Genomic DNA, 70,764 nt, shown 5'->3' on the forward strand with positions numbered 1-70,764 from the left:
TTGCACAGGTGGGGAATCCAAGGCGCGGAGGGGTCTGGGCCAGAGTCCCGGGGCTATCCACTCATTCCGGGGTTGTAGGGTAGCATGTGTCAGGAGCGTGGGCTCGAGCGTGCGGGGCACTAATTGCGAGTGCAGTGGCCACAGGCTCCCGGGCAAAGTGGTCAGGAACCCACTCCCGCCACCTCCGTCCACCACCCAGTGCGCAGGGTGGTGCATGCGCGTCCTCCCATCGGGCGCGGGCTGGGGGCGGGGCCTCCGTGTTGTTGTTTCTCTGGGGCCCCGCCCCTCAGGGGGGCGCGGACCACGCGGCCGGAGGGCCCGCCTCCCCTCCCCCTCCCCGCCCAGCCCGCCCGCCTCTTTGTATCCAACATCCGGGTTTCCCCGCTGGCTCGGCTCCGTGGCCGCCGCTCAGGAGCCATTTTGGACTCGGTTCAGCTCCCCTCCCCCCCACCCCTCCCCCCGTTCATGGCCCCTCCGGACTCGGCCCCTGCGCCCGGGGCCCGGGCCCAGCCCCGCCGCGCTATGCCTGAGTCGGGCGCGCCCCGGCCCGTGCCCCGCCGCCGCCCCCCGGCCCCCGCGTCGCCCCGGAGCCCGGGCCGCAGCCTGCGCCGCCCGCAGCGGCCCTGAGCCCGGCCCCGCCGACCGGCCCTTGGAGCCCGAACGCTGCTCGGGGACGAAGGCGCAGGAAGCGCGCACGGAACGAGACCGAAGGAAGGAGCGGGAAGGAGAGCGCAGCCGCCGCTGGGCCCTGCGCGCCCCGGGAGCGCCGTGCGGCCCTGCCCGCGGGCTCCGGGTGTGCGCGGGGCGGCGCAGCGGAACATGACGGCGCCCTGGGCGGCCCTCGCCCTCCTCTGGGGATCGCTGTGCGCCGGTAAGAACTGGGCGCGGCGCGGGTACGCCGAGAGGGCGCGCAGGGCTGGCCCCTGGCGCCGCGCGGTGTTTACCAACAAAGGGCGGGCCCGCGGCCTCGTCGCCGCGCCACCTGTATTCAGCTCGCATCTCCCGGGGCGGGGGCTGGGGGCGCGGTGGGCGCCCAGCTCGCCGATCTTGGGGACACGATCTTGTTTGTGCAGTCGTCTGCAGAGTTCTGGTTCCTAGAGGTGCCCCTGCGATGGGGGCCGGGACCCGGAGCCTCAGGGTCGGAGTTCGGGCTACGCGGGCGCGTGGAACCCAGGGAAAGAGTGAGGAAAACCTGAGCGTGGGGAAGGCGGCCAAGAGGGGTGGGCAGATCTCATTAGGGGTGGCAGGATTGTAGGTGCAGCAGCGGCAGGAGGGTTGCACGTCCCTCAGAGTCACTAAGTGTAGCGAAGCGAAGGGGGGCGGCTTCACGCAGCCCAAAGTCCCTTGCATCTCTTGCCACCAGTCTGCGTCGCGTTACCGGCCCAGCGGGCTGTTGGTGCTGGCTCCCACCTGCTCCCTCTTTCCCTGCCGTTGGCCCCGGGATGCGGAGTGTGGTCGCTTCGCGGGACCGCTTTGGGCACTTGGGAGGGGAGGGGGTGGGTAAGATGGAAAACCAACAGGTCCCCGTTCGCTCGGGCCTCCGGGAGGCACGTGGCGGGGTGGGTGACCCGCGCTCAGCTCCCCGGCGGCTGCGGGCGTGTGGCTGGAGGTGTTCGGCCAGCGCATGTGTGTTTGGGGGTATGTGGGTGCGGGCGTAAACAAGCGGAGTTCCGCCTGTAAAGCTTTTTTCTCCTGCGGCCCAAGCACCAATTTCCCTGTCCCAGTGGTGCCCGGGTACGCCTAACCGCGGCGGGCGCGCCGGGACGTCCCCTGGCCAGTCCTGGGAAACGTGGGGAGCTGGGCATTGAAGCTCTGGCGAGAAGGTCGGGGCGGCTGGTACCCGGCCGTCGGGTCCTGCGCGTCTTTGTTCCCAGCCCCCATTACACATGCAGCGCGGGTCCCCAGCCGCCCACGGTGGCAGCAGCCTGGAGTCTGGGAAACCCTCGAGGGGCGGGGCCGGGCGTGCAGGGGCGGGGCCGGAGTCCCCACGCTGCTGCGGAGGTGGAGATTTGGGGATTTGGCATCTCCGTCCCATTCCCACCATAGTTCTACCTCCTCCTTTGCGTCGTCGTGAGGCTTAGTTTACACCGAAAGCGAGTGAGTTCTGTAGGCTAGTAGCGCGCGCACAGCCTGAGTGCGGAGACGGGAAGGCAAAGACCAATTGGCACCTGAGAACTATATGGAAGAGGGTGTTGCAGCTCTCCTGGAGCCGCTTCCTGTGTGCTGGAGGCAAAGTGGTGGTCGTGTTGGACTTTGTGCTCCTCTTTTTTGCCCCGCTCCCTTGGGATGCATTTTCCCCAAGGAGGGCTTGAAAGTGACAGGGGAGGCATTGGTCTGCCAGAGGGAGGGCGGCAGCAAGCTGACTTGATAGGCACACAGCAGCCCACCGGGCTGCCTCCAGACCCGCTGCTGGCCTGATCCCTGGAAGTGCTGGGGCTCTTCCAAGCCCAGGCCTTTAGGAGAGCTTCCTCCCGAGACAGGACAGCTTCAAACCTGGGATCTGGGGACCACACCAGTCTCACACCTCCCTCATTAGGCAGGGCAGGGTGGCATCAGACCCCTGGAAGGAGTGTATTTTCTTTCTTTTTCGTCCGTTTCAGCCACCTAGCTTAGGCAGTGCTGAGCAGTGTATCCTGTCCTGGGAAGAAGGTCGGGGGTCACTGGATATTTCGTGTAGTCACACCAGCCAGTCCCTGACCTGTGAGGAACTGTGAAAAGAGCTGCCCCAGGCCCAGTTTGCAGCGGACCTGACCCTCCGTTGTTTTGGCTTCAGGGATGCCCTTTTATTTCAAGCTCCTGGCTTGCTGTTTGGAATAACCCCCACCCTGTGCAGCACACAATGGCCTGCTAGAAGGAACATCTAGAAGAATGCTGTCCTGGCGACAGAAATAGTATATGAACTATGTATACATATAAAACAACGTTTTCTAGTAGTCATGTTAATAAAAGGAAGAAGAAACAGCTGTGTCTTAGTTGGGACTTCCATAACAAAATACTGTAGACTGGTGGCTTAAACAGCAGAAATTTATATCGTCAAAGTTCTGGAAGCTGTAAGTCTGAGCCCAGGGTGCAGGGTGCTGGCATGGTTGGGTTCTGGTGAAGACCCTCTTCCTGGCTTGCAGACATCTGCCTTCTTACTACATTCTCACATGATGGGTGGGATGGGGCTAGGGGGTGTTTTCCTCTGTTTATAAGACTGTGAATCCTCTCCCCATTACCTGAGGGCCCCACCCTTCTGACTTAATCTAACCTTCACTACTTCCCAAAGGTCCCATCTCCAAATACCATTACACTGGGGGTCAGAGCTTCATCATATGAATTTTGGGGGTACACATGCTTTCCATGAGATGGAATGAACTTTAATAGTATATTTTACTGGCCTGGCACAGTGGCTGATGCCTGTAATCCCAGCACTTCAGGAGACCGAGGTAGGAGGATCACGAGGTCAAGAGATCGAGACCATCCTGGCCAACATGGTGAAACCCCATCTCTACTAAAAATACAAAAATTAGCTGGGCGTGGTGACACATACCTGTAGTCCCAGCTACTCCGGAGGCTGAGGCAGGAGAATCGCATGAACCTGGGAGGTGGAGGTTGCAGTGAGCCGAGATCGTGTCACTGCACTCCAGCCTGGTGACAGAGTGAGGCTCCATCTCAATAAAAAAGTGTATTTCACTTAATTTGATATATACAAAGTAATCATCTCAGTCTGAAATCAGTATTAAAATGAGACATTTTGTGTTCCATTTTTGTACTGTCATCAAAATCCTGTGTGTGCCTTACAGAACATCCTCAACTCCAACTTTCCACATTTCCAGTGCTCTGCGGAACATTTGGCTAGTGGCTACCATATTGGACAATGGAGTCTCAGAAGGGAAGGCAGAATTTATGGTGTAATAAGTGGCACATGGTGCTTGTCACAAGATCAGTCAGTGGTCAGTTAGTTCTTTAATAATTCTTTAAGTCTTTTGTGGTCTGTGTCTGGCCGAGTGTCCTTGGGAAACAAGCCATTTGGCTCTTGCATTTCAGTGGACATCCTGGACACTCAACGCTGTATCCTACAAGAACTCCTAACACCTGTCTCTGTACTTGGGGTTCAGATCAAAGGGCCTATGGGGGTGGAGTGAACAGTATTCTAGGTGAAGTGTCCAGAGCTCTTGGAGAGGGACCTGCCTCCTATCTGTCCCATCAGGAAGTGCAGGCCCTGATTGCTCTGATAGGCTGACCGTTCTTTGACCCAAAGATGTTTCTTGGCCACTTCCTTGGTGGAGGGAACGAGCTTGTGAAGTGAAGTGACTTTCATCCCTCAGGCCTAGTGTAGTGGTAGCTGCCAAGGACATGGGCTGCAGAGCCATGGGCCATGGGTGCCCCTCCCAGGGAAGAGTGTTTTCTGCTATCTGTCCTTGTATCTGCTGGGCACTTGAGGCTCTGCCCCATCTGGGTGAGCTGCCCTTTGGGAGGAATCCCTAGCTCTTGGGGGCCCTTTCAAGACAGATGATGTGAGAAACCTGGCCATCTTTCCAGGCCCTACAGCTGGGTGAAAACATAAGATCTGAACCCCATGGCCTCCCATCGCTTGGGTGGGCCTCTGTGGTATACTACTCTGTGGGTCTTTCTGGGCATCAAGAATCTCCAAAAGCAGCTGAACCTCCGCTGGCACTTCACCTAAGGAGCTCCCGTTATAGGGAGCCAGTGAAGAGCCCACATTCTGTACAGTGGTCCTTGATGTCGTAGACCCCTCTGAGAATCTGATGAAAGCTATGGACCCTTCCCCCAGGAAAATGTAAATCGGTATATGTGTGCATGTGGTTGTACATTGTATGCACCCACTCTGTTTTGTAGATACTGGGAACCTGCTGCCCCCTGATTAAACTCCTTGAAGTCCTGGCTGCCCTGCACATATCCACTGTAGCAGTCCTAAGGGGCAGCTTGTTCTGGGGTGGGAGGGGTGCTTGTTCCACCTTGGTACCTCACTTACTTTGCCTTTTGTGATCCCGCTGGATGTTTAGATTCTAGCCCTGGTGTCTCTTTCCAGAAAGCTGCCCTCTTGAGTGCCTGCCTATGCATTCAGCCCCTCTGCTTGGGAGCTCAGGGTAGTGCAAATGAGAACCAAGGAGTATCAGTTCAGGAGTTTAGATCCACTCACATATACTAACCTGTCACCATGGATTGGGATCTGGAGGGTTGAGGACTGGGTCTGGATAATCTTTTTGTGGGTAACTCCAGATAGACTCTAGATAGTCCTGAGGTAGGGTCCTGGTTGCATGGGCCTCACTCTAGAACGGGGTTTCTCAGCCTTGACACTATTTACATTTTAGGCCTGATGATACTCTGTTGTGTGTGGGTAGTGGTGGGTTGAGCTGTTCTGTGCATTGTAGGATATTCAGCAGTATCCCTACCTCTACCCACAAATTCCAGTAGATCATGTCAACCAAAAATGTTTCCAGATCTTGCTAAAATGTCCCTGGCAGAGGTGAGAGCAAAATCATCTCCTGTTGGGAACCACTGATCCAGAATGTTCTCATGCTTTCAAAGAGGCACACAGTTGTAAGAAGTAGGTAGGGGTAACGGCTTATGAGTGCATATCCATCCCCCCACTCTGGATGCAGGGTTGAAGGTGAGGTTCTCCTCAAGGCCTAGGAGATTCCTGCTTAGTGAAATCTGCTCAGCACGTGAGAGTTTGGTTCAAAATTAGTGGTTCTGGTGTACAGCTTGCCACCGAGGAGAATCCTGGCGTCCTTGAGTTTTCCCAGAAGTGGTTCAGGTTTCAGGGAGGCGGAGGCTGTGGGTGGCTGGGCAGCCTGCCTGCCCGCACCCGCCCACTCGCCTCTGACCGTTGCCTTAAGGCTGGCACTCAGCCTCTTCCTCCCGTACACGCAGAATGTCAGGAAGTGCCTGTTGCTGGGGACTCTCTGCCTGCCCAGCACCCCCTCTCTGCTCACCTAGGGGCCTCAGGAGCTGAGGCTAGCCCTGTCTGCCAAGCGGAGCACTGGGGTTGTAGCAGGCCGTGGGCATGCCCCTTCCCCTGAGCAGACCTGCCGTGTGGCGCTCCGGGGAGCCGCAGAGGCTGTGGGCCTGGAGCCCCCAGGCCGGGGACACCAGGGCAGGTGGGCAGCCTCTCCCCAAAGGTATGGGTGCAAGTCTCTCCCCTCTCTTCAGGGTGTGGTGGCCAGATGGGAATCTGAGGGCAGGGCCAGGCTTCCTGCTGTGGACCTGGGGAGGTGTGGGCAGCGCTGCCTTAGACATGCGGCAGCCAGCACTGGAGGCCCCGGTGGAGCGGTTCGTATCTGTGGAAGCTTGTCTGTTGGGCTTGGCAGGCTGGCAGCCCCCTGTGGCTGCCCCCATGTTTATTTTCTACTCCTACCCTGGCCTGCTTCGAGCTTGGCTAGGGAATGCTTCTGTGGGACTCTCTCTCATCTTGAACTCAGTGAGACACAGTTTGCTGCACTGGGAAGTGATTACAAACTGGACTCTTAGGATGGCGGAAGCATTTTTCAAAGCCCCAGTTTCCAAGTGCTCCACATCACTGGTATGTGAAGTGCTTGCTGAGGTTCAGACTTTAGTTCCATCTGTTTTTGGGGTCTTTACAAAGGGGACTTTATTTCCTTCTCAGAATTCTTTCTCTTCCTTCCCTCCCATTCTGTCACTAATTCTGTATTCCAAAACAGAGACCCACCCCCTTGTTCTGGGCTTCCTTTTTTGGTCTCTCATTCTGCACCAGACTTAGGGGTCCATCCTAGCCCTAGAGGTGCCTATTCCTTGTGGTCCTTGGGGTACCACTCCTGAATGCCCAGGTTTTCCAGGGGTGGAAATGCTGCTGCCTTCTTCTGACTCTTTATTTATTACATTGGTCAGTGATGTCTCTGACTAAGACAATGGTAGGTGCTGGAAATCAACGGATAAAGCAGACTGGGATTGTTCAGGGGTCAGCCATGCCTCTTCCTGCAGGGCCCAGGACCAATAATAGCTTTCTGCCTTCGGATAGCCCCATGCTTTCCTCTGGTTATTCTAGGCTTGCTGTACACATGCATGTGCCTTTTTCAGATTCTTTCTGGGACTGGCAGCTCCAACTGGGTGTTTTCATTCATGGACACATGACCTCTGGAAGCGGGTGTGGAAAGGAAGCCTGTCCCACTGGGCAAATGTGAGGCCCTCTTCCCAGGGGAATGTTGTCTGGACAGGTCTGACCTGCTGGACAATGGGGCTTCTCCCTGGCCAGTTTCTGGGCTGGAGCTGAGGTGTTTTGTGAGGCGAGCTCATGCTCTTTGCGTGTGTTCCTCTGCCGACTATTTCAGTTCCACTCTGACAACCAAGGAAGCTAAAATTAGTTTTGGAGAAGGAAAAGGAAGGCTAGTTGGAAACCCAAGCCCTTGGCTGGAGAATGGAGGAGGCTGCTTCCCAGGTTTGTGCCTGAGCATTTCGGAGGATGAGACCAGACCAGCTGTTATCTGTCCATCTGAGGAGAGGGAGGGGTCCCTGTGGCCTCCCAGACCTGAACCAATTAAAACAGGAGACTGACTTGGAAGCTGACTCTCTCAAGTGTTGATGCCAGGATGTTTTTTCCTTCTGGCTTGTGCAGTGGTGCACAGTGTTTTCAGGTATGAGGACAATGCCTTTTAATGAATGTCCAGTGTCATTGATAACCCTCCTCCCCTTCCCCTCCAACTGGATTATTATGTGTCCGTTGATTTAGAAAGCACGCATGAGTTTTCCCAGCCTGGGCTGGCAACCATGGTTTAAGAACTCTTATTTTATGCACTTTTTGGGAATTTCCTTCTCACTGAAGTTTGATATTGGGTTAGAGGGGAGTCCTGTGGCCCAGGGCTCACACAGGAGGTCCAGCTTCTCTGTGTAGTGAGGGCATAGTGAGTAAAGGCTCATCTGCTCTGGGGCTTAGAAACTAGAGGAGCAGAAGGGTTAGAGAGATGAATTCTGGTTTCTCTTCCCACCTGGCTGGCTCCTCCTGTGAACCTTCTGGCTGAGGGTGAGACCTACAAGGCTGTGTGGGAGTAGAAGGAGGGCCAGGGTAATGCAGTCTATCTCCCCTGCCCTGAAACCTCCCATCCAAACCTCCCATCACTGAAAGGTTAGCCACCCTGGGGTGTAGTTTGGGGAGTAGAAGTCACTTCAGCCCTAACTAATTTTTCCATTTCTAAAAACAAATTATTACTTTTTAAACAAGTAATATACCTACATTGTATCACAGAAATTTAGATGTTACGGATAAAACTAGGGCCTCCTTTTATCATCTCTGTTCCCCATCTGAGGCCTCCTCCAAACGTAATCCTTTGAAGGTTGAGGTATATTCTTCCAGACATTTTTACCTGTGCATCTATAGAAATACTTACAGAAATAGACAGGTTTTTGGCCAGGCACCGTGGCTCACACCTGTAATCCCAGCACTTTGGGAGGCTGAGGCGGGCAAATCATGAGGTCAGGAGATTGAGACCATCCTGGCTAACACAGTGAAACCCCGTCTCTACTAAAAATACAAAAAATTAGCCGGACGTGGTGGTGGATGCCTGTAGTCCCAGCTACTCGGGAGGCTGAGGCAGGAGAATGGCGTGAACCCGGGAGGCAGAGCTTGCAGTGAGCCAAGATAGCGCCACTGCAGTCCAGCCTGGACAACTGAGTGAGTCTCCATCTCAAAAAAAAAAAAAAAAGAAATAGGCTTTTTTTCCACCTAAAATGGTATTCAAGCATTTAATTGAAGTATAAACATATACAGAAGAATGTACAAGTAATTAAACAGAAGTGACAGCTGAGAAGCATTTTCACAAACTGAATACACTGGTGTAGTCAGCATCCAAGTCAAGAATCAGAAATTTTCCAGCCACCCATCCCCAGCAAGTCCTGTTTTGTTCCATTTCAGTCTCTACCAACACCCACTAAGGTTAACTACTATTCTGACTTCTAACAGCATAAAATAGTTTCGTCTGTTTCTGTGTTTCGTATGAATAGAACCTTACAGAATAAACTGCTTTGCATCCATCTTTTCCTCACCATGTTTGTGACTTTAACCAAGGTTTTTTTTTTTTTTTTTTTTTTTGAGACGGAGTCTTGCTCTGTCGCCCAGGCTGGAGTGCAGTGGCCGGATCTCAGCTCACTGCAAGCTCCGCCTCCCGGGTTTACGCCATTCTCCTACCTCAGCCTCCCGAGTAGCTGGGACTACAGGTGCCCGCCAACCCACCCGGCTAGTTTTTTTTTGCATTTTTTAGTAGAGATGGGGTTTCACTGTGTAGCCAGGATGGTCTTGATCTCCTGACCTTGTGATCTGCCCGTCTCGGCCTCCCAAAGTGCTGGGATTACAGGCTTGAGCCACCGCGCCCGGCCTGGACTTTATGATTGTATAGAATGTATGCAGACTGTTTCTCAAGGATAGATGAGAAAATAACTTCTGGATTTTAAGGCGTGTATTACTGGTTTTAATAGATACTGAAAAATGGTTACACTATTTTATTTATTTATTTATTTTTTGAGGCTACCCAAGTGATGGCAGTGGGGGTAGAAGCTGGGTGATTTGGCAGTTGGCTCTCTGCGGTAATCTGTGAGCATCCTTCCCACCCCCACACCCCAACCCCTGCTGACATGCTAGATTACAGAGGTTAGAAATAGCCTGGCTTCAAGAAGGATGCTGGGACATGGGAAGGGCTCATTTCCACTGGCTTAATGTATGAGGAGACCTGGAGATAACTTCTCGTGCCTGCGTCTCCTACCTTGTGCCTGAGTCTCCTGGGTACTGTGCTGATGAGGGAAGTAGCAGTGGACAAGCCAGGATGTGCTGGTCTGGGTTTGGGATGGAAGTGCATATGTGCGTTCACTTACCAGGCTCCATGCTGCCTGCAGACTCTGAAGAGACTAAGGCACTTGCTGAAGGTTGCTGAAGAGCTCTGGGTAACGGCACTACTGGCGAACCTACTGCATTTGACAAAATCTGAGTGTGACAAATTCTAATTTCATATGTGGTGATAATGATGGTGGGGGTATTGGAGAAACCTGTAGAAAAACTATTTTAGAGTATGGTGAGAAGCTTTTCATGACAGAAGGAGCTCTGGTGAGTTTCTGTTCCTGGCTGAGTGTATGCCTTGTTCCCTGTATAACTCTCTGCCACAGTTGGCAGAAGACTTAGGGAAGATAGTTTGGGATGACTTGTTCTCCAAAGCTCTTGCTTCCCAGTCTTGTTCTTCAGCTTGCTGCCTACTCTTTACTGTTATGTTAGGATTCTTTATGTAAGTCCACTTGTCAGGCCCTGCTAATGAATTTAGATGACACTCAAGTTTGTGGAACTGTTTCTAGTACAAATGATACTCCAATCATCTTTCCCACATTATACGTATGATGTGCACTGTTTGTGTCTTAGTCTGCTCAGGTTGCCATAATGGAATACCATAGACTGGGTGGCTTAAACAACAGAAATTTCTTTTCCTGCAATTCTGGGGGCTGGAAGTTAAAGATGAAGGTGCTGTCAGGATTGGTTTCCAGTGATTCCTCTCTCCTGGGTTGGCATATGGTAGCCTTCTTGCTTTGTCCTTTTTGCTGTGTGTATCCACTCCAGGTGTCTCTTCTTATAAGGATGCCAGTCCTGTTGGACTGGAGGCCCACCTTTATCACCTCATTTAGCCTTAATTACCGTCTTAAAGGCCCTATCTGTAAATATGTTAATGGCAAAACCCGCAATTACTTTTGCACCAACTCAGTAGTCACATTGGAGGTTAGGGCCTCAACCTATGAATTTTGGTGGGACTCACTTCAATCTATGACTGTCTGAAACAATAAAGTTTGGTTGAAAGTGAATTCTGTTTTCCTCTTGAGTGACATTTTGGAATGGAAGTTACTTTTTTCAGGGCTTTGCCCTGGTGTCTCTCTTGTTCTTGCTTAATACTGTCCATGGACAATCTTATCTACACTGGTGGGCTTAATTTCTGTGTATGTGTGCAGGTTCCCTTGCCTTTGGGCATGTTACGATCCTGAAAATATGTCTAAAAGCTGGGTAAAAAGTAGATATGGAGATGTCCTTTTCTGATAATCAGGACCAAATCTCTTTCTAAAGGTAACTGGAGAAACTGGAAAAAATAAAACTTCTCTGGTTGAAGGCATTGTATATCTAAGAAGATACTGAAGACCTACCAGGCCAGTATCTGCATGAGAACAAAGGCCTAGGGTGATGATTTTGGTATTTGGGTCTGTTTTTAGTCATAGGGTCAACTGAGAGGCTGCATTTGTAGCTTTGTGGGGCTGGGAAGACAGGAATTGGAATTCTAAGCAAAGGGTGGGCAGAGTCAATCACTTACTTGGGATTGAGATCCTAAAGATATAGAAGTTAGGGGGACCCACATGTAGACAAACACTAAAGTTAGATTGAAATATTCTGGGGTGCTGGGTGTGGTGGTGCACACCTATAATCCCAGCTACTTGGGAGACTGAGGTGGGGAGGATCATTTGAGCCCAGTAGTTCAAAACCAGCCTGAACAATATAGTAAGACCTATCCCAAAACCAGAAAATATGTTCTGGGTAATGGTACCTTTAGACATGTTAATTCTTTCTAGAGGATTTATGCCATCCTAGGCCTCGAATTATCTCTATAATTTTTCAAATACAATGACTGGTAATTTTAAGTAAACAACCAGCCAAAACATCACAGTTGAAGCCAACCTGGATGACCTCCAGGTTGGAGTTGCCATGTACATATTTAAAAATAGAAGTGTTCAGCCAGGCGCAGTGGCTCACACCTGTAATCCCAGCACTTTGGGAGGCCGAGGTGGGTGGATCACGAGGACACTAGTTCAAGACCAACCTGGCCAACATGGTGAAACCCTGTCTCTACTAAAAATACAACAAAATTAGCTGAGTGTGGTGGCAGGCGCCCTGTAATCCCAGCTACTAGGGAGGCTGAGGCAGGGAATTGCTTGAACCTGGGAGGCGGAGGTTGCAGTGACCCGAAATTGCACCACTGCCCTCCAGCCTGGGTGACAGAACGAGATTCCATCTAAAAAAAAAGAAGAAGGAGAAGGAGAAGAGGGTTCACTGTGGTCAAGGAAATGATAGTGGGAATTTCAGCAGATAGCTGAAAACTATGAAAAGGAAAAATCTCTTAAAGACTTGTTCTGCATAGTAACAGAAATTAATAAATCAGTGAATGCTTTTATCAGGGGATTAGGTGAAACTGGATAGAGAATTAGTGAACTGGATGATAGATCAGAAGAAAGTATAAACTGAACCACGGACAGGCAGAAAAATGGATAACAACAGAATAAAGAGAAACCCATAGAGCATGAAATGAGAAGGTCTAAGATTCATGAAATCACAGCCACAGAAGTAAAGGAGAGAGAATGAGGCAGAAAAGATAATAGCTGAGAACTTTCTAAAATTAAAGATATCAAGCCACAGATTCAGGAAGTCCTGTGAATCCCAGGTAAGACAATAAATTTTAAAAATCCACATCTATATCCATCACAGTAAAAATTATGGAAACCAAAGACAGAGAATGTTGAAAGCAGCTAGAGAAAAAAGGCATTATTATCAAAAGAGCTGTAGTTATACTGACAGCTAACTTCTCAATAGAAACAGTGGAAGCCAGAAGACAATAGAATGATAGCTTTAAGTGCTGAAAGAAGTAGTTGTCAGCCTAAAATTCTGTATCAAGTGAAACTGTCGTTCCGGAAAGAAGGCATCATGATGTTAAGTGAAATAAGCCAGACATGGAAAGACAAATACCATATTATCTCACTTATATTTGGAATCTAAAAAGGTTGATCTCATAGAAATAGTGCACAGAATAGTGGTTACCAGAGGCTAAGGACGTAGGTAGGAGGTCAGATGGGGAGAGGGTGGTCAAAGGGTACAAAATTACATTTAAAGGAATAAGTTCTGGTCTGTTGCACCGTAGGGTGATTGTAGTTAGCAAGAATGTATGGTATATTTCAAAATAGCTAGAAGAGAGGATTTTGAATGTTCCTACCACAAAGAAATGATAAATGGTAATGGATTTGCTAATTACCCCAATTTGATCATTACGCAGTGTATACATGTATCAAAACATATTCTACCCCATAAATATGTACAGTTATTACGTGTCAATTTTTAAACAAAACCCCTTTTTTTTTTTTTTTTTTTGAGATGGAGTCTTGCTCTATCACCCAGGCTGGAGTGCAGTGGGGCAATGTCGACTCACTGCAACCTCTGCCTCCCAGGTTCAAGCAATTCTCCTGCCTCAGCCTCCCGAGTAGCTGGGACTCCAGGCACATGCCACCACGCCTGGCTAATTTTTGTATTTTTTAGTAGAGAGAGGGTTTCACCATGTTGGTCAGACTGGTCTTGAACTCCTGACCTCGTGATCCACCCCTATCAGCCTCCCAAAGTGCTGGGATTATAGGCATGAGCCACCACGCCTGGCCTACAGAACTTCTTAAAAAAGAAGGAACATGTCAAGGAATGTGTTCTTCAGGCAGAAGGAAAATATATCCAGATGGAATGTCAGAGATGAAGAGAAGAATGAAGAGCAATGAAAATAATAAATATTCAGGCATTTATTGTGAGAATGTGTTACTGAGTTTGAAATACCACAAAAGAAAATGCTTGGCAACAATGCTGTATGTGAGAGTGGAGTGAAAATGAATTTAAATTGTTCTAAAGATTCTTACAATGGCCAGGAAGAGAGTGGAACTACCAAGTAATACTAAATTTTGATAAGGCATGCTGTCATCTCTAGGGTAACTTAAAGAATAGATTATAACTTTCAAGCTAAAAAAGAGACAAATGGCCTGGGTGCGGTGGCTCACGCCTGTAATCCAAGTGCTTTGGGAGGCTGAGGTGGGCGGATCACCTGAGGTGCGTTGTTGAAGACCAACCTGACCAACACGGAGAAATCCCATCTCTACTAAAAATACAAAATTAGCCAGGCATGGTGGCGCATGCCTGTAATTCCAGCTACTCGGGAGGCTGAGGCAGGAGAATCGCTTGAACATGGGAGGCAGAGGTTTCAGTGAGCTGAGATTGTGCCATTTTTCTCTGGCCTGGGCAACAAGAGCGAAACTCCGTCTCAAAATAGAAAAAAAGAAAAAAAAAGGCAGACAAATGGGCCGAGTGAGTGGCTCATGCCTGTAATCCTAGCACTTTGGGAGTTCAAGTGGGGAGGATCACTGGAGCCCAGAGTTTGAGACCATCCTAGGCAATGTAGTGAGACCCCATCTCTACAAAAAATAAAAAAAATCAGCCGAGTGTGGTGGCATGCACCTGTAAGTCTGAGCTACTTGGGAGGCTGAGGTGGGAGGATCGTTTGAGCTCAGGAGTTTGAGGCTGCAGTGAGCTGTGATTGAGTCACTGTACTCCAGCCTAGGTCACAGAGCAAGACCCTGTGTCCAAAAAAAAGGAGGCATGGAATAATAGAGAATTCTTCAGTTGAGAAGAAAGCAATAAGAGACAAGGGAACATAGACCAGATGAGATAAATACAGCTAATATTTCTAATAAATATATGATGTAAAAGTTATTTTTAAGACAGGGTCTCACTCTGTCACCCAGACTGGAGTGCAGCAGCGCAATCTTGGCTCACTGCAACCACTGCTCCTCCAGGCTTAAGCGATCTTTCCACCTCAGCCTTTGAAGTAGCTGGGACCACAGGTGCAAACCACCATGCCTGGCTAATTTTTTGTATTTTTGGAAGAGATGAGGTCTCATCCTGTTGCCCAGGCTTGTCTCGAACTCCTGAGCTCAAGCAGTCTGCCCGCCTCAGCCTCCCAAAGTGCTGGGATTGTGGGTATGAGCCACCATGCCGGGCCTGATGTAAAAATTCTTAATAAATATTTAAGGATGGATCTGAATACTTATTAAAAGCTCTGACTCTGTGGGTGGAGTTGGCTTAATCAAGGGTGATCTGATTGGGCTGTTTTGGGAATTAATTGGATTTCCCTGAGAAATATCTTCTGTTTTCTGTCTGGAGGGGGCAAGCCTGGATATTAACATCCTGGAAGTCACAGGGGATGAGAACTAGGGGTTCCTGTATTTGGTATATTGTTCTGTATTCCTCCTGTTTCAGTGTGATACCTGTGCCCTCAGATTTGCCTGCTCCTCTTTGTCGAAGAGGCTCTCAGTTCATTTTCTTTGGAAAATAAACATAATCTCCGCTGGGTTGGAGAGGGTCAACCATGATGAGTGGTGGTAGGATCTGAGGATCTGACTGTACCTTACTAACCAACTCTTCTGTCTTTAGACTCATCTTTACCCTATTCTTTCAGAGACATTTGGTGCCACAAATTCCTGAGTTTTGAAGGGTTCTGTGGGGGAAGTCACATTGCTTTTCTACTTTATCTAGAGCCAACTTAGGAATCTGTGTGATCAGTTACCATGTGTGTAAATGCTTTCCAGCCTTGAAATGTCATTTCTGTGGTTCTCTCCTGTTCTCTTTGTTCTTACAGGTTTATGCCTTAAAATACTTTACTGTGGTTTTAGTGGGACTACTGGAGGGAGCAAAAGGAAATGTTTGTGTATAATCCTTGGCGTTTACCTGGAAGTTCTCCTTCCAGTGTTGTTCAGGAGTGATGGGGCCTGGGAAAAGGCATGTATTTCAGAGCTGTGGGAGGATGGTGCCAGGTCCTTGTTTACAAAGTCCAAGTTGGAAGTGACTTGAGGTCACCTGGCTTGGTTCCTTGTTCCTAGGCGGGACTTCTGAAGGCAGATGGAATTCCTCCTGTCACCTTGGAAGGTGCTCTTGTATTTACATTTCTGGCATTTGTAGTGAACAAAACAGTGGAAAATCCTCATGTAAAATACATAGAAATGCTGGAAAAAGTATAATAAACACCCTTTTAAAAATGCATATACATTGCTGCATGTATAAGAAGTAAGGGAAAAGCAAGAAAGGGCTGGAAACTAGAGCTGTGTGCCTTCACTGGCTGAAACTGCTGATTCCTTGGGGACTTTGCCTGTCTTTGTAATTTAGAGATGTGGGTTTAGTAGCAGTGTGGACAAGAGGAGACAAGATGTAGAATTGAGACTGAGGCCTTTGCATGGCCTCAGACTTCTGTTGTGTTATACCTTCAGTAAAAATGTGGGCTAGAGGAAATATGTCTTTGTTGACAAAGAGACTAAATAATGAAATTGTCTGAGACTGGGTCGGGGTTGGGGTTGGGGTAGTTTCCCTGAGAATTTGTGACCATAGGCCTATGCTCATGTGAGCTTGGCATTTATACCATCCTGTTCTCTGGTAAACTAAGTTGAGAAATTAAAGTGATTCCAAATAGTTAATGTCCTAGGGAGACTGGCAGAAGCCAAAAATATAAGTTACCTTTGAAAGGTTGCCCCTTCAAACTTGGCCTCAAAGTAGTCCAACAGAAACGGCCCCAATGAACATAAGCTCAGTATTCAAAATTCTAAAGTCCTATGAGGAAACAGTACCATGAGTAAAGTCAGAAATAACAAATGTCAGAAGCAAACTTTCAAGAAGTTAAATTATAGAATTCTAAGAGAGATTTGGAAGTAGGCCAAAGTACAGAAGTATCAAAATTGACCAGGAAGTTTCTTTTTAATAGAGCTTATAGAAATGAAAAATAGAATAATTGAATTTATAAATTGAGTAGAAGGACTAAACAACAGATTAGACATAGCTTAAGAGAGAATTCGTGAATTGGAAGTTGATCTTCAGGAATTACCTGTAATGGTGTTTAGACACAGAATTGGAAAATAGGAAAGGAGAGTTAAGAGACTGGACAGAATGAGAAGGTCTAATACGCTTGTAATAGGAATTTCAGAATCATAGAATATGGAGATGCAATATTCAAGTTGATAATAGCCAAGAATTTGTCAGAATTGACAAAAAAACACAAGTCATTAGAATCTAAAGGCATAGTGAACCCCAAGTAGTATAAATTTAAATATATACTTAGACACGTACCTTGTAGTGAAACTGCAAAGAGAGAAAGCAGCCAGAGAGAAAAAAACAGAATATCTACAAAGTTAAATTAATAGCAGACTTTTCAGCAACAGTAGTGGAAGCTAGAAAATAGTGGAATAATATTTTCAGAGAGCTGAGATAAAATAACAATCTAAAATTTTATGTTCATCTAAATTGCAATTCAGGAAGAAAGACAAAATATTTTGAGAAAAGAAACAAAGGCTCCTCTGCCAAGAGATCTCTATTGAAAGATTTTTTTTCAGTAAGGACAGTGGTCTCAGAAACGCAGAGATGCAGGGAAAGATGACTGTATGGACACTTACAAAATACAGACACAAATAATGTCTGATTTGGGAGCTGGGTAATAAGAACAATGACACTAAATACTGAACACAAGCAATATGTTAAATTAGATGTACATTGGAAGAGTCATTAGAGTTTCAAATATTTAAGTTCCAATGAAGGATGGTAGAGATGTTGATTTACCCTTTTAGTGTAAGTGTACCCATTAAAGTTTATAGGCCTAGCTTACAACGGAATAGGAATGAGATGTATAACTTCAAAAGTGGCTAAAATAGGAAATTTTAAAAGATAATCCAAACAGAGGTAACAGTAGAGAAGAAACAAATTTAAACATACCCAGTAATCATATATGTAAACATACCCAGTAATAATAAATGTAATGAGACTGAACTCTAATTAAAAGATGGTGTTAGATTGATTTGGGGGGAGGGAAGAGAGAAAGATTTCTTTAAGTTAGAAAAGATAATTTTCTTTAATACTAACACACACGAAATGTCATATAGCTATGTTAACATCAGATAAAATGGACTTTTGGCAAAGAGCATTCATTGCAAATAAAGAGGGTTACTATATAGTAAGAAAAGTTTTATTACCAAGAATATATAAAATAATTTCTATAACTCAAAGGAAAAGCAATCCAGTAGAAAAATGAGAAAAGATACAAACAAGCAGTTCTCAGAAGGAAATGTTAATAATCGTGAGAAGATGATCAGTCTCACAAGTAATCAGGGAAATGCAGATCCAAATTGTACCATTTCACACTCACCAGGTGAACCCCAGGTGGGGCTGTCATCTGTTGGGAACTTAGATTGACACATCCGCTTTGGAGAACAGTTTAACGGTATTTAGTCAGTTGATGATGTTTAGACCCTATGACCTAGCCAAGAAATGCCCACACATGAGCACACACACAAACAAAAATGTAAAAAAATTCATGATGGCATTGCTGAGATCAACAAACATAAATAACCTGAGTCCAGTAGGTGAGTGGATGCTTAAAGTTATGTGAGGTTTTAAGCTTCTGAAATAAATGCACTTCAGAGCTGCAGGAGAGGCAGCAGTATATAAAGAACATGCACTCTAGAGACAGGCTGCCTGGGTTTGAAGCCTGATTTTGACACTTAATAAATAACTTGGTAAGTTACTTAGCCTCTTTGTGCCTCAGTTTTTATAAAATGAGGACCTGCACAGGTTTATTATGAGGATTAAATAAGTTACTCTTTGCAGAAGAATGCTTAGACCTGGGATGTAGTGTGAGCTGTATAAGTATTACATAAATGTGTGTCAACCTGGATGGCTTATAAATACATGGATGAAGGAGAAAAAGCATATGTATTAGCGACTGTATTTGATTGCCAGAAACAGTCAAGAGTTACTCTCTCAGGTAAAAGAAATGCAAAGACACAATGTTGGAATATTTGGGGTTTTTTTTCTCCCCTATTATACATGCCACTCCACAATGTGCATACACGTGTGTGCGTGTGTCAGTGTCTTTGTTATACACTCTAGCCTTCCTTCCTGGCCCCATCTGTCTCTTCAGGTTCCCTCCATCTCTACACCCGGTTGCCCTTACTCTGGTCCTGGGGAGGTGGTAGATGCTGCTTTGTGGAGCTAGGGGTGTGGAATCATAACATGGATAAGTCACTGCTCTTGGCCCTCCTTGGCTCTTATGGAGGGACCTGCTAGGGCAATAAAGGCAGCTGGGCAGACTCAGGGCTGCCTTTCGAGGGGTGCTGTCTGTGGGGAGAGCTGCCTCTTCTCTCTGGGCAGATGTGAAGGCCGGACACCAGAGGGAGAACACTGGCCCTCCTGAGACATTCTTTCTTGTCCTCCTCTTGGCCATGGAGGCTTCTGGGAGGGTGTGCCCCAGTGTGCTGGCAGAAGCAGACCTAGATAGATGTAGTGGTGAGTGGCACTCCTCACAAAGGTGGGACTGGGCACCTGCTCCCTGGGGTAGGTGGCTGCCAAGGGGCCTCCAGGAGCCAACCGAGCAGTGGTTCTGCTGGCTGCTGGGGTCAGTTCCTCTAGGAGACACTGGCTGGACTGGGGACACCCAAGTGCAAAGCTCAGGGACTCCAGGGGAGGTGGGCATGGACACTCCACCTCTGAACCATCTCCTCCTCTTTCTCTCCCCATTGCACTTTGAGCCCCTCGCAGACAGGACCCTGGTGAGATTTCTCCCTTTTCTCCTCAGGGCATAGTGGGTATGTCCAAAGTCTAGTGGGCTGAGCTGCTTCATAGGAGAAGCGAACCTCCCAGTGTTTGACCTCCCAGTGCATGTCTTCGAGCATCAAAACTAGCCAGCTTAGGTTCTGCTGCCAGAAATGTTAGTTCAGAGTGCAGTCTGCATGTACTGTGTGTGTGTGTGCAAGTATTGCGTGTTTGTGTGGGGGTCGGGAGTGGTGTATCTGGGAGTGGTGTCCTGCCAGGAGGGAAGGTTTGGGGAGCCCTGGGTACTTTCTTTCCACTGGGAGGCCTCTTGGAGCATAGGGACTGCCTCCTTGGGGACATTGCCACTTGTATTTCAGCTTCCTTTGGAGGCCAGCAGTTGGTTTGGCTGTGACTCAGGGATGCAGCAAGCCCCTTGTCCTGGTGTCTGGGAGCTATGCTCGTTTACCTCAGGGCTATGAGGCAGCAGGCCTAAGGGGGTACCATAAGCACCCCCATCTTGGGAGCATGGCTTCTCCTCCTGCCAGGTTAGCTGAGTGGGCTGGGGGTCAAGGGGAGCCACCTTGTGCATGGATGCCCTGGCTTCCTGGGTGTGGGTGGGAATCTCTCTCTATCAAAAGGCAGAGGTGGCCTATGGTTGGAGTATTGCCAGAGGCTATAAATAGCTGAGTGTGTGAAGGAGAGTCTGGGGAAGAGAGAGGAATGGGGGAGGCCCCTGGGTCTCCAGCTGGCAGCAGAGCCCTGTGGTGAGGGAGGGGCATGGAATGTTACATAGGGCTCTGAACATAAAGCTCTTACAGGCATGGTGTGACTTGATGGGCTGGGAGTCATACAGGGTACTTGTGTTGTAAGGGATTGTCATAGGGAGTAGGGGGTAGGTGTGGCTCTAATACAGCCAATGTGCCAGGCAGTGTTCTAACCACTCTTAAAGTGCATTAATTCAATTAGTTGCTACAACTTCCCTAGCTGTGAAGTATTGGAGTAGGACTTGAAGTCTGGCCCACTCATGGCTGCCATGTTTCGCTGGGTTGCCAGTAGGAGGATCTGGTCAGATGGGGGTCAGGTGACATCTTTTTGAAATGGAGTCTCGCTCTTGTCGCCCAGGCTGGAGTGCAATGGCACGACCTCAGTTCACTGCAACCTCTGCCTCCCGGGTTCAAGTGATTCTTCTGCCTCAGCCTCCTGAGTAGCTGGGATTGCAGGTGCCCACCGCCACGCCTGGCTCATTTTTGTATTTTTAGTAGAGATGAGGTTTCACCACATTGGCCAGGCTGGTCTCGAACTCTTGACCTCAGGTGATCTGCCTGTCTTGGCCTCCCAAAGTGCTGGGATTACAGGCGTGAGCCATTGTGCCTGGCCCAGGTGACATCTTGAACCCTTGGGTCCTCTGAGATTTGGAACTCCCAGCCTCTTCACTTGGGTCCTGCCCATGGTAGTGGCTAGAGGGTGGTCCCTGACTTATCAATGGCCTGGAGAGAGGAGGTTACTCTGTTGGCCTCCCTTGTTTGGACTCCTACCTCAGCACAGAGGCTTGTTGCTTGTCTCAATGGAGATGGAAACTCTAAGGACCTAGGGCTTGGGCTGCAGGCTGAGGCCATCCTTCCTTGTTGTTCCCTCCTTTCGAAATCTTGCTCTAGCCATGATACCTACACCCTTCTGTCCATCTGTCTGTCCACCCATCCATCCATGATGTGTTTGGAATGATTCTACCACTCAGGACAGCAAGGGCCCTGCCTTCATTGGCTTTCCAGTCTTGTAGGGAAAGCCTGACATTTAGGAAGTAGTTGTCGAGTACGTGTGTAATGTTTTATTTCTCATATAAGTGTTCGTTGTGTTATTTCATCTTGGAGATTATTTTTGGTTATGTTGTTGGTACACTTTTCAGATGTCTGAGATATTCCTTTAAGCAACAATAGGCCATTAGTCAAGGGTGGTTAAGTTAAGTGGCAGGGGAAACACAAGGGCCAGTGGAAGTAGAAAGTTTGCGTGGTCTCAGCTGAGAGAGAGGGAAGAGCTGAAATCAGAGGAAGGTGGGGAACCCTACGGTCAGAGGTGGTAACTTCCAACTTACGAAGCCTAGAAGCTGATCACATTCAAGGGTGTGACATTATGGTGTGGCTGCAGTGAGGGAAGGAAGTTAGGGGAGTGCCCAGCTTCCCTGTCTGCAGTGCGGCTTCCTGGCTGGCCCCACAAGTCTCAGGTCTCCACAGACCCCCGCTAGAACTGCTGCCGTGGATGCAGTGGGGCCCAGCCTGGCGGGAGGAGGCCCTGTGGCCTCTGGGCAGGGTGCTTCGAATAACCCAGTCATTGGGTGCTGCTTCAGGCAGACTGGGGCAACGTAGGTGCAAGCCTCAGTCCTGGCCCTGGTGTGCTTGCTCAGCCTTTGGTCAGCTACTCCCACCCCACCCTCTCAGGTTCTCCCTCTAAACCTTAAAGCCACATGCTTGATGAAGGGCCTGACTGGGGAAGCCAGTGTGTACCCTTGTAAGCCTCTCTGTGGACCCTGAGGCCCTTCGTTTGGAAGAGGCTGAGTCCCAGCTGACTGGCTGGTCAGGAGGCCATGTGTTTGCCTTTCACAAGTGTCAGAGCCTAGGCTACCTGGTGTAGAATGACCAGAGCTGTGGCTGGGCACTGCCATTCTGATTGGGTGACATTTCGGACCCTTGGGCGCTGCCTGGATCCTTGAGTTTCATTGCTTGCTCCTGCCCCTGGAAGAAACATCCTATCACTTCACGGAGATGCAGAAAGGGGTTGGGTTTGAAAGGGGAATGGCTGCTCCAGTGGTGGAGGGCTTCTTTCACCTGACAGCCAGTCAGTATCCTTCTCTCTGGGGTATACCCTGGGAAATCAAGCTCTTTCCTCATGAAGGCCACCAATGGGGGTGGAGAGGAGAGTGAGGATGTCCTTAGGCTACACTAGTGTTCAGGGTACTTTGCCCTCCCCAAAGGTCAGGGCAGGGTTTGTGTTCCTTGCTACTCCAGTCAGCCATTGAGGCTGATGGCGAAGTAGGGCTCTTGGCTGCTGATGGGCTAGCTGTCTGGTGGGATTGACTCTGACCCCTCCCTCCTTCCTGGGACGGGAATAGTGGTAGAAGACCAGCCAGGAGTGGTGCCAGGTCACTGGCCTACTTGGGCCCAAGAAGTGTGGACAGGATGGCTGGATGCTTGGTGCAACTATCCTCTCAGGTGTCTGCGTGGGGTTCTAGCAATGAGGTTGTAAATGTCACCACCTCCCTCCATTGTGGGCGGCCTATAATGGGGTGCTGGCAGAGCTTTCAGACAGAACCGAACCTCCTTTGGCATCTCCATATTCTTTCCCATCTCAGGGCTATGTGGTTCCTGGGGGTAGTGGGAGTAGACTGGGGCTGGGACTGGAGGTTGTTTTATAGGGGATGGTGAGGAAGATGGATTTGGGGAATGTTTGAAATCAAGTTTGAAGGAAAGTGTTTGAATGGTGGGGGTTGAAGTGGTTGTCCACCTGGATGGCACTTCCTGCAGCAGGTGGAAAGGGGTTCAGAAGTGATGGGGAGTGCCCCGGGGTCATCAGAAGCCTAGCCAGGAGAATGATCTGTGATCGAAGGTTAAGCCACCATCTAGCCCTCCTCTGCCTGAGGCACGTATTCCCCTTGGTGACTTTGAGAGGCTTACCCTGTACACGCAGGCCTCATTCCTTATGTTCTCCAGCCCTGCATGGAAAACATTCCTTATGTTCTTCAGTACCAGGTGTGGTTGCTGGGTGTAGAAAGGACGCTTACAGGGTCCTTGCTTCCCTTTACGTATGGGCAGGGAGTTGTGGAGGACCCACTGGCATGGTCTCCCTGGGGAACTGTCGTGAGAAGGGGGTTTGGGGGCAGAGACAGGAGCAGCAGGAAGCCACTCCCCTTTGCAGTTTTGCCAAGTGGTCCTTGAGATCTTTGTCGCAATCACCTGAGACAGATAGGGGTGGTTAAAAGCACATATTCTGCACCCATTCCCATTGGGATGGGTCTGGATTGGGCCTGGAAATATATATTTGAGTGAACAGTGGTCCTCTTTCCCACACCTCCAACATACGGTGATTCTGATGTGTCCTGGGGTTTTAAGGGTGCCCCTTCATCAGTTTCTGCTGCAGCAGGGAAGTAGCCCCACCCCCACCCAGGAGCCTCAGGTGTTGGTGGCCTTTCTGTGCATCTGGCCTCTGTCTGGCTGGCTGTTTATCCATCCTTCTGGGGCATTAGGTTTCCTGCCTCCTCTCTTTTGCTTAGGCCTAGGGGCAGCTGTGATGGGCTGCAGAATAAGGTGGGGGCTGGTGCCAACTGGTACATGTAAATTAAGAGGTGTTGGATGGATGGGTGGCCTGCGTCCAGGGGTGAGTGCAGGGGGTTGGTGACCCCAACCCACCACCCGGCCTCCCTCCCTCAGGGTGGCCTGGCACCCAGGACTGGGAGTAGGGGTTTGGGTGGTGGTCCCAGGGGCATGCTCAGTGGTTCTCTTTTCTCTGGGGCACAGGCTCTGGGCGTGGGGAGGCTGAGACACGGGAGTGCATCTACTACAACGCCAACTGGGAGCTGGAGCGCACCAACCAGAGCGGCCTGGAGCGCTGCGAGGGCGAGCAGGACAAGCGGCTGCACTGCTACGCCTCCTGGCGCAACAGCTCTGGCACCATCGAGCTCGTGAAGAAGGGCTGCTGGCTAGATGACTTCAACTGCTATGATAGGTACTCCACGACTCGCCCTCCTTTCCTCTTGGACCCGCCTGCACTTATACTGCCCACTGGGCCATTTGGGTCTCAGGATGTCTGAGCGGGAGATAAAGGACCGAGAACGGGCTCTTGAGATGGTAGCCAGGGCCCCACGCCCTTCCACACCCTATTTGTCCTACCTCAACCCTGAGGAGGGGTCTCAGTGAGTGTCAACCCCTGGCTGTTCCTCCTTGGCTTTGGGTCTCCTGTAGGGGAGGTGAGTTCACACCATCCCCCTGATGTTGCCCATGAGGTGCTCTGTCTGTGAGGAGGGGTTGGCGGGGCAGGCCTGGGGCAGTCTTGCATCCCCCAGGTGAGGGGTGTATGGAAAATTCTGTGCCTCCAGGCAGGAGTGTGTGGCCACTGAGGAGAACCCCCAGGTGTACTTCTGCTGCTGTGAAGGCAACTTCTGCAACGAGCGCTTCACTCATTTGCCAGAGGCTGGGGGCCCGGAAGGTGAGGGGGCAGTGTGGAAGTGGGGCCTTGAGTCAGCCGACCTGGGCCTCTTTGGCTTGGAGCTCTTGGCTCCTCAGTTGGGTGGGGTGTGGCTACAGGGCCCTGTAGTCTGGCTCTGGAGGTGTGAGGGTGGGCAGACTGTTTGACACAGGGCTCTGTGTGTCCCCCAGTCACGTATGAGCCACCTCCGACAGCCCCCACCCTGCTCACGGTGCTGGCCTACTCACTGCTGCCCATTGGGGGCCTTTCCCTCATCGTCCTGCTGGCCTTTTGGATGTACCGGCATCGCAAGCCCCCGTACGGTCATGTGGACATCCATGAGGTGAGACAGTGCTGGCTTGGGGCAGGGCAGGGTAGAGGTCGGGAGGACAGGCCAGACCTTATTAAGCCTTGCTCTCCCCCAGGACCCTGGGCCTCCACCCCCATCCCCTCTGGTGGGCCTGAAGCCACTGCAGCTGCTGGAGATCAAGGCTCGGGGGCGCTTTGGCTGTGTCTGGAAGGCCCAGCTCATGAATGACTTTGTAGCTGTCAAGATCTTCCCACTCCAGGTGAGTATTTGAGGGGCTCCATCCAGGTCCTCTGCCTCCACTGTAGCTTGAACTGGAGGCTCTCCTGCCCTGAGGCAATCCAAACCCCAAATACATTGTGGTATTAGAGAAAAGTGAGCCTTATTGGGCCTATTTACTCATGTTACACTTGGCTGGTCTGTAGATTTCATGCAACTGTGGAATTTTATCATAGGACTAGGGTAGGGCTTTGCAAAACCTTGATTTGCCCCGGTTTCCAAGGTTTTGTTTTTGACATTGAGTTCTTTCCAGTGGCCCTGGACACCAGGTCTGGCTCTGCCTCATTTGTTGGGTGATATGGGGTCACTCACTTCCCGTCCGTGGACCTTAGTGGCCCCGTTTGTAAATCAAAGTGCTAGCCTTAAGTGATCCCAGGGATCACTGTTGGCCTTATGCTCCAGGACCTAGCTTAATACAGATCTTCTCCTGGTCCTGTTACAAATGCTGAAGCTGCGAGGCTGCGGGGTGGGGAATCAGCTGGGAGGCTCGGGAGTGGGGAATGGGGAATGGTTGTTCTGCTGTAGGGCAATGTGACTGTAGCAGGGCTAAACCAGCCAGTTGTCCCCCCAACCCCTCACCCCCGGCCTCAGGACAAGCAGTCGTGGCAGAGTGAACGGGAGATCTTCAGCACACCTGGCATGAAGCACGAGAACCTGCTACAGTTCATTGCTGCCGAGAAGCGAGGCTCCAACCTCGAAGTAGAGCTGTGGCTCATCACGGCCTTCCACGACAAGGTGAGCCACACCCATCAGAATGGACTCTGAGAGGAGATAGAATGCCCCCTTGGTGGCTCTCCATAATATGATGACCCCTTCCCTGTGGAGGTGTCCACCATGAGGTACTCTGCCCCGGTAGCACTATCCACGATGAGGTTACCCCTGCCATAGGAGTGGACATAGGTGCCCCTATGATAGGAACCTCTCACCCTGGGATAAGTTTTTGTGATAAGAGTAGTGACTGCATGATTCCCACCCCCTAGCCCTCCCTGCCTCCTGGCCTCATCTATCTTCCATATCAATTGTAGTAGCCTCCCAGGAGGGCAGCCTAGTCATTGGCCCACTGAGACTTCTCTGCGAGGGCTGGGCTGGGTCCTGTCCTGTACCCAGAATCTGCGCTCAAGTTCTGTGCTGTCTTCTCTCAGGGCTCCCTCACGGATTACCTCAAGGGGAACATCATCACATGGAACGAACTGTGTCATGTAGCAGAGACGATGTCGCGAGGCCTCTCATACCTGCATGAGGACGTGCCCTGGTGCCGTGGCGAGGGCCACAAGCCGTCTATTGCCCACAGGTATTAGGGTCAGCACATGCCTTTCCTGCACTTGACTTGGAGCTGTAGGAAGTCAGCTCCAAGTGGGTGAGAGCAGTGTCTGGAGATGTCTCAACTTCCTAAACATACTTATTCTGCTTGCTGTGTGTCTGAGGCAGCTGGGCACAAAACCTGGCCTTCCCACTGTGTCCTGGGGATGGCATGGCCTCCGAAGCTGGTTTGTGGTGCCCTCTAATGGCCACATGAAGTGCTGACTCCATTACTTTGGTTGGAGAGTTGGCTCAGTAGTTCTCAAATTGTCTAGGACCCCTTTATACTCTTAAAAGGACTTTTGTGTAAATGGATTATGACTATTGATATTTGCTGTATTCGAGCACACCCACACATCCCATTCGCTGTCAGAGTGATGACACCACATCTCATGTAGCTCTTAGGAGCATAGAGTTATGCTCCTAAGAGAATGAGCCTTCAAAAAGCAAATAAATGAAAATAATTTTGACCTTATAGATTCCCTTGGAACAGTCTTAGAGATTTTCTGGGGTCCTCAAACCACACTTTAAGAAACTCTGAATGAGCTCATCACTGTCCTGCTTACTAAATGGCAGGCAATGCTCTAAACACTTGAGAAGTGTCAATTCATTTAACCTTCATTACCGCCCATTGAGACAAGTACTGTATTTCTCAGCTCTGTCTTGCAGATGAGGAACAGTAGTACAGAGAAGTTGAATGACTTAGCCAAGGTCCTATAGCTAGTTGAGTCTGGTTCTGTGACTGTGAGGGAGGGGAATGATCCTCAAATTCCAGCGTTCACAGCTGAAGGGTCCCTGATGGTAATAACAGTAATGACATAGAAGGTTGACTGTATGAAAGTGCTATTCTTATAGGTCAAAAGGTTGAATGTTGTCTCCACTATATGGCTCAACTTAATAGGAACACTAGTAAGTATTCCCGGTGTGGCCCTAAGCATTTGTACTTACCACTCAGTCGAATCCTCACAGGGCTGAGACAGGCACTGGGGAAATTGAGTACCGCAAATAGCTTTGCTTAGTTAGAGGTGGAGCTGGGCGCATGCAACAGCACCCTTGCTTCACCCGGCCTTCATGGTGAACTCGAGGCCCTAAGGGATATCTGCAGGATCCTAGGAAAGCTAATATTAAATTCCTATTCTCATTCACATTCCAAATGCTGTAAATTCTTCTCAGAAAACTTGCATCCCAGGCCAGTGTGCCTGTCCACAACCCCTCTGAGAATATATGGGCTGGCCTTTGTGATAGTGTGGGGACTGGGACAGGGTCTGCCCAGCTGTTAGGGTAGGTGTTGCTTTGCCAATCCTGAGGGGGGGAATCCTTCCATCTGAAGTGCACTGAGGGATTCTCACACCTATGTGGGCTCCTGCAGCTGCCTGCCTGTGCTGTTTCACCTCTGCACCCCAGGTAGCAGGGGATGACCTGGTCTGGGGACTGACTAGGGCATAGACTCTAGTATCTTGGGAACCAAAGTGGGAGTTGATCATGATGTTAAGCTTTATCTCTGCCCACTTGTTTCCACAGGGACTTTAAAAGTAAGAATGTATTGCTGAAGAGCGACCTCACAGCCGTGCTGGCTGACTTTGGCTTGGCTGTTCGATTTGAGCCAGGGAAACCTCCAGGGGACACCCACGGACAGGTAACAAGCCTCACAGGGCAGGAAGACAGGGGCAGGCCCAGGGTAGATACTTTGCCCTTTTCGTGCTCAGCTGGCGAGGTACACAGATGAGGGTGACTGCATGTGTTCAGAGCTGTCTGAGAACTCAGAACAATGCTCTTATTTGACCAGTGGAGAAACCAAGGCCAGGAAGGCAGTGTAGCTGACAGTCAGCTGGGAAACGTAGAGATTCCACATTGGGGTTTTGACCACTAGTCCTCGTAGTCTGGCTCTCACTTTTTTAGTTTTAATTCCTAAGATAAAACAGAAAGAAATGTACTAAGGATCCAAACAAAGAACCTGGAAAAATTAACTAAAAATTAAACTTAGGAAATAATTCCTAAAACAATCACTGTTATTATTTTTAAGTGTTCTCCCTCTCCCTTTGTTTTTGGTCTTAATCTCAGTAAAATACACATCATCTATAGTTCCTTGTATTAATTTGGTAAGAATTCCATTTTAGATTACTATTATCTCCAGAATATAGTATTTAAAAAGTATTATCCAAGTATAATTGATGCTGTGACCTCTCGTAACTGCTGTGAATGTGGTGAATCGAGGTTTGCCATCATTGATAACCTGTCTGACTTGCTCTGTCTTGCCCCCATCTGGTGCACAGAGGCTGTAACTCCCATGTCCCAGCTGTGTGTGTATGGCCAGTCACTGTAAACCCTGTCCTCCTCTGTCCTCACATAGGTAGGCACGAGACGGTACATGGCTCCTGAGGTGCTCGAGGGAGCCATCAACTTCCAGAGAGATGCCTTCCTGCGCATTGACATGTATGCCATGGGGCTGGTGCTGTGGGAGCTTGTGTCTCGCTGCAAGGCTGCAGACGGTAAGTAGGATGGCAGCCCTGGGCATCCTAGGTTGAGGGATAGGGAGCAGTGGGACCTTGGAGTGATCCTGCCAGGTTCTCTCTTACTCCTAGGACCCGTGGATGAGTACATGCTGCCCTTTGAGGAAGAGATTGGCCAGCACCCTTCGTTGGAGGAGCTGCAGGAGGTGGTGGTGCACAAGAAGATGAGGCCCACCATTAAGGATCACTGGTTGAAACACCCGGTAAGGGGCCTGGTGCAGGCAACTTTGCAAGGGGGTGGAGAAGGGAAAACCCTTCATGTGTAGCAGGTAAGCTGAAATCAAGGGGGAATGAGCAAAGAGAAAGTCTATTACGTTCCCTGGACTCCAGGAATATGTTCCAGGGGTTATGGGGAGTAAGGTAGGATGATGTCCTTCTGATCCCCAGAACTGCTACATTTTGGGCCCTTGTATGGTTTGGGCTTTGAATACGATTTTTTTGAATATCAGTTCTTCAAGGCAAGTAGTCATGTCTGCCCTAGTAGGGGCCTGGGTGTCTCCTTCTCCCTCCTATGTATATTGAGGTTCAATGAACCTTTCCTAGGGCTGTGGAGTGAGGCCAGTAAGCTCAGAAAGATGACTGCCATGAAGGCAGGCATGCTGATTCCTGAAGTTTGCCCCAGGCCTCTGCTGGTGGACCTGCTGCTGTGGTTGGGGCTCGTGGGCTCTGCCTGATCCTTGGGAACATCAAGTTTACTGTCCCCCAAAGCTTTTCCTCATCGAAGGGCCCTAACAAAGGTGTCTTTCCCATCTCCCCTATGCTGCTCAGGGCCTGGCCCAGCTTTGTGTGACCATCGAGGAGTGCTGGGACCATGATGCAGAGGCTCGCTTGTCTGCGGGCTGTGTGGAGGAGCGGGTGTCCCTGATTCGGAGGTCGGTCAACGGCACTACCTCGGACTGTCTCGTTTCCCTGGTGACCTCTGTCACCAATGTGGACCTGCCCCCTAAAGAGTCAAGCATCTAAGCCCAGGACATGAGTGTCTGTCCAGACTCAGTGGATCTGAAGAAAAAAGGAAAAAAAGTTGTGTTTTGTTTTGGAAATCCCATAAAACCAACAAACACATAAAATGCAGCTGCTATTTTACCTTGACTTATTATTATTATTATAATTATTATAATTATTATTATTAATATTATTTTTTGGATTGGATCAGTTTTTACCAGCATATTGCTCTACTGTATCACAAACAGCGGACACGTCAGCAGGCGTTGAGGTGCTGAGCTGTGAATGCAGAACCAGCGCCATGCTGAAGAGCCTCAGCCACCTCCTGTCCTTTGGGATTCGTTTTTCCCGCTTTCTCTTTGTTTGTCGTCTCAGAATCTGTGACACAAAGAAACCCATCTCCTGTCTTAGGAAACCTAATGCTGCAAACTCTACCTAGAGGAACCTTTGAAGACTGTTACATAAGAACATACCTTCCTCAGAAGAGGAGTTTCCTCTGCCCTCTGCCCTTCTCCCCTCCTTCCCTCCCTCCCTCCCTCCCTTTTATTTTGTTTTAGTGAGCTTAAGAAACAGCAGATACATCTTTCACGGATCTAACGGGTGTTGTCCTGACCGAGAAAAAAACTGGGATGAGAATGGTTTGGACTGGAGTTGGAAGGGGAGGACAGTACTGGGGGTAGGATTTGGAACAGAGCTACACTGGACTCGGGCACATTCGGAGCAGCATCCTTTACTATGGAGGCTACTTCTCAGGTAACCAGGAATCGAGGGGAAGGACCTTGTGGAGGCCGAGCATTAATAGCAAGAGTGGGGTTTGGAGAAAGTCTGAGATTGGGTACAGCCCTGACTTACCTGTTGGCCCTGACCAGTTTCTTTTCACTAACTTGGCCTTGGGCATAGGGTGAAACATTTTTTCTTCCCTAATTTTAAAATTAGGTGAGGGTAGAATCACAGGTTAGTGAATACATTCTTCATAAGACACGATGCTGTAAATACCCTTAATGGACGAAAAGTTGAAATACTTTTGTTTCCTCTTGGAGCAGTTCAGGGAAATGCCCACAGGGGGTTGTCTTGCACAGATAGGGCAAGAGGATTTCCTGGGTGGAGTCTGCCAAGGCCTGCCTCGCTGGGGACCCAGAGTCCTGCAGCTCTGGTTCTGCCCCAGGTGGTAACAATACTGTCCCCTTTCTGTGGCTCGTGGACAAGACTTTCTCCAGACCCCTTAAAGTGGTACATATTCTAAAAAAACTGTTTTTCTATTATGCCATAACCTTGCTCTAGTCAGTGAATGTTCCTAATGCTGCTGTTTCAACATTTGAATTCTTTTTAATTTATGAAACATGCTAAATTTTTTTTTCAAACAAAACACATACATCCACATATACACATGCTTTGCTATGTGGCTTCCAAGGTTTAAATTTTGAAAAGTAAAAGAATTAAAACTTCACGACCACAGATCACCTCAAACCAGAAATACCTCAGAATTTTCTACTTGTGTAAGGTTTATTATATATTTTGTTAGTTGTGTTGTCTTGTAGTAAGTATATTTTAATGTAAGTTGGCTTTTATGACAAGAAAGTTTAAAAGAAATAGAGAAAAAGAAAAAAGTTTGCATCTTCTAGGGAGTGCTACCATTTTTGTTTGATAACGCCCCCTTGTAAATAATTGTCATCAGCTGTAGGTTGGCTGTCTGGGCCAAGTCTGGGCATTCATCAGTCTTGTTTGTGAAGGCTTTTCCTTCTGGTTTCTTTAGATCATTTTATTTAAAAACAGTGCATCTCTTCATCGTGAGGGTAGGCAAGGCGGGGGCTGTGGGGAGAGGTTGACCTGGGTGAGAACTGAAGAGTCCGCCTCCTCTTGGGTTGTTTGGAGCTTCACATGGAATTCACATGTAACATGTAACTTGATCCGTCGATGTTCAGAATGACAACCCCACTTAAACTTGGTAGAAGGATGGCCCTTAGACCTGAATGGGGTGATTTTACTTGAGATTTAACTTCTTCAGCAAATTAGCAGCAACGTTGGAAGAGATCTGTGGCACCTCCGTGAAGCACACCATGACTCAGGCCAGTCTTCTAGTGTAGCGTGTCTGGAGGGAAGGGTTTCGCTCTTGCTGGTCTTGGAGTCCACAGTGTGGGGGGGCACTGCACACGCCTGGCCATCTACCTGGCGTGCTATGTTCAGTGTCTGGGGCTTGCTGCCCGGGGGTCTTTTCCTCTGGGTGTTGAGGCACAGGGTGCTATGGGAGGCCCGTTTGCTTCCCTCTCAGAGCTCAGTTTTTGCTTCATGGGTCAAAATGTGGGCTGGCCAAGTGGTTACAGGAACAGGGTTTTGGTAAGCTGTGTTGTCTTTTTTTAATTTTTATTTTTAAATGGTTTGATTTTGTGCTGTGGTATTTTTCTTCCCTTGGAATAATTTTTAATGGCAAAACAGGCCTTACAGCAGTTGCTTTTCTTTACCATTTATTTCTTTAAGAAGCTTTAAAATATTTATTGAAAAGTGCCATATCTAATTTTTTTAGCTTTCTCCTCAGGCAGGGCAGGCATCTTTACTTTTCATCCTCAGAAGAAACAAACCACTAACAAATGTAGCAAATTTACTGCAGGAATAGTTAGATCATGATACTACCTGAACACTAAACCCCAGCCTCTTTGTTTCGTTTTAGTTCCTCTGGGTGGTTTTTCTTTTGTGTGCTGGCTTGATTCTTGTGAGAAGTTTTGACCTGGCCAAGGGAGGGTTGAGCCATGGTTCTGGTGTGGGACTTTGCAGTCAGGACACAGTACAGACAGGTCAGGCCTGCCTGCCTTTTCTCTGGGTGGCCTCCCCCTTCGGCCCACTGTGTGCTCAGCCACTGTAGTGTCCCTGTGGGGCCTCGCCATCAGATGGTGTGTCAGGAGATGGTACGTTTTTGGTGGGGCTGGGGAGGAGGGTGGTCCATGCCAGTTCTTTGGGCTTCAGGCCGCTCTTCCCCTCATATTGTGGTGTAAAGCTCACCCATCAGGTGGTATATCTGGTTCTGATGGCAAGAAAAAAGTGGGGGATCTCCTTATAGGGCATGGGTCTAGGAGCACAGGTGGGCCTTTTGCCCCAGGTAAAATGTTTGTCTGTTTGCTGTCATGTGTTCTTTGAGGAGTGAGCCATCTAGATTTGAATTTACTGGGTCATACAGCCTCTGCCTGTGCTGTTTTCTGTAATAACTTCATGCAACATGCACTTTTCGGGGGCTCAGATAATTGCTTTCTTTTTGTTTTTGACCTCAGGCTCTTTGACAGACTGGGGAAAATGGGGCCTGGCATCGTTTTCCCTGTCAATGGGAGGGGCTGTTCCATGCAGGGTGGGAGGGGACCAAGTTAGCAGAGAGTAGCCGAGGATCCTTGCTTCTTCGTTTCTAGTGTGCTGTCATCCAAGCAGGCTCCTGGCTGTAGGGATGGGCCTTGGGGAACAATCTTCTTTGAAAGCATCTGTGATAACTGAGAAGTCATCCCTAGCTGGAGAAATCCAGTAATGAGCAGAAGGAGGAAGCAAGTGAGGACAGAGGCCATTGTGTTACAGTGTCATGCAGAGGGCCCTCAGTGATGGGGCACTGGGGAAGGCCATAGACATAGTCATCAGAACATCCTGGCCTGGCATAAGCTGGATTTTCTCCTGGGACCATTGGTCCTCAACAGGAGTTCCTTGCATGAGTTGCTTGTGGGCAAGGGCTGCCAATGGGCTATTCTTAGGAGAAAGTGACACCGGCCTGTGAGGGAAGATGGTGAGCATTATTAGGCTTTGTGTCCAGCATGGCCTTCTTGTCCTGTCTGCTCTGGAGAGAAGCCTGTGGGACCAGTCCTGCCTGGGGAGGGGGGAGGGCATATCCACACATGCCGGCTGATTCTGACTCTGAATACATCCTGTCTGGACTTGGGGGTGTTTCTGCAGAACAAAGAGGTTGTTTTCCAGCCTTGAACATCTTTAGGAGGATAGAGACTCTTGCTCACATATTCTTAGCAAAGGGAAGGGTCTCTCTTCTCCAAGCCACAGAGATAGTTCTTCGATTGCCCTAAGAGGCTAGGCTGACCCTCTTGACATGACTTAGACAGCAAAGCACTTCGTCCTGTAGTTGGGCTCTGTCACCTTTCTCTTTAGTTGGCCATATTCTCGTTTCCTCCATCCTGCTACTATGCCCTGTGAGCTCTGGCTGTGTGTGGGGTTTTTCCCTGGTGGAAGGAGGCCCAGCTATGTATTGAATGTCCTTCGTGTGTTGTGTGTGACTCAGAAAGCCTGTCACTTGGCCCCTGTGCTCTGAGCCATGAGGGTGGGGAGGTGGCTGTTCTATTAAAGTGGGAGTATTGGATGGCCCTCTTGAAACTAGAATTTTGCCTTTTTTAGTATGTAGTATAAAGTTTCCAGCACCTATTGGTAACACAAAGACTTGCTGGTTTTTAAAATAATCTAATAAGCATAAGTATGTACGTTTTTAAGTTTTTAGAATTGGTACTAGAAGTTGGACAGCTAGTTATTATTCTCGAGAACTTGATTTCACTAGAAAAATAAACTAATTGGAAAGCAGTTTCCAGGAGTTAACTCAGTTTGATTTTCAGTCTCAGTTATTTTAGCCTGTTGAGTTTTTGATGGCACACCTTTGGAGAGATGGCCAGGCCTGATTCCCATTTCAGGGGCATCAGACCATACTGTTTTAAGAAGCTCCGTGAATCTAGTTATCTACCCTGCATCCTGGGCAAACAGCCAGAATGAGAAGGGGACAAGGTGTCTTTTTCTCCTTTTCACTGGGGTGACATGAATTCTTTTAGTTAATGGCTGTTTGCAAATTCTAAACTAATGAAATACTCAGCAGCTAACATGTTCAATCTAGTAATGATTAGTTTAAATCTCAATTGACAGTAATGTTTTAGATAATGTTTTAGATAAACAGGCCCAGTAATTCAGTTGATGAACTGTATATACATCTTCTCAGTTTAGTTTTGTAAATGTTTAATGAATTCAGGGTTATACACATAATTCTTTTAAGTAAGATTCCAGGTAGTTGATTTGTAACCAGCAGTCTACCTATGAATGTATCCCAAACCTTTAGAAGGTTGGAAAAGATTTTTGAAATAATGATTTAGTTTTGTAGAAAAAACACCCCTTTGGAAATTAATTCAGTTGACCCAATAACATTTTTTAAAACAATTGGTGGCTCCAAAAGGCCTGCCAACAAACAAAAGTCCAAATTATCTAGTGGGACACTTTGAATGTTTTATGTTTATTTTGGGTCCACTGTAAACTTTGGTTCGAACAAGAATTTGAATTTAAAGAATTTATCATTATTTAAATTCTTACCAAGTTTTTACATTTTCATGACGGTATCTTCCAGGTATGAATGAAACAAGACTTTTTTTATTGTGGTACTTCCCGTATCCCCTGTAGTGCCAAAACCAGTGATACTTTATTTGCTCCTACGGCAGCTCATAGAGATAACTGAAGTGATTTTTCCTCAGTAATTGAAACACATATTCTCTAAATGCCAATGTGTGGTGATGGGCCCTGCATTGCCTTTATTTCTCTAGGGCAGTGTTTGGATTGTCTAGGGCCTAGGTAATTCTGAGAACTACTGTAAACCAACCACAGGACACTAAAGCAATGTACACACCACTCTGTGTGTGCACGTAATGGGTTATATAAACCTGGGCTATGCTGGACATCTACAGAAGAGTATTACATTCACTTGGAAAGTTTACATTTTTGAGCTCACAGTTACGAAAAATATGACCCGCAAGTTTTTCAGGTAGGTGAGGATGGGTCTTCTTGCAAATGCATGAGTTCTGTCTTGAGTCCTGGGAACTTCTCTGTTGGTTGGGTGTGGGCTCATTCCCTGACTGTCCTAATCACGTTTGCGTCAGAATGTTAGCATTGTAAATAAAAGAATAGGTTGTATAATAGATACACAACACTTGAAACTTTACTTTAAAAAAATCGATAGTTCTACATATATATTTAGTTATATCACTTGACAGATTTCTTCTACACAGTGTGGAGATTGTTTTATACCACAGATTATTTTTATAAAGTTAGTGAATTTGAATGATTTTGTAATCAGAGCTAATGAGCTTTACCTTTCAAGAGAAACGTACACTGGAGCATGAGTGGTGTGGAACTTTTACTTAGCGCTTATATGGATTCTTGTGATACACTGGCAGACTGGAGTCAATTTGCGGGTCTTTTTTGGCCAAAACTCCACTTGTATTTGTGTAGGACAGTGATACTTCAGCTCAGCTTCTTGTAGACTGGGAGGAGAGAGGGCCTGCAGTGTGTTTTACATTGGTGCTTCCTCCTGAGATTTCTGTTGAACAAAGGGTTCTGCGGTCAAAAATTGGTTTGTAAGCTTTTGCTATAGGACATAGTCATGTGAGAGTGTTTGGGGGAACAGAAATTGTATAGGGGTGCAGATTGGGGTGGGATGGGACTCGAATAAGATTCAGGTACAAAAACTTTGAAATGAGAATCTGGTGGTTTGAGTAATCCACCAAACTGAATTACCTAAGATCACATTATCCAGGTTGGGGGACAGAATTACCCAGTTAAGTAATTGTTCAGAAAAGTGGGGAGCATGGCATGTGGATGCAGTGATCCAATTAAATGGAGAGCTGCCAGGCACATTTTGTCCTCTCTGGTCAGGGCTCTTTTGGAGGTGAGAATGGTTGGGTTGGCTCGCTGCTTCAATCTGTGGAGTCAGCCAGGAGCCCAGTGAAGAAGCTCGGAACCCCAGTAACAGCAGAGCATCTTTCAAATAGCTCCAGAGTTTTCCTGCTTTTCTTAGGAAGCTTAGCATCACTGCCACAATATGGAAAGTGGTCTTCATTTTAGCCTGTTTATTTTTAGGCAGAGAGTGGATGGTTATTTGTGTGGGACTTTTGATGGCGATCTATAATGAATAATTAATTTCTGGTATGCATAATGGCCAGTCCTGAGGCCCAGCTAAAGACCTGTCCCCCAGACCCTGCCCGCCGGCTTCAAGCTGCTGCTTCCAGACAGAGGTGCACTGGACTGGATAGTTTTATCAAGAGAATCCCTAATGTGTCATTTTAAACCAGCTGTGCTTATTATTCATTCTGGTTAAGCGTATAGGTTTACACTTTACCCTTTTTATACTTGGAATAAATTTAGTTCCAGCAGATCTAGTAGCACTCCAGAAACCAACCCCATCTGTTCCCCATAAAAAGAACATTTCTCTGCTCTGCAGCCACGTGTCTTGGAATGTAATTCTGTTGTGCCTTTGTTTTTGTCACTCTCTTCCCCCCAAAAGCAACTGCTGTAAGCTTTTTTCTACTTGTCTTTTCTAGTCCCCCACCTCTACCTTTTTCCTTTTTCCCAGCTCTAATTTCTGGATGCACTTTTGTGATCCAGATATTTTAAGAACCAGTTACCTCAGACCTCATGTTGAACAGTGTCACCATCTGGGTCCTCTTGATACTGCAGACTTTTAACGTACACATGCAGGAACCCTACTGAGCGTGGGCACTTGTTTTAAAGCAAAACTCTTCCCAAGGACTGAAGAAAGGGCTTCTGGCAAGCTCGTCCTGGCACTGTGGTGGGATGGGTCTAGAGTGTCATCTGAATGGTGCTTCCTGTGTTCCTCTTTGAATTCTGCCATTTTCAGTATTCTCGTGTATCTGAATAGGCAAAGCGATTTAATTGGCTGGTCTTGCACGCAAATTAGTTCCAAAGATAAGCTCTTTGTAACACATTTCCAGTCGCTAATGCTCAAATGTAGAACATTCCTTTAAATGGCAGGATAAAAAACCCACTATCCACCATAGTGCATTTTGGGAAGATGTCTGTAGCATATGTTGCTGTGAAATTAGGCCTTGTGGGATATGGCTGTTTGTCATTTTGATGTATTTTAAATAAATATATATATTTTTTAAAGAGCCTTTTTTACCAGTTCAAAAAGTTTAATTAACCAGCAGTCACCACATCTGAATTTTTGTCTCTGGGGCGTAGATGGCAGACCAAGATTAAAAGTGGTAACTCAGCCATATGAGCATGGTCTACCTTCCTGGGCTGTCCTGCTGTCCTGCAGAGCTGCTGTTCCGCAGACCATGGGACACAAGGTCAGTGTGTTCCCAGTGAAGGTCCTAAGTCAGTCATCTTAAGTGTTTGGTCTCTGCCCCATTCAGTGGACTGTTGACTTCAGTCCCTGCAAGTGCTTTAGCCCGAGTGGGGTTTTCTCAGAGCACTGCCACAAGTTAAGTGTGTGTTTAGCCAAATAATTTCTCCATAAGGGAAAAATGCAGTCGCCCAAATTTTACCAACAATGACAGAGATGAGAGTAGGAAAGATTAGGCAACATCTGAGTTTTAATTGGAAAAGTGTCCAAGTCATCATGAAAGGCCGACTGGGAGCAAGTGATTATTAGAGATTCTTTAGGAGACCTCATCTGAAAATGTTAAGACTGCCAGTGAGGAAAGGAATTGTTAAAATGCCAGCGGTTTTTTTTTTTTTTCTCTTTTTTTTCTATAATTCTGTAAAAATGCAGAGAAAGTTGAGTGGTACTTCAGAATTGAGGGAGAGGGTTACCGCAGAGTAGAAATATATTTCTAGATTTCAGTTCCAAACCACAAATCCACAACAATGCCATTTTTCAACTGTACAAAAATCTGCTTATGAACTTGACATGATCTTAATTGGTAGTGTCAAAGGCCAAGTTTTTCACCTGTTAATATTTTTCCACATTTGTCTTTGAATCTGAATAACTTTATACAGTACTGTAAATTTAACTTACATCAAGTTTGATGTCAATTCTTATGAAAAGAGCTTTCTGCATGTAACACATACGGTTAAAGAACACAGCAAAGAACAAAATTTGCAGGAACAGTTTTGGAACCAACAGAAAATGTCACCTTTTATTTGCCATCTTATATATATATATCAGTTTTACCAGCTACTTCTAAATTTGTACATTATTTGTAAGGGAAAGAAGGAAAACCCTAAGACTTGTCTAACTTAGTGGAGAATGTGTGTGTTGGGCTTAGGATGGATAGCTAAGTCTTACTGAGCTGTGTTACCTAACTTGTATATAAAAATTGTAATTAAAAGTTTGGGTTCACCTGTTTCTCACAGTCTAAAATGATGAGTAATTGCAAATTCTGGAAATGTGACAGTATATATGATTTAAGGCTATAGAAGCAAGGAAGCTCTTTCAAGTGCTAAAACTAAAGACTTCTAGTTTTTGGCTCAAATTCAATAAGTACTGTTTGTATGCCAGGATATGTGAGATGTAAATGTAGTAGGTCACTTTTCACCCTTGTAGCTATAAAATAAAAATTTTGTAGAACAGAAATAGCTTGTACTACTGAATTAACAAAAGTTATACTAAAGTATCATGTTTTAAAAATATATATATATATATACAGAGTTAAGCTTGTTGCTGTTACCCTGTCTGGATTTGAAAAGTGTGCTGATTTATATATATATATTACACACACACACACACACACACACACACACACACCCACCCCTAAAATGGCCTAAAGCAGACATCCATGTAATTACAGTTGCAAAATGAAAACATTTTGGAAAGAACATTGTATCATAGTTCATTCATTTGCAGTGGATCTTTGTTCCTTTTTACTGTGGTAATTTTAGAAATGAGTGTCAAGTTTGAAATTAGATCTGCTAAGTTGGGGTTTTGCTGCTTGAACTCTGCACTGGGTCCTCAAATAAACCGATGTGAATGTAGTTTTTTCCCCCTGTGTGAAGAAGCAGTTACACCCCAACAATAGGAGGAAAAATCTAGAACTATTTCAAGTTTTATCTTTTTGTATATGAAAATAAAATAATAATAAAACAATCTTGTCTCTCTTAATTACGTGGCGGGGATTGGAGTTTCCTTTCATGAGGATTAGAAGTAAAATGGCGTTCCCTTGCTTAGAGGGCTGACTCAAGTCGGTTCCTGTTTGGTATGTGTAATACTAACAGATGTTAATGGCTGAATGCCTAGTCTGCCATGGTCCTGTGGGCTGGAGCTAAGCACAGGTCTCCATTTCTGCCATTCGGAAGTCCAGGGTCTAGTTGGGGACACTATGAATGGGGACCGTTCTCCTGAACGAACTGTTCTGGGATTTTGGGTAAGTTTCTGCAGGGTAGCATATTTTCCAAATGTCCAAGACACTCCCCCGTTCCCCCATCCTCTGCCACCAGTCCTGTACTTTGCAGACAACCCTGAGCAATACTGTTGTAAGTGGAGCAGAGAAGCCTTGAAAATAGTTGTATTCAGGACTACTGCAGATGACAAACTGCCATTCCCAAACGTTGCTGAGTACTGGAGTCATTTGCTGAGCGATTAAAAAATACAATTATGGGTCCTTATCCCCAACCTGGAATTAGCAAAGCAGGTCTCCGGTTTCAGAGATCTGGACTTAATCTCACTAAAGGAACTCGTGGTTCCCCAACAATAAAATAATGATAGTCTTTAATACTTTACAGGAAGGCCCCAGAAATCATCTCACTGCTTTCTGCACTAACAAGTTGTTTTGGTCCATGACTCTTACTTGCCTACGTGGAGAAACACCCTTTTAATTCACCCTTTATTATGAGAATTAAGCAACTGTTGATACTTTTGGAGAAAGTTTTTGATGAAATGACCCTTTATTCAGGAACCAGTTGCCCAATATTTGGCTGTTTTTGCTCTTCCACATTTAGAAAGTTCACCTTTTATTAGTGAGTGCCCCTAATGAAGGAAGGAGGGCAAAGGGCTGACATTTTTGACACAGGATCTTGGAGCTGGAAAAGCTGAAAGGTTGGACCTTAGGAGTCATCTGGTCAAACTTTCCCTTTAGCAAAGGACTTCTTTCACCAAAAGAAATTTGACACAGAAGTTGGTTTATATTAACCAGGCTTGTCTGAATGAGCAAGTAGAAGAGGGCCAAGGGACCATTTCGCTTACCCTCTCATCCCTTTAAGTCTCAGGCATCCCTATGGAACACCTAGGAACCTTGTTTAAAGTTTACAAATCGCTGGCCCAATGCCAATTTTAGAGGTGGGCATACAGGCCCAGAGGGAGTTTTCCTACCCAGAGGCAGGCAGCCCTTCCAGTTCTTGACCTCTTGGGACCAAATGTGGGGTTACACTGTTGTTTAGAAGTAGAGGATCTGGACTAGGAAAAGCCATCTACTATTTATTTCTCTAGTATTTAGCAGTGTCTGGCACTTAAAAGAGCCTTAAGAAATACAGTACCTCAGTGATTGTGTATTTAGTAAATTCTGGGGAAAGCTGCTGAAGTAGCCTTGAAGTCTACAGATACCAGTGTTGTCTGGTTGTATTTTTCAGGATCCTTGATTGCAGGTGACAGAAACCATTAGACAAAAAAGGGGGTTTCACTGAAAGGATTCTGGGGGAAATGACTAGCCAAGCCTTCAGAAAGGCAGGATGTATGTGGGCTTCAGGAGCCTTGGGAGTTGGGGTCACAGCATTGCAGGCCTTCTCCACCTGTGTCCTGGTATTTCTTCCATTATTGCTCAGAGCAAGACCAGATGTATCTGCTCCTTTGACTTCTTAGCAGGAAACAAGGCTGTAGACAGTGCCAGAGGTTTGCATTTTTTGTTTGTTTGTTTTTTTTGAAACAGTCTCACTCTATTGCCCAGATTGGAGTGCAGTGGCACGATCTCAGCTCACTGCAACCTCCCTCTCCTGGGTTCAAGCAATTCTGTCTCAGCCTTTCGAGTAGCTGGGATTACAGGCACGCACCACCACGCCCGGCTAATATTTGTATTGTTAGTAGAGATGGGGTTTCACCATGTTGGCCAGGCTGGTCTCAAATTCCTGACCTCAGGTGATCCTCCAGTCTCGGCCCCTCAAAATGCTGGGATTACAGGCATGAGCCACTGTGCCTGGCCCAGTGCCAGAGTTTCACATCACAGCTTTGCTACCCAGAGAGAGTACTAGATCCAAAATCCCTAGGAAGGACTCTGGTTGATGTAGCTTAACCAGTCAGGGTCCTTCACAACAGGTATTCCTAGCAAGGGGGTAACTTCCCATTTGAGGCTGTCAAAATAATGTGCATACTTCAGTAGGTTGTTAGAAGTGGCCTCCTGGTCAGTGAATCATCAGTGGGATCAGATGAAAGTTATTCCTACCAGTTTTCTAAGAAATAGGAAACTTGAAAGTTCTACTAAGAACTAAGTCCACACGGAATGCTGGAGATTGTGCTGCAAAATGAACTCATTTATTTGTGAGTGGTAGTCCATGAAATCTATCTATCCTTTCTTTGCCAGCAGGCATTCAGCAATCTGGATTTTATATTCTATCAAGACAAAGAGTAGAGATGACTCAAACATTTCTAACATTTACAGAGCACTTAACGACATGCCCCTGGTACTTCCCTAAACATTTTACATGTGTCATCTCCTTTAATCGTCACAAGAACGCTATGGTCTAAGTATTGTTATTCCAATTTAAAAGAGAAGGTTGGGGACAGTGACTCACACCTGGACTTACAGCACTTTGGGAGGCCGAGGCAGGAAGATTGCTTGAGGCCAGAAGTTGGATACCAGCCTGGGCAGCATAAGGAGATCCCCTTCTCTACTCCCCCACTCCTGCCAAAAAAATTAGCCAGGCAGTGTGGCACGTGCCTGTAGTCCCAGCTACTCAGGAGGCTGAGGCAGGAGGATCGCTTGAGCCAAGGAGTTCGAGATCGCAATGAGCTATGATCATTCCACTGTACTGCAGCCTGGGTAACAGAGACCCTGTCGCTAAAAAAATAAATAAATAGACCTGAGTTGGAATATCGGCTCTGGAGACCTTAGTGTAACCATATGCAAGTGTTTACTCGCTGTTAAATGGGACTAAAGGCATTTTCTTCTCAAGACTATACATAGCACACCACTAAACCGTCTAGACATCGTATTCCCCATCCATCGCCCCGCCCAGTGGACCAGGGATGAAGCGGGGATGCGCCAGGGCATCCAGGTTTGTCACCAGGGGGCGTACGAGGCCCTCAGTTTGGCGGGCGGCGGGACGGGGGCCGGCCTGCGCGCGCATGCGCCGTGATAAAAGGCCGGTACCTCGGGCAAGATGGCTACCAAGAGTATCGCTTCCCGCCTCCGGGGCTCCCGGCGTTTTCTGAGTGGCTTCGTGGCCGGGGCTGTAGTGGGCGCTGCGGGAGCTGGGCTCACGGCCCTGCAGTTCTTCCGGAGTCAGGGCGCTGAGGGAGCGTTGACAGGGAAGCAGCCGGATGGTAAGTCTGTGGGCCCGTCCTCCCTTCCCTGGCCCAGGTTTCAGGCTCCGACTCCTACCTGGAATGTGAATGGCAGTGCTTGACGGACAGCCTTCACCGTTTGCTGGGCCCCGAACCCGGCCCTTGGTTTCTGACCTTTTTTCTCCCGGCTCGGCCTCCTTTCCCCACGTCGCGTCTGGCCGGCTTCCCTCATGTCCTTCCTTACCCCGGGCATCTTAGTTTTCTTCACAGAGCCACCCCCGCCAGACTTTCTTCCCCCAAATTACTCATCGCGATATCTATGTTTTAATAAAAGTCTGTGTCCTCCACTAAGATTGTTAGCTCCGTAAGACTTGAGACTATGTCTGTTTTGGTCTCCATCATCTAACCAGCACAGTACCTGGTACATAATTGGCATTCAGTAAGTATGAATGAAGGAATAAATTAATACATAGTTTTAGTAGATTAGTTAACTGCCCTTCTTTCGTCATTGTTCAGTTGAAGAATACCTGCTATCTCTCCAAAGTGTATAAAAACTCATGTTGCAATGAGTACCTTACATTTGACCAAAAAAAAAAAAAAAAAATTAAGACGTGCTCATTTCTTACACTTTGTGGATGTGCCAATTTAACTTGCTCCTTTGGATACTTGGCATCTAGCAAGAGAACTACCCCCTTGGTGGGTTGAGGATTTGAGAAGGCATCAGGGGAGGATTATCTCGAAACCGACTCACTATTGATTGTGTGCTTGGTTTCTCCCACTCGGAAAAACAGTACCAGTTTTACTGTCATCTTGCAACAGCACACATATCAGTGCTTCAGAGATGATTTGGAAATTTGATGTGAAAGACTAGTAAGATCAAGTCTTTATTCAAAAGTTAACGCTGTAGCTGCAGTTTATTCATTGATTATAGGCAAATCCGTACTTTGTCTACTATTTTCTTCATCTCATAGTTGCAAAAATGAGATTTTCTCGTTGATTAGACTTTTGAGCCAGTCCTTTGTAAATCACACCGCTCTCCTTTTCCTTATAATCTTTTGTTCTTAAGAGCCACTAATTGTGTGTTTGTGTTTTTGTTTTGTTTTGTTTTGTTTTCACTTTTAGGATCTGCGGAAAAGGCTGTCTTGGAACAATTTGGATTCCCTTTAACTGGAACAGAGACAAGGTGTTACACTAATCACGCTTTGTCTTATGATCAGGCAAAGCGGGTGCCTAGATGGGTTCTTGAACATATTTCCAAAAGCAAGATAATGGGTAGGTGGTTGGACAAAAAAATTGAAGTGACAGTATTTATGAAAGATGTCTCCAAATGTAAAACAGAGATGATTATTAATATTCTCAACCTTTTTCATATCATAGCACATGTAGAAAATTATATTTATATAGCTTACTGGTTAAATCAACCCTGCCTGGCAGCCAGTAAGCCAGACCCTTTCCAGCTGTTTCAGGGCGGAAAATATCCATATCTTGACACACTAGTTGGGAGGCTCTGTCATAAATATTACAGCAATGAGCACCATTCAGTTTTACCTTAACAAATATTTATGTGTCTGGCACTGTGATAACACTTGGGGACCTATGTGTGACCTGAGTAGAGGATCTCTACCCCCATGACACTTTGAGTTGGGAGAGTAGGTTGACCTATCAAACAAATAATTATGAATGTATAATTATAATAATTTTTCCAAAGGAAGTGATTGCAAGTTAGTGTAGTATAATTAAGGAACAGTAAAAAGTTTGATGAGAGGCTGGGCATGGTGGCTCACACCTGTAATCCCAGTACTTTGGGAGGCTGAGGCATTTGAGCTCAGGAGTTTGAGATGAGCCTGGCTAACATGGGAAAACCCCGTTTGTACAAAAAATACAAAAATTAGCTGGGCGTGGTGGTGCACCTCTGTGGTCCCAGCTACTTGGGGGACTGAGATGGGAGGATCTCTTGAGCCCAGGAGGTGGGGATTGCAGTGAGCCAAGAGTGCAGCACCACACTCCAGCCTAGGCAACAGAGGGAGACTGTGTCTCCGAAAAAAAAAAAAGTGTGATGAGAGATTATAACAGGAGAACCTGATTTTGATTAGTAAGGCTTCTCTGAAAAAGTGGACTGAAGAGTGAATGGAAATTACGTAGGCAGGGGGTTGAATGTGCCATGGGATGTGGAGAAGAGCATTCTAGAAAGAAAGGAACACTTGCATCTTTGGAGGCCCCTAATATGGAGAGGGGTTTTGTTCTTTTAGGGAACTAAAAGAGTGCCAGTAGGTGAATGAAGGAGAAGGTGATGTGAAATGAGGATGGAGAAATAGGCAGGTGTGTCACTTTATTCACGTGTCCTTATGTCTTGATAGGGTCCTGTAGAATTACCAGATCTTGATAATTAATGTCAAATTGGCTTCTAGGTAGATTCTTCAAGTTTACACTCCTACCATCATTGTTTGTTCTCTCTCTCAACCCTCACCCATGGTGAGCATTACTCAGCTTTACCAATTTAATGCTGATTTTACTCGTGTTTATTGATTATTAGTGAGAGTTAACATGTTGTGAATTAGTCTTTTTTGGTAAGTTATTCTTTACCCATTTCAGTTGGGGCATTCTCTTTTGAATTTATTTTTAGAAGTTCTTTTATTTATTAAGGAGATTACCTTTTGTCACAGTTGTTTTGTTCCCTTTTGTTATTTGCTTTTTAATTTGCTGTGTGTTCCACATATTCTCCTTTGCTTTAAAATGTGTGCTATGGCTGTGCATATTAAAATGGTGATATTAAAGTAAGTGTGTGCCATTCTAGAGTGCATAGCAACCAGCAGAATAACAGGAGGCTTGGAATGTACTTGCTGTTAGAGAGAAACTGATGTAAGTGAAAACTTTATCCAGCATATAAGAAAACCTGGGCATTTTATATTGTATAATAAATCTTGTGAGCTGTGTACTTTTGAGGCAATAAAATAGAGCCAATTAATGTTTGAAAATAGGGAGCAATGTACCTGTGTTTTACTTGATTTTAATGTAAAAGGACTTCTATTTTCAGTAATGATGGACTGAGTTATTCAGATGGAATCTTCCTGCTGAAAACCAAAAATGTTAGTATATAAAAAGTGTATATACATATTTATATTTTTTTACTTTTTTTTTGAGATGGGGTTTTGCTATGTTGCCTAGGCTAGTCTTCAATTTCTGGGTTCAAGTGACCCTCCTGTCTCAGCCTCCTGAGTAGCTGGGATTACAGGTATGTGCCACTATGCCCAACTAAAAGCGTATCTTTTAAAAAATCACTTACGAAAAATGAAGAGCCAGCAGCATAGTGGAGAATTGCCAGGCTAGTGTTTATGGGAGAAAGCCAGAATCCAAAGAGGTAAGCGCAGTCTTGGCAAACCGAAACCACATTTGCCTTTGAATTCACAGCATTATGGGGTGAGGAGGATTGAAGGAAAGACCTAAGGCTCACCCAAGGTAGGTTGTCCTGTAGGTCCTGCAGTGTAGGAGACCCTTCCTGTGTTACCTTGGAACTCCAAAGGGCTACATCCTCAGGCAAGAGTGAACTAGAACTAACTTCCCTGCCCACTCTTGGGGACTACATGGAAGGTTGTCTTGGCATTGAACAGAGAAAGGTCAAAAGAAAGATAAAAGCTTTGTTCCAGAGAAGGTAAGGTCAAAAACTGGCTATCATGCAGACTTATAGCCCAAATTTGTGCATCGAGAGGAGATCAGGGAACCTTAATCCCTGAGCATGGTTTAATATGGTTCTCCACTGGTAATGTTGCTAGACACCTTACAGCAGTAAATTTACATCTTTTCTCAAGGAAGATATCTTTTTAGGCCTTTGGAAATTCCTACAAGTTGCTTCTATGTGACAGTGAGCACCAGCCAAAAATAACTAGCTGTAGAAGGAAGTGATTCCAATGGTAATGACACTTAGAAATTTACTAATGATAATTTTCCTGTATTCTTTATAAAGTGATTCTAAAAAGTTTACGTATATGACACTTTACTGTGAACTTTGGGATCTGATACTAAGTTTTTCTTGGCTGGATGAAATCACCTTGGAATCAGTGACTTCACTGTTCTCCATTTTACACTTCTTTGAATAACAGTCTTGAGTATGTTTCATTTGTTGTCATAACTTTTGTAGTTTAAGAAGGTCTCACCTCACGATAGTGCAGTAGGTAGTGTTAGGATTTGCTAATGTTCTCTGTGACAAACCATTCTGGAGGTGTCAGAAAATAAATAAAATCTGAGATTTCTTCTTTCCTATGTGGTACTAAGATACTCTGTTTTAGAAACTTCTGGGTGGAGCTCATAACTTAAATGTTTATTTTGTCATGGTTCAAGAGGCAGTAAGCAAGATATCAGAGACACTCCTCTCCCCAAGGCTGTGCCTGCCTAGAACAAATTGTTTCGTGTCTATATATATCCATTATTTTAGTACACATAAACTGGTCAAATACAATCATACAAAATACAGTACATGGGTGTCTTTTTTAAAAAACAAGCATTTGTTTAGTAGCCAAGCTTTTTATATAGTTTAGCGTTTTGATTGTTGATTGTTTTTACTTAAATACTATTCAGAGGAGTTTTTCTTTAACTGGAAAGGCCAGAGTCAAAATTGTAGGAGATAGCTACACTGTATGAAAAGCATTCTTTCCTAGACTAGTACTTTCTAAATTCAGATGAAGTATCTGAACTATCCCAGGAACTTGAGACATGCATGCAGTCCCTAATATTAATTGCTTGAAGAGATACCAGCCAGTAGCAGCCAGCTTGCCTTGCTTAGAGAATCTTGAGGGACATTTGTCTACTGATAACATACCCATTTTGTGTGTTTTTCTTCAGGTGATGCAGACAGAAAGCATTGTAAATTTAAGCCTGATCCCAATATCCCTCCAACCTTCAGTGCCTTCAATGAAGATTATGTTGGAAGTGGGTGGTCACGAGGACACATGGCTCCAGCAGGAAATAACAAATTTTCAAGTGTAGGCATACTTTGGGGGAGGGATGGAAATATGGGGCTGATGTTATACATACAACAGGAATTAGAGATTAAAAACCTAGGAGCTAAACCTTAAAACTTGAGAATTTCCATACTCTTATTTTTCTTCCTGACTTTATTTCTCTTCTTTCAATCACATGCTGAGACATTTTTAAACAGGTTGAATGAGGAAAACTAAGTGGTATATGAAGGGAACTGGAAAGCCACTGGGAGCTGAAGCTACTCACTTTTTTTTTTTTTTTTTTTTTGAGACGGAGTCTCACTCACTCGGTTGCCCAGGTCAGAACACAGTGGCCTGATCTCGGTGCACTGCAACCTTTGCCTCCCAGGTTCAAGCAATTTTTGTGCCTCAGCCTCCTGAGTAGCTGGGATTACAGGTGTGCATCACTATGCTCAGCTAATTTTTGTTTGTTTGTTTATTTTTTGAGATGGAGTCTTTCTGTCTCTTGCCCAGGCTGGAGTGCAATGGCACGATCTCAGCTCACTGCAAACTCTGCCTCCCGGGTTCAAGTGATTCTTCTGCCTCAGCCTCCCAAGTAGCTGGGATTACAGGTGCCTGCTACCACACCCAGCTAATTTTTGTATTTTTAGTAGAGACGGGGGGTTTCGCCACGTTGGCCAGGCTGGTCTCAAACTCCTGACCTCAGGTGATCCACCCACCTCGGCCTCCCAAAGTGCTGGGATTACAGGCGTGAGCCACTGTGCTCAGCTACTCACTTATTTTTAATTAGTTAATTAGAGACAGAGTCTCGCTTTGATGCCCAGGCTGAAGTACAGTGGTGGAATCATAGCTCAATGTAGTCTTGAACTCCTAGGCTTATATGGTTCTCTTTCCTCAGCTTCTCGAGTAACTAGGACTACAGTCATGTGCCACCATGCATGGCTAATTTATTTTGGAAAATGCTTTTAATTTGCAGAAAATTTGTAGAAATTCATAGAAAAGGTGAAAAAATAATACAACAAACATATTGATACATTTACGTATACATATGTAAATTCTGCAACCATTGACAAAGTTGCAGACATAATGTTTTATTTCTAAATAGATTGCTCAGGAGTATGCATCATCTAAGAATAAGGATGTTTGTATATATGAATATAATATATATAAATACAAGTATATCAAGAAGTGTATATTAATACATTTTTATATATTTGTGCAGTAATATTATCTAAAATACAATGTATAGTCAGCTTTCCCACATGGTCCTAATTATGTCCTTTATAGCTTTTTTGATTCAGTATTCAATCATGAATCATGCATTATATTTAGTTACCATATTTCTTTAGTCTTCTTTAATCTAGAATGCTTTTCCTGCCAAAAAGTGGAGGAGTGTCTTTCATGATATTGACATTTGTTATGTGAACTATTGGTGATTATGTCATTAAGATGGTAATTCTCTACCTTGGACACTCATTATAATCACCTGGAGAAGTTTTCACAATCCTGATGCCCAGATCTGAACCTCATACTTATAAAATTGGAATATCTCAGGGATGAGACCCAGGCATCAATGTCAATATTTTTAAAGCTTCCAAGATTTTTCCAGTGTGCACCCAAGATTGAGAGTGACTGCTTGAAGAGAAGGTACTTGTAGCATTGGCAGTTAGTATAGATCAGTGAAGAAATTACAGTGAGGTAGAGCCTTGGGTATTTGGGTCAGAAATGTGAAGTGAATGAACACATAGTGGCCAGATATTCAGAAGAAAAAGGACGTTTTCTCTGCCACTTTTGAACTAGTGTGTTTGTACTGTACTAAAATAACTTTTGTGAAAATTGATCTCTGTTGAGAAACTCTGCCAGAGGCTTAAAACCAGAATTTGCCCTTAAGCTTTGTGTTGGAAATATTTAGTTCTTAGAATTCACGTTATAGGTTTGGATTTTATCATCGATAAGCATAGCTAACTACTTACTTTGTAGTCCCCATTTTGAATAATTATTATAAGAGCTTTCTGTCCTGGAATAATTATGGCTTTCTTTTTTTTTTTTTTTTTTTTGAGACGGAGTCTCACGCTGTTGCCCAGGCTGGAGTGCAGTGGCGCGATCTCGGCTCACTGCAAGCTCCGCCTCCCGGGTTCCCGCCATTCTCCTGCCTCAGCCTCCTGAGTAGCTGGGACTACAGGCGCCCGCCACCGCGCCCAGCTAATTTTTTGTATTTTTTTTTTTAGTAGAGACGGGGTTTCACCGTGGTCTCGATCTCCTGACCTTGTGATCCAAATTATGGCTTTCATTTATTGAAACAAGTAGTCAATAATTGCCTAGCACTAATGTATAAATAGGAAACTTTTTGTGTGTCTTTTTAATAAAATGTATTTTAAAGAGGAAACATTTCAGTGCAAGTTACTATGTTTCTTTCTTTACAGAAAGCCATGGCTGAAACCTTTTACCTTTCTAACATTGTGCCTCAGGATTTTGATAATAATTCTGGATATTGGAACAGGTGAGGGATGAGAGTTTTAAAAACATGATTCTGTGGAAGATAAATGAAGTGACAGGACAATGTACTAATGTGCCTATTAGCTGTTTCTGTCTTTATTTTTCAAAAGCTAAGCCTCTGAAGGTAAGTACTTTGGGCCAGTTTTCTCTGCTGTATTTTGGGAGTACAATCTTCTACAGAAGATCAGACTTCAAAACATAGCCTGCTTTTTTGATCATGTTTGCCACTATTCAAAAGTCAAGTTCCAAAAGAAATGACTCAAAATAATAATCTTAGTAATTGAGGCAGCATCTTTTTTGAGTATGTTCAGTGAACACTATTATTTTCTCTTGTATTCCAATATTTCTTAGCTTTTTTAAAAAAACAGTTTTGTATTTCAAGAGCTCCTGAGCTTTAGGCCAGGGTCTGTGGTTCATGTTTATAGTCTCAGCATTTTGAGAGGCCGAGGCAGGAGGATTGCTTGAGCAGGAGTTGAGACTGACCTGGAACGTACTGAAGCCTTGTCTCTACTAAAAATTTAAAAAATGAACCAAGTGTGTTGGTCCATGCCTGTAATCCCAGCTACTCAGGAGGCTGAGGTGGAACAATCACTTGAGCCCAGGAGGTTGAGGCTATAGTGAGTGGTAATTGTGCCTCTGCACTCCAGCCTAGACAACAGAGCAAGACCCTATCTCAAAAAAAAAAAAAAGTTCCTGAACTTGAAAAAAAATTGGGGCATAGTTTAATATAACTATTAACCAGTTTTTTTTTGTTGTTTTTTTTTTCCCCCGAGGCAAAGTCTCACATTGTTGCCCGGGCTGGTGTGCAATGGCATGATCTCAGTTCGCTATAACCTCCGCTTCCCGGGTTCAAGCGATTCTCCTGCCTCAGCCTGCCGAGTAGCTGGGATTACAGGCACACACCACCACACCCGGCTAATTTTTGTATTTTTAGCAGACATGGGGTTTCACTGTGTTGGCCAGGCTAGTCTCGAACTGCTGACCTCGTGATTTGCCCACCTTGGCCTTCCAAAGTGCTGCGATTACAGGCATGAGCCACCATGCCTGACCACTATTAACCAGTTTTTGATAGAACCTAACTATAAAATAATCTGGGCCTTCTACATTTTTCTGACACTGTCAGGTGGTTTCTTTATGCATCTAAAACTAACAGTTTGAGGTTCTTTCAGGCTGTTGTGTTTTTCCCCATATAGTACTTTGTGGTTTAAAATAATGAAGAGAGCACCCTGCACCAATGAGAGACTTCAGCAGTTATCAGTCATGGCGACATTTGTTTCATCTACATACCATCACTTTGATACACTCAGATTATTTTTAGCAGATGACAGATATTTTATCCATAAATGTTTTGTTATATATATTTAGAATATAAGGATTCTTTTAAAATATAACCACAGTATTATTAATGCCCTTAAAGAATTTAACAATAATTCTTTATTACCAATTTTATAGTCAGTTCAAATTTTCTTGGTTGTCTTTGATTTTTTGTTGTTGTTGGTTGGTTTGAATCAGGATTCAAACAAGATAGACACAAAAATTTGGTTGATATATCTCTTTAGTTCCTATTAATCTGTAAGTTTCCCTTTCTTTCCTCCCCCCCCATTCAAATTATCTGTTGAAGATCTAGGATGTTTGTCCTAGAATTTCCTTTCCATATTCTGGATTTGCTGATTGCATACCTGTGGAAGCATTTAACATTTTCTTTTCCCAAGAGATAAATTTCTGGGAGGAAAACTTTACCTTGTAATTGGGCATATATATATTCTATTAAAAATAATTAAAAAAAATTTTTTTAAGGCCAGTCAAGTGAAGCAGTGGGAGTAGAGAAGGAACAAGGAAGTATATAACCGGTTGTGAACAATTAGTTGTAAACCACTGCACTTATACCAGCCTATAAAAATAATTGGATTTTACTTTTTGGATAAGAAACTGAGGAATGAGGAAATGCATTGTTATCTCTCATTTAGAAATCTCTTCCAACTGGGCCGGGCGCAGTGGCTCATGCCTGTAATGCCAGCACTTTGGGAAGCCGAGGTGGGCAGATCGCCTGAGGTCAGGAGTTAGAGACCAGTTTAGGCAACGTGGCGAAACCATGTGTCTACTAAAAATAAAAAAAAATTAGCCAGATGTGATGGCACACACTTAAAATCCCGGCTACTCAGGAGGCTGAGGCAGGAGAATCGCTTAAACCCAGGAGACGGAGGTTGCAGTGAGCTGAGCCTTAGTGACAGAGTGAGTGAGACTCCGTCTCAAAAAAAAAAAAAAAAATCTTCCAACTGCAGTGTAAGAAAGTACATATTAAAACTACTTGCCATTTGGGCGCCTGTAATCCCAGCTACTCGGGAGATTGAGGCAGGAGAATCACTTGGACCCGAGAGGTTGAGGTTGCAGTGAGCTGAGATTGGACCATTGCACTCCAGCCTGAGCGGCAGAGTGAGACTCCATCTCAAAAAAAGAAAAAAGAAAAAAAAATACTTGCCATTTTTATCTGGTAAATTGACAAAAACAGTTTTTAAATGATAAATCCCAGCATTATAAAGATTGTTGTGAAACTGCTGTTGTATTTTGGAGCTTATAGAGTAAATTGATATAGCCCTATTAAAAATGTTAGTTTTACATATGATGACGAGTTAAAATAAATACATTCAGTAATTCTGGTCCTTGAAATTTATCTGAAGGAATTGATACAGTGTTGCATTATTTAAGAAATGTTAACAAGCCCAACCGTCCTGCAAGAGGAATGGTTAAATAAAGTATATCATCTTGTTGGAATGATATATAATTCTTGAAAGCTGGTTGGGAATTATGGCATAAAAAAAGTTTTAAGTTCATGAAATTTGAATTCCAGAATGTACTCTGAGTGCACATGAAGAAAAATGTAGACAGTTTTGTTAGTATATGTGATTTTTAAGGTTTTTCTGTGCAGTAAGCAAACTGGGAAAATAATTGTTTGTATGCTTATAATGTTTTGTGCTATGTTCTTGTTAATTTCTCAAATGCAGTTTTTCTTGGTATCTTTCGTAGGGATTGATATGATTTGCTGCTGTCTTACACGTATATATGTGAGAATATCATACTTTTTTTGATTTGTTTTTCAGAATAGAAATGTACTGTCGAGAACTGACAGAAAGGTTTGAAGATGTTTGGGTGGTATCTGGGCCTTTGACGTTACCTCAGACTAGAAGCGATGGAAAAAAAGTAGTTAGTTACCAGGTAAGGATGTTTAACAGTCAGGTTTATGTTATCTGTATGATATTATAATCTCACTTTGCATTCTGCTTTTTATTTTTATCATTTAAAAAATTTTGCATTCTACTTTTTAATTTCACTTATTCAACAATATTTATTGAACACCTATTAGGAGTGATAGGCATAGAGCATATAGTGATGAATAAAAGCAACTATTGACTTCAAGGAACTCACAGTTTAGAGTGGAAGACAGATGTTAACAATTACATTAAAGTGTGACATGCTGTAATAGAGATAAACACGGTGCGGTCTTGTGAAAGGACTGATGGGCTCTACTCATATGGGTCCGGAATGTTTAAAAGAGGAAGTGATATTGAGCTATACCTTGACAGTTAAGAGTCAGGAGTGGACCCTGAGGATTCCAGAGGATGGAGCAGGATGAGCACAGGACATTTGTGGTCAACATCAGGGTTTTGGGATTTATATATCATTCATAAAGTTTGGAGCTTATGGTGCAAAACAGTGTGGGTGGCTCAAGGGGGATGAAGAGTTCTGTAACAACTGGTGGATGGGTGAGATAATACACGACTTTCTATTCTATGATGAAGACTTGGTTTTTAATTTTTAGGCACTAAGAAGTCATAGATTTGTTTTAAGCCTGGGATAAATGTGATATTTGGGTTTTATAAAAAATATTCTGGCAGCAGCATGTAAAGAGATAGGTGGGAAAAGGGAGCATTTAAAGGAGAGATTGGAGGCAAGGAGATGAGTTAAGACATACAAGCCGTTGGAGTGAGGAATAATAGAGGAACACAGGAAGGAGTAACCATGAGTAAATAACTTGTTTGAGTAAGGAAGAGGGAGAAGTTCCAGATAACAACCAGATTGCAGGCCAGGTGCAGTGGCTCACCTGTAATCCCAGCACTTTGGGAGGCTGAGGCGGGCAGATCACGAGGTCAGGAGTTCGAGACCAGCCTTGCCAATATGGTGAAACCCTATCTCTACGAAAACTACAAAAATTAGCTGGGTGTGGTGGCACGTGCCTGTAGTCCCAGCTACTTGGGAGTCTGAGGCAGAAGAATCGCTTGAACCCAGGAGGCGGAGGTTGCAGTGGGCCGAGATCGCGCCGCTGCACTCCAGCCTGGGCGACAGAGCAAGACTGTCTCAAAAAAAATAAAAATAAAAATAAAATAAAAACAACCAGATTACAGTGTTACAGTGAGTTGAATAAATGGGAAGAAAAGCTTTTCTTCTAGAAGCTTCTTTTTTTAAATATGCAAAATACGTGAGCACTTTTAAGACTGAAAGAGAGATTAAAGATAGGAGAGTGTAATTAGTGGTGTGAGAGCTTCAGACATCTAATGTTGCTGGGAAATTCTTAGCTAGCCTTCCATATTGGTAGTTTACAAAGTGGTATACCTGAAGAGGAGTAAGCCAAGGAAGTGCTCAGACAAATGGTGGGTGGGAATATGTCAGAAGGACATGTGAATCAGCTTGAAGGAGCTCCCATTTACCGTATCTGGTGCTATTGAATATCAAAATAAAATGGATTATAAACCTATTGAATTAAATAAGAATCCATAATAAATATGTAAATATATAGGGTGTAAAGAAAAGCTTTGGCTTACCATAGAATGTCAATTAATAAATTTGCAAGAATGAAAGAGTTATACAAATCATTTTGCACACATCACCATAATTGATTCAGGCAAGAATCATCACTAGCTAAAACTAGTGAGTGAATGTTTTGTGAGGAATACAGTATTTACATAGTCTGAAAGTATCTCCTCATAAATTATTTATTAATCACAAAGTAAAAAGTAACTTTACAGTGAAGAAACATCCCCGTACCCAAGTGATCAAGTTTAGTATTGCTAGTGATGGGACTTAGTGATACGCTGTACTTCCTAGTGTGATGCACTGAGCAGGATAAAATATCAGGCATACCCCAATTGAGGGACATTCTGTGAAACAGCTGACTTCTACTTTACAAAAGTGTTGGTGTCATAAAAGACAAAGGCTGAGAAACTATCTGTTCTAGATTAATGGATTAAAGAGTCATGCAAACAAAATACAGAGTATGATCTTAGATTAGATCCTAGACCAGAAAAAAGTTGCTAAAAAGGATGTTATTGGGAGAATTGGCAACATTCAAGGTCTGTAAATTAGATAATTGTGTATTTTCAGTATTAAATTTCCTGATTTTTAAAATTGTTCTGTGATTAACTAAATATCTTTGCTCTTAGGAAGTTATATTCTGAAGTGTTTAGAAGTAAAAGGGTGTGTCTGTGACTTTTAAAAAGCTTGGGGGAAATAGAGTGATAAAGCAAATAGAGCAAAAGGTTAACAATTGGTAAATCTGATCGAAGGATATAAAGGAACGAGTTCTTTGTGCTGTTCTTACAAATCCTAAGCTTTGAATTAATTCAGAATTTAAAAATTATATATTAAATATTATATAGATATTTAAATAAAATATTAAAAGATATATTAAAATAGTTTATCGGTGAAATGATACTCAAGCATGTTCAAGCTAGCCTTGAAGAGTTTCAAAAGACCTCTCACGTCTCCCCACCCTGTTTAGTGTCATAATGATCAGTCGTGTGAGGTCAGTGAAGATCAGCTTCCTGAAGAGTATACTTTGAGTAATAGTCTTGTTTCTTGTTTTTATTTTAAAGGCTTGCTGGTCTTAGGTATTCTCTTTCAGATTCTGGGCTTCTTAGCCCATATCGTTAGTTTTCCATATGTCTGTTAATTTATAGGACCTATCCATGCTCACACTGGCAAATCTTTAATTCGGTAAATCATCAGTGCAGCAAATCTTCAAGTACCTGTCATGTGGGAGGAAGGTATACAGAACTGTAAATGGCATGCCCCAAACTTATATTCTTGATTACTTTCTTCCTCTCCTGTATTTCACATCCTGGCAGTCATCTCTCACTCTTAATTACTTTGAACCAATAACTTTTATTAATTCTCTTTTTTAAAAATAACTTCTACTTAGACATACTGAAGCTCTGAACACCTGCAGTATTGCAGAGGCCTCTAATGAGTTTCTCTGCTTCCAGTTGCATTGGCTACCAGTCTATCTGGAGTACAGAAACCGTGACAGAGAAAGTATACGTAGTTACTTTCCTAATCCTCAGAACCATAGAAAAGAATAACATTAAAAGAAGAGAAAAGGGAACTTCATTTATACTGAAATTGGGGAATGTTCACAGTCCGGTATCAAGGAATTTTTCAAATAATATCTGCAAGATAAAGTGAAATTTGGACCAAATTATAAAGGATGTTAATTTGACATGTCTCCTCTTATCAAAGCATGGGACAGGGTACTAGAATTGGTAAGGAAATTCAGACCTACCGGTAGCAGACCACAGAAGAAATTTCTGGTGTTTAACTTGGAGTTTATCCCTTTACCTTGCAATAGTAGGAAAGGCAGGGTGGTTATAGTTATATATTTCATGTCAGATCTGGCCTTGTATCTTTGCTTTGATACTTGCTTGCATGTGGTCCTGGGAAAATGACCTAACTTCTGTAAAGTTCAGTTTTATCTGTGATATTTGGATAGTAGTAGTGTTTACCTCACTGAGTTGCTAGTATCATTGTTAGCTTGGTAGTTAGCACATAGGAAATGTTCAGTAAATATTAGCTACTATTACTCCCTTGGAGGCTAACGTAAGAATGAAGACCAGTGTTTTTTGTATTCTTTGGTGCATGTACTCATAAACCTATGATTTCTAAGATTCTTTTTTATTTCTCCTTTCTTATCCACAGAAGCCCAAAGCTCAGGTGCCTCTTTATTAATTTAAAAGCACAATCTTTGTAGTCTTCTAAGTAGAGATAATGCTTTTGAGTTTGTGAGTTCATGTTATGTTAGGACTTGTGAAATTAGATACTTTATATTAAACATGGTTTAGTCTTGATGCTTTTTTTTCGCTCATGGCATTAAAGTCATGATTGGCAAACTATCTTTCCTTGAATTTAAACTTTAAAAATTTTTTAAATTATGCAATTATATGTGCATAATGGTAAAAGTGCTAAATGTTAAAACATGATTGTGGAAGTATATGACATTGTAATGAAATTTAAACAGTACAAAGCAGGATGAAAAGGTAAAGTCTCACTTATACTCCTTATCCCACTGTCCAGTTTTTATTTGTTCTGGTGCTTATTTCTATATCTCAGAATAATGAGCACTAAAATATATTTTTAACTTGTGACTTGTCACTTATTAACAGTTAATTTATCTCCATAAAATTATGAAATTTATTAAGTTTACTTCTTGCACTGCACCATACTCTGCTAGTCATATATACTTAGTTCTTCTGTTGGTAAACTTTGCATCATATACTTTACATAATATACTTAAACCTTTAATCTTGATCTATCATTTATACTGGTCAAGGTTTGTAGCATTTACATTTATGTTTGCTAATGATAATGTAGTCTGAGTTTTGCCTATAGCAGGGTTTGTAAACTGAGGCCTCTTATGGCAAGTCCAGCCCGTAGAGGTATTTTATTTGGCTCATGTTATATATATACATATATATATATATATATATATTTTTTTTTTTTTTTTTTTTTTTTTTTTTTGAGACGGAGTCTCACGCTGTTGCCCAGGCTGGAGTGCAGTGGCGCGATCTCGGCTCACTGCAAGCTCCGCCTCCCGGGTTCCCGCCATTCTCCTGCCTCAGCCTCCTGAGTAGCTGGGACTACAGGCGCCCGCCACCGCGCCCGGCTAATTTTTTGTATTTTTAGTAGAGACGGGGTTTCACTGTGGTCTCGATCTCCTGACCTTGTGATCCGCCCGCCTCGGCCTCCCAAAGTGCTGGGATTACAGGCTTGAGCCACCGCGCCCGGCCTATATATATTTTTTTTTAAGTTTGTCGTAGAGATAGGGTCTTCCTCTGTGTCCTAGGCTGGAGTGCAGTGACACGATTGTAGCTCACTATAACCTTTATCTTCTGGGCTTAAGAGATCCTCCCACCTCAGCCTACCAAGTAGCTACGACTACAGGCATGCACCACCACACCCAGCTAATTTTTAAGTTTTTGTGTTGTAGAGATGGGGGTCTCACTGTGTTGCCCCAGCTGGCCTTAAACTCCTGGCCTCAAGTAATCCTCCCACCTCCACCCCTCAAAGGGCTGGAATTAAAGGCGTGAGCCACCAACCTGACTATATGTTATTTTTTAATTAGTTGATAATGTTTAATAATTGGGAGATTTCACATAAATCCAGATTTTAGCCTCTCTTAAATCAGATGACTCCATAACAATTGGCATATACTCCCATAGGCAACCAGTTTACTAGACAAGAGTATCAACCTTTCCTTAGATTGAACACACATCTTCAATTCACCGTAGTCTTTACCTGCCCCATTTTACTCATTTACATTTCCTGTCTAGCCCTTGTTGGTCTTTGAGTTTGTAATCCAAGATCTATTGGAAAATATTTAACCAACATTTATATTATTATAAGTGTGTAAGTAGTATGTTTGGACCTATAAGGAAGTAGATGTAATTCTACATCATTAAATCTGTGCCACTTGAGAGGAGAAGTATTACCACAAACAACGGAAAAACTGAGAAGTGGAAGGTAAGGGTGGCAGTGTATTATAATTGCTCTTTTTAAAAATGGAATATGTTTTTACTTTCTAATTCAGATAATTTAGGTCATTTAAGCATATCATCATATGATTTTTTAAAAAGGTAAGTTAGTTTTTTCTTGAAGATATATTCTTGGAGCCCTCTGACTTTCTGTTTTAATTTGAATTACTTGTTTCCTCCCTCCATCCCTTTCTCCTTCATTCCCTTCTTTCCTTCCTTTTATTCAACAGAGACTTAACTAAGCTTTTACTAGGTACCTGGTGCTGTTCTGAGTGCTTCTGATACAGCAGTAAACAAGGCAGAAAGGAGTACCCTCATGGAGCATGCATTATAGTGGAGGAGATATATAGTAAGTAAAATGCCACGTAGAAAAATAAAGCACGGTAAAGGATTGTATTAGGGTGGGAAAGAAAGACAAGGGGAAGTGAGATAGGACAGAAGCCTAAGTGAAGTGAGGGAGCAAGCCATATGAAGTTTTTCAGCTAGAGAAGGTGCAGATACACGGATGAAACTGAGGTTGGCACATTCAAGTGCTCTGCTCAGTGTGACTAGAGCAGCGTAAGCACGAGGAGGAGAAGAAAGTAAATTATAGAGGGGGGCGATGGCAAGAAATGTGGATTGTATTAAGTGAGATGGGACATTTACAGTGTTTTGATCAGGTTAGTAGCATAATCTGGTTTACATTTTTAAAGCACACACTGGCTTCTTGTGAAGAACAGAAGAAAGTGTGGAAACTGGAAGGCCAGTTAAGAGACTAATGAAATCGTCTACATGAGAAATAATAACTTGAGTAGGATGGTGATGTTAGAAATGGTGAGAAGTGGTCTGATTTAGGATGTGCTTGGAAGTGATCAGCACACCAATGATGTTGAAAGCTATGATGAGATTATATAAGTGAGTATAGACAGGAGAGAACAATCGATTGAATTCTGAACCCTGGAGCACTTGGACATTTAGAGGTCAAGAAGAGGAAGATCCAGCAAAAGAGTCAGAGCAGCAGCCTTTAAGGTAGGAGAAAAACTAGGGGAGAGTGATGTTCCAGAAGCCAAGTGAAGAAAGCATTTCAAGGAGGCAATGATCAGTTGAGAACTGATCATTTGCAATCCCAGTAAGCTTTTTTAGTTTTAAATTATCTATGTATCTGTCCTTCTGTTTCTTATTATACTCCTAGCGTGGGTCCTTAAATTCCTTTTTCCTCTTAAATATTATCTTAAATCCCTCTTTTCCACCCTCCCCCTAACCCGCCACTTTTTTTTTTTTTAAGACAGAGTTTTACTCTGTCACCCAGGCTGGAGTGCAGTGGTGCGATCTTGGCTCACTGCAGCCTCCAGCTCCCAGGTTTAAGCAATTCTCCTGCCTCAGCCTCCTGAATAACTGGGATTACAGGCACCTGCCACCATGTTTGGCTAATGTTTTGTATTTTTAGTAGAGACGGGGTTTCACCATGTTGACCAGGCTCGTCTTGAACTCCTGACTGCAAGTGATCTGCCCACCTTAGCCTCCCAAAGTGCTGGGATTACAGGCATGAGTCACTGCACCTGGCTACCCTTTTTTATAGATAACTTTTTTTGCTTTGGTGGAGTATATCCTCAAATTTTTTCTGGAAGAGTCAATGGATGATAACCTTTCTGAGTCCTTGCTTGTCTGAAAATGTCCTAAAACTCTGAAGATGGGTTCAGGAATCTTTATGTATGACAAGTTCTCTAGGATAGTTTTATGTATAACACCATTCTTTTATTTTTATTTTATTTTAATGAGGATGATCCCTTTATTTGACTTGAGGATGGAGAAGAAGAGGATTATGAGGTCACAGGAATGTCTCATGGGGAATTACCCAAAGCTGGTAACACCAGGCACTCTGCCAGGAGGACTCTCTGGAAGGGGCAGCCAGCTCACAGATGCCCTGGATCCCTGGAGGCCAGTCATTAAAAAGTTATGACCATCCCTTTCTTGCCAGTCTGCCAGGGCTCCAAGCGGGGGAAAGTGGAAAATTATCTGGTCCTGGCCCAGGGCCAGCTCCTCAGTGAGAAACTCGAAGAAGTGGGTGCTGTGGCTGCGGTTCTCCTTGGTGGTGTCCATCACGCTGGTGGAGGAGATGAACAGCTGTGCCCAGGGCTCAGTGGACCTACTCAGCACCATGGTCAGGCCCGCCACACCCATCATGTTCACATGCTGCCCTTGTCCTGTGCTCCCTGGCCCGTGCTCCCATCCTTGGGTTTGCCCAGGATGGAGGCCGTGGCACAGAGCCATTTCTCCAGCCCCGCAGGCACTCGGTTGGCAGGCAAGTTCGTGTCTAGCTCTAGGAAGGGCATGAGCCGCAGAGAGAGAGACCCATTCTTTTAGAGAGTATTTTTCTATCCTCATGTGAAGGTAAAACAAAGGCCTGCTACTTTTGTGAGTTGCACGATAATTCTGCAGATGAATTTTTTTCAGTCACACACTTTGAGTTTGATACCCTTTATTTGCTGGAGTACTACTTAAGGGGTGGCAAAAATATTAATGTCAGCTTTGGCTTTTTCCAGTTTGTTTTATCTTAGCAATGTTATCACATCCATCTTTCATCTTCCATAAGTTCACGGTAGTTCTTAGTCTACTAATGCACTACTCTGTCATTTGTCGGAACTTTTATACCTTTTTACTGCCATTTCATATATTTATATGGAATGTGTATACGGATATCCATATGTGTGTGTGTGTGTGTGTGTGTGTGTGTATAAGTATTTTCCTTTTAATTTGCAGAGGAGAGGACCAAAAACCCATGTTCAGATTGCCTTTTTTAACTGGAAACGCTACTTTAATCTCTATTTATTAGTTTTTTGCAAAGCAGGTTGATTTTTTTTTTTTGTCTTTGCTTTTAGCAGGTTAATATTTCTTAATGTTTTATTTGGAAATAATTTCAAATTTATAGAAAGATTGTAAGAACAATAAAAAGAACTCCCCTGTATCTTTCACCTAGATTTACTAGTTGTTAACATTTTGCCACATTTGTGCTCACCTATATAGATAGGCATACACCTGTTTTTATTTTCTGAACCATTTGAGTTAGTTGCAAATATCTTGTTCCTTTCCTCCTAAGCATTTTGTCATGTAACCACAGAATAATTATCAAATTCATGAAAGAACATATGGAAATATTATCTAACATTTAGTCCATATTCAAATTTTACAAATTACCCAATAATATCCTTTATACTTTTTTTTTTTCTTTTTCTGATTTGGTATCCAACCAGGATTGAGCGTTGCATTTAATTATCATGTCTGTAGTCTCCTTTAATCTGAACTAGCTTCTGACTCAGCCTTTTGTCTTGAATGACTTTGATATTTTTGAAGAGTATGGGCCAGTTGTTTTACAGTGTGTCCCTCCTTTGGGTTTGTCTGCTGTTTGCTCATGATTCGTTTTGTTTTTGGCAGAATGTAGCAGCAGTGATCTTGTGTCCTCAGTGCATCGCATCAGGAGGTGCATAATATCAGTTTCTCTGGTTATTGATGATTTTAACTTTACTTGGTTAAGGTGGTGTCTACCAGGTTTCTTCACCATTTCCCCCTTTGGAATTTGTAAGTAATCTGTGGAAATACTTTGAGGTGATGTAAGCATCTTTTTCCTCTTCAGACTTTCACTCAATAGTTTTAGTATCCATTGATATTTCTTGCCTGAATTAGTTATTACTATGATAGTTGCTAAACGTTGACTTTCTAATTCTTACTCCTTCATTTATTAGTTGACATTCCACTGTTTAGAGCTTCTCATTATCAGTGTAGACTCATAGATTTATTTTTATTCAAAGAGTTTTAATGTTTACTGTGATTGTTCATTTTGATGCTCAAATTGCCCCAGATTTAGCCAGTGGGAGCTCCTTCAAGTGTCTCCTGTGTCCTTTTGATGCATCCTCATCATTTTTTAGCATTTCCTGCTTTCTGGCATAAGGCTATGTATGTTCCATGTTCATCTTGGCCATCGGCCATTTCTCCAAGGAGCACTGGATCCTTTTGGTGGGGACTGATGTTCAGAAACCAAGATCTGAACAGCAATTCAGATTGATTCTTGAGTGCTCGCTCTGCTGTTTGGTTTGTCAGGTATGTTCACCACATTTGTTTTTAATCTTTTGTGGTAGATGGAGAGAGCCCCAAAGCTCATAGTACATGAATTCTATTGCCTTTAGTGGCTCACCATTGAGAAGGCCTTTCTCCTCTGCTTTCTGTATTCTTGTATTTCAAAACAGGGATTGACAGACACTGTTCGTTAGGAAAGCAGTTCACTGTGTTTGTGTGTTGTGTATGTATATGTAAAGTTGAATATTGACTCCAGGAATCCATATTTCTGGAGAAGCATATGGTTTTTCAGTTTTCTCAGAAGCATATCAAACTGACATCTACTTTTATATATTTTTGTGTTTCACTAACAAATATGTCCATAATAATACTGCTTTTGTTAGATTTGGCATTATATTTCAAATCAAACTTTATTTCAGGTAGAATTTTAAACCTAAAAATCTTTGGTGTATCTATTAGATGAAAGCAAAATATAGTTTGTTAGTGAAATAAATTGGAAAAATTGTCTTGAAATTCTTGCCGATTTAAGAATTTAGTGGGGCCAAAATTTTTATATGTATGCATACACTTGTATCTATAAACTTGGGATAATTTGGTTAAGAAATACAGACGTGTGAGGTCTACCTAGGCAAGGTGAAGAGATGAGAAGAGATAGGATATGTGCTGAGAAAACAGTTAAGTTACAGCATTCATGTAGGGAAGGAGACAAAAATAAAAGGAAAGTTTGGGGCCTGGTGGCAGAAACTTCAAATGACCAGTTAAAAAGTTCAGGCAAGAATTTCAAGATAATTTTCTAGCAAGCAGGGCCTTTGAAAAGCAGGCAATTAATTGTAAAACAAATATGGATAAAATGATGTCCTTTTATTCTTCTGGGAAAGGGGACACAGCATTGCCCAGTGCTAGAGACTGGTCTGTTTCTCTCAAGCAATGAATAATTTGAATCATGAATTCCCGCTTCCAAGGCAGGGTCTTACAATTACGTACAGCAATTCAGAATGCTTGGAAAGTGTTTTGTTTTCTCAGATCTAGCCATTTAATATTTACTGCTTGCTTACAACTATACTTGGAACCTTATTTTAGGAGGTTGTACCCAATAAAAGGGCTTATTTAGTTTTCTATCCAGGCAATGAAGCATATATGTGTTTTTACTTTGGAGGAAGTAAAGCACATAAACTGGCATTTCTTGAGAGCTAGGTATACCAGCCAGTATGTAAATAGCTTTATACTTGCATCTCATTCAATCTTCACTACACCCTTACAAAAAAAGTAGTGACCATTTTCTTTTATAGACAAGGAAATCAAGACTTTAAGGATCGAGTCTGAGGCATATAGCTTATAATTGTCAAAGAGGGTATCCAAACATGAGTCTGTCTGATAATTGCCAGTCATTTACAGTGTTACTCTTTGAAGCACTCAAGTTTATAGTAAATGAATTGCTGTGCTGTTCATATATACAAAAGCTTAAGGTTAGCAGATAATAAAAGATGGTGTGGATGGAGAGAGGAGTTACAAGTGATACTTGCTAGCATGCAAAAATAACAGAAAATGGGCCAAGAGGAGGATTCCTTATAGCCAGGCAGAAATGTCTGTTAGAATATGTAGGAAAGGATCACATCATCATAGAACTTGAGTGAATATCAGCCTAAGGGAAGATTCGTAGCAGTGATTTTATCAGAAGTAGTCATCTGACAGTTCTAATCAGAATCACACCCTTTATTATAGCTGAGGTCATCCCTCTGCTTTCTCTGATGTTCCTGTTTCAAGAAGAGGTTGATTCCAGACAAGTGAAACATACCTGAAGATTCTGGTTTGGACATTATAAATGGTCTGACAAGAAAGTGAGCTTCAGATTTTAGAACTCAGTGATGGTGGTAATGTTAGAAATATTTAACAATCTGTGTTCTTTTATAACAGCAATTTGCAAACTTCCACTATACTAACCCTAAAGGGGAGGAAATTGAAAATGCCCTCAGGAGTCTTGAGACATCACTTGAAGTGATATGGGAGTAATAATTTTTTTAAGTCTCTTGGTTTATATTTAGGGAAAGCTTTTGTTCATTTCCATATCTATTTCTTTTAATGAAAGTTAAATTATTTTACTGATTGTCTCTCTACCCTCACCCTAAATCTTCAAGTACCATTGACAGCCTAGAAAGAGGGTGCTTGTTTTACTCTTAGTAGGCTCCTACCCTTTGGCCTGGAACAGGTACCCCAGTGTGAGAAGTACTGTCTTCCAGGGTTTGTGCTGCCACAAGCATCTGCTGAGGCTTTATAGTTAACACAGGGGGCGACCACATTCTTGTTGACTTTACCACACTTTGTGACTCCCTCACTTTTCATGTTCCTTCTCCCCCTCAGGTTCGGATTTGTTGTTTATCAAACTCCCATGGTTTCTTTCTTTGACTTGATTGGCATGACTTTTTAAGGGCTTGGTCTCTTGATCTGTCCCTCTAGTTTTATTTTTGGAGTTTCTTTTTTTGTCTTACCAGGGGACTGTAACCAAATATATCTATCTGATTCTAGCAGGTACATATTTTTTCCTCTTGATGCTGCTTAATATTTTATTGGAGGCACAGTTACAGTATGTATGACCTTACAAATGGCAGGCTTAATGTGGTATTGTTTGTTTTGGGTCTCTTCTGGGGCTGGGTGGTGGTGGCAAATTGTCATTTCTGTCTCTTGGATGGAAGGAAACAAGCTCAGGTCAGCATATAAGAAAACTAGCTTCAGGTTGCAAATGAGTGCCAGCTTATGTATTGTATTTTCTAGTTAACTCCCAGTTGACTTCCAGTTTTTGCTACAGTCTTGAGTAGAGTTCAGTGCTTCATGGGAATTTAACAGCAGCAAGGGTTTCCTTTGCAAGATATTTTTATGCCTAAATCTTACATGAAAAGGGTTGTTTGCTGACTCACTGATTAACTAGACTTGGTTTATGTTAAGCCTTTGAGTCCTTTGTTACAGACATCATTTGTGCCCAAGTTGCTTTCTCCTCCTGAAACCCCATTGCTGACCTGTAACTAGTCTAATCTTGCTTGATTATACGTTCCCCCTGCCCATCCCTCTGTAAAACCATCTTTTGTACCAAATGCTGTTGTATCTTTTGAATGATGTCCATACAAAAATAGCTTTTTACAAGATCTTGTAGATTTTGAAATTTTTTTAACTAACCTGTCATTGTATCTTCATAACCATTCTATGAGAGAGGCATTTATAAAATATAAATAACAATCCACCCATGGGGATGGCTGCTATGTATTTTATAAATGAAGAAACAAGAAATGGGTGGACGTGACTTGCAGCTTAGTGGCAAAGCCAGTTTTGACCAGGTCTCTGGGCTTCCAGTCCACCGAAGCTCTGGTAGTGTTTAGAAACATTTTTGGAAGTCTCCAATTTTTCCAAAAGTAGAAAAAATTTATTATGTAGGTTGAGTTGTCTTTAAAGAAGACAGCTCTAAAATATTTCAAGATTGATTGTTTAAAAAAATTATCTTAAATTCAAGGAAGAAACAGTGGGTTTTTCTGAATATCCTACTAGGACCTGTCCCTATATTAGACAGATTAAAGATGTTTGCTTCCTAAGAACAAAGCAGACTGAATCAGAAAAGAGATCAGTGAGTGGCTAAGTTTTTATTTTTCTCCTTAGTTCTAGGGATAGTATTTTACCCCCTTGAAATATTGTGAGAAGGTCATGGGTAGAAGGATCACACCTGTGGTTCCTAATAGGAATTTCTGTTTCCATGAGGTTTCTCAAAAGTAGAATCGAGGTCCTCTAGCAATCGTAAGAGTTTTTAAACACCTGTAGAAGTGGTACATTTGCATAAAGCAAAGCTGTAGAACTTAAAATGTCCAACGTCTTTACTTTTGGCTGGAATTTTACAAGTCTGATTAGAAGCTCTGCGTGGCAGCAATGGGCATGTTAATTATATTTGAAAATTGCCGTTTGTAGACAAGGAGTCCATGAGGAGAGAAAATCAAGTGAATGTTCTTGAACTGTACTGCAGTTATGGGGAATGTCCACGTGGTGGCACCAAGACTTTGTTTAACTGTTGGATTCCTAGCTAGCACCTGGAATACTTGAAGCCCCTTTTACCTTCTCCTTCTTCGCAAACTATGGCTCAGCTGCATCTGTGCCCTGAATTCTGGTCCCCAGCTTCCCCTGAATCCCCTTAGTGCTGTTATTTGGGCTTTGTATTGGCACCTAACCACATTCTACCTGTAGTGAAAGCTGTAAGTCTTGGTTCCCACTCTAGGTGGTAAGTTTCTTGAGTGGAGGCACCAGCTGCATCTACTTGAAAGCATATTCTTTTCTGTATTTCCAGCAATGCCAGGCACAGGACCTCTGAGTTGCATTGTTGAATTCACATCTTTTGGTGATTTGTGAGTTAATTGTGGACTTCCATAGGGTTCTCCCGCAGTATATTTTTTGCTTTGAAGAGTATGTTTATCTTCCCAGGTGCATAAATGAATTTTTGGGGTGAAATGGAGATTTTATGTCTGTAGTTTGTATAGTTTCATAGACTTTACACCACACTCTGACCAACCACTTTCAGTAACTTTGAAGACAGTTGGTTATGGAAATCATTCCCGTGCATGGGTCTTCCCTGAAGCTCTGCAGTTGGTCTTGGCAGTGGGACCTTCATGTGTGACAGACAGCAGATGGTCATGGAGTCCCCAGTCTGTGTGCCATGTAGGTAGGAGCTTGAAAAAAGCCGAAAAGAAACTTCCTTTGTAACTGTCGTGTCTCTGCGTTATTTGGGCTCCCAAGAAGGAATCTTGCTGCAGGCAGAGCTGTCTGATCGGGAAAGAAAACTGACTCTTACCAGGGAAGGGCCCGGGAGGGGCAGTAATACCAATGAGCATATTTTAGTTGGTTTATGTCAGTTATTGGGGACCATTAAGTAAATAGATGTTGAGTATTTTCTTTTTCAAAAAAGGCTTTTTGTTTTGTTTTGTTTTGTTTTGAGATGGAGTTTCACTCTTGTTGCCCAGGCTGGAGTGCAATGCTACAGTCGTGGCTCACTGCAACCTCCACCTCCTGGGTTCAAGCGATTCTCTTGCGTCAGCCTCCCGAGTAGCTGGGTTTACAGGTTTGCGCCACCATGCCCAGCTAATTTTGTATTTTTAGTAGAGATGGGGTTTCTCCATATTGGTCAGGCTGGTCTCAAACTCCCAACCTCAGGGGATCTGCCTGCCTTGGCCTCCCAAAGTGCTGGGATTACAGACGTGAGCCACTGCACCCAGCCGAGATGCCAATTGGAAGGAAATTTGAAAAGGTTTGGTAATAATGTTATTTCATTAATTTCAGCCAAACCACACAACTAATTTATCTTATCGAGGCCTGACCCTGGCTTCTTCATTGTGTGGATACCTTTCCAAAGTGTTTGATATGACAACATATTTAGAAGTTCTTTGATCACAAGCCCAAGGATGTGCAAAACTCAGAGCAAACAGCATTTACATTTATGTAATTTAATTTTAAAAATTAGCCCTAATTGAGGTGATCCTGGAGATGGTAATGTTGACTTGACACCTGGCTGCTTCTCTAAGGGCTATTTAGTTCTCCAGTGAATTTCATAAACTAAGGCTATGTTTTTATTTCTAGAGCTGGGAGTACCCAAGCTAGCAGTTTTGACCTTTGAATGTTTGGAGCACCAGAAGTTCTGATTATGAGATGAAGAGAAAATGACAGCTTTTCTTGTCTATTAAAAAACCAGGACTCACTCATGGCATTCCTTTGTCCTTTGTCCTACAAACAGAATGGAGACTGTGACCCCTGATCTTTGGGTTGGCATTATTTTATTTTTCGAGATGGAGTCTTGCTCCGTCAGCCAGGCTGGAGTGCAGTGGTGCAATCTCGGCTCACTCCAACCTCCCCCTCCTGGGTTCAAGCAATTCTCTAGCTTTAGCCTCCCAAGTAGCTGGGATTACAGGTGCCTGCCACCACGCCCAGCTAATTTTTGTGTTTCTTTTTTAGTAGAGATGGGCTTTCACCATGTTGGCCAGGCTGGTCTTGAACTCCTGACCTCAAGTGATCCGCCCACCTTGGCCTCCCAAAGTGCTGGGATTACAGGTATGAGCCACCGTGCCTCACCTGGGGTTATATTATTTTAAAGAATGTGATCAGAATTGACCTGTTAGATACTTATCTTCTATGTGAATCTCTGTATCAGTTTATTATGTTTGGCAGTTGAATGTAAATTCATTAGAACAGAGTGGGATGGCTTATAAGTACATTTCAGCAATGCGTTAAATAAGTTTTTCAGAAAAAATTTGCGAACTGTTAGCACAAATTGGCATCACTAATATGGCTGCTTTGTTTTTAGGTGATTGGCGAGGACAACGTGGCAGTCCCCTCACACCTTTATAAGGTAATCCTGGCCCGCAGAAGCTCAGTATCTACCGAACCACTGGCACTAGGGGCCTTTGTGGTACCGAATGAAGCCATCGGCTTCCAGCCTCAGTTAACTGAATTCCAAGTGAGCCTCCAGGACCTAGAGAAGTTGTCAGGACTGGTGTTTTTTCCTCATTTGGATAGAACTAGAGATATCCGGAATATCTGCTCTGTGGACACCTGTAAGCTTCTGGATTTCCAGGAGTTCACCTTGTACTTGAGTACAAGAAAGATTGAAGGAGCCCGATCAGTGCTCAGACTGGAAAAGATCATGGAAAACTTGAAGAATGCAGGGATTGAACCAGATGATTACTTCATGAGTCGCTATGAGAAGAAGCTAGAGGAACTCAAAGCTAAGGAGCAGTCAGGAACCTAGACAAGAAAGCCATCCTTGTTTTTATCTCAAGATGTGTCATACCGTCTGTAATGAAGCAGGCATGCCCTCTTTAGGCTAACATAGTTTAGTGGCTTTGCTTTTTGCTTTTTAAAAAATTTTTCTCTTTAAGAGATGTCTCGCTGTGTCATCCAGGCTGGAGTGCAGTGGTGGAATCATAGCTCACTATAGACTCGAACTTCTGGGCTTAAGCAATCCTCCTGCCTCTGCCCCCGAGCAGCTGAGACTACAGGCACACACCATCACCCTCAGCTACTAGTGGCTTTGCTTTAAAGAAACAAATGGAATCCTAAATTTACGACTAAAAATTCTCCCAAAAGATGAAAGATCTACAATGTTTTTGTCAGTATTATATTTGACTCAGGAACTAATGATTAAGGGAGCTTTGACACCTGCAGATGGAGGACTGATCTTGTGTCAAGTTAACAGGAACACTGCCCACAGATGACACTGCATTTGTATCCCGCTGGATGTAGAGTATTGGGAAGGCATTTGTTCAGTTTCATACCTCCAAACCATGCATTGTCTTTGATGTATCTGCCTAGCCTTCTCAGAACTCAGTGTTGTACATTTTTCCCCCTAGGACCTGAATTGGTCTTGGAGGTGGCTTTTAGAAATCATCTATGTAGTTCCTGTCCACATGACACTGTATATTTGTTTCTTCTTTCTCCTCT

At 44.3% G+C, this 70,764-nt stretch overlaps 2 protein-coding genes and 1 pseudogene across 8 annotated transcripts in view; 2 read left to right on the forward strand and 1 right to left on the reverse strand.

Moving 5' to 3' along the window:
- Positions 1-386: 386 nt before the first annotated feature.
- On the forward strand, positions 387-29,990 carry ACVR2B (activin A receptor type 2B). 6 transcript variants are annotated; one of them, XM_028843964.2, is made up of 11 exons: positions 387-871; positions 23,848-24,055; positions 24,426-24,535; positions 24,706-24,857; positions 24,940-25,083; positions 25,692-25,835; positions 26,243-26,391; positions 27,921-28,035; positions 28,750-28,888; positions 28,982-29,112; positions 29,678-29,990. In XM_028843964.2, exons 1-11 carry the CDS (start codon positions 820-822, stop codon positions 29,870-29,872), a joined length of 1,539 nt encoding a protein of 512 aa, XP_028699797.1. In that variant the 5' UTR covers positions 387-819; the 3' UTR covers positions 29,873-29,990. The 6 variants fall into 6 exon arrangements, with proteins under 6 accessions (XP_028699797.1, XP_077848307.1, XP_028699796.1 ...); XM_077992181.1 differs by having other exon boundaries at positions 471-871; positions 24,730-24,857; XM_028843963.2 differs by lacking the exon at positions 387-871 and adding an exon at positions 882-1,181.
- Positions 29,991-42,881: 12,891 nt separating this feature from the next.
- EXOG (exo/endonuclease G) overlaps positions 42,882-70,764 on the forward strand; it is a 29,598-nt gene continuing 1,715 nt past the window's right edge. The window contains exons 1-6 of one of the 2 annotated variants that reach the window (XM_001086498.5): positions 42,882-43,067; positions 44,151-44,300; positions 47,865-48,004; positions 50,386-50,462; positions 53,557-53,671; positions 69,629-70,764. The exon at positions 69,629-70,764 is cut by the window's right edge and continues 1,715 nt beyond it. In XM_001086498.5, the coding sequence (XP_001086498.1) occupies positions 42,905-43,067; positions 44,151-44,300; positions 47,865-48,004; positions 50,386-50,462; positions 53,557-53,671; positions 69,629-70,072 (1,089 nt within the window). In that variant the 5' untranslated portion in view covers positions 42,882-42,904 and the 3' untranslated portion in view covers positions 70,073-70,764. The remainder of the gene's footprint in view (positions 43,068-44,150; positions 44,301-47,864; positions 48,005-50,385; positions 50,463-53,556; positions 53,672-69,628) is intronic. The other variant, XM_077992183.1, reaches the window with a different exon arrangement.
- Positions 61,049-61,719, reverse strand: LOC144339124 (D-dopachrome decarboxylase-like; annotated as a pseudogene).

Source organism: Macaca mulatta, chromosome 2, assembly GCF_049350105.2.
Source record: "Macaca mulatta isolate MMU2019108-1 chromosome 2, T2T-MMU8v2.0, whole genome shotgun sequence".
Taxonomy (NCBI): Eukaryota; Metazoa; Chordata; class Mammalia; order Primates; family Cercopithecidae; genus Macaca; species Macaca mulatta.

Bases quoted from the DNA above. Each gene is read 5' to 3' on its own strand.
- ACVR2B (XM_077992178.1), top strand. From the start codon at position 6,014: ATGCCCCTTCCCCTGAGCAGACCTGCCGTGTGGCGCTCCGGGGAGCCG. The intron at 25,084-25,691 runs GTGAGTATTTGA...CCCCGGCCTCAG, and splicing joins TCAAGATCTTCCCACTCCAG to GACAAGCAGTCGTGGCAGAG. The intron at 26,392-27,920 runs GTATTAGGGTCA...TTGTTTCCACAG, and splicing joins AAGCCGTCTATTGCCCACAG to GGACTTTAAAAGTAAGAATG.